Below are 63,325 nucleotides of genomic sequence, written 5' to 3'. Positions count from 1 at the left end.
CTAACGATTCAATTTTATCTTTGGCATACACGCAGTTTATATGTGCTGGAATTTAAAATGCGGAAATGTAAAATGCGGAAAGTAAATCTACGCTATTACATCGATTGTGCAGGAAATGTAAACTACGCTATTTACATGAATTTGACAACCTATACATTTATCTAGGAATTTAAATTGCAAGAAAATAAAAGAAATGTTTTTGGATTTTTTATGATTGTTTTTAATTATAATTAATGCATGATTAATTAAATTAAAATGAGGAAAAAAGATGAAAATAAATTTCAAACCTAGAAATTAAGCTTAAAATATGTTCAAAATGTTTGTTAATTAATTTTAAAACAAAACTAATTTTTTTGGAATTTTTGAAATTGATTTGAAATCTATTAAGTTAATTAATACATAATTATATAAATAATTACACAAATAATTAAAACTTAAAGAGAAAATTATTCTAAATATGTACAAGATTAGCCTATGATATATAAACAATATTTAATATAAAGAACAAATTTTTTTATGATTTTTGATTGGTTGAAAATAATTAAAAGATAAATATATGCATATTATCTAATTAATTATAAAAAATATTTAAATTATGAAGAAAAATAAAATATTTTTATATCAGAAAATAAAATATTATTTTAGAAACTTAAAAATATTTTTTGTGTATTTTTTGGATATTTAAAACTATTTTTAATTAATTTTATAAAGAAATTAAAATAAAAATAGAAAATAAAAAGATAGTAATCAGATGTGGGAATTAAATGAAGTCCATGGTAAGGATGAGTGTTTTGATGCGTTGGATTGAGAGATGGATGGATCTGATGGTGAAAAGCATGAGGGACCATAGCACGTGACACACCTGCAAAACACTGAATCCAAGGTCAGTTTAAAAAAACACGCGCGCGCCCTCCAGCCAATCGGAGGACGCCACGCATCATCTTCTTCCCCAGGATGGATCTTTTACACCTTTCATTTGCAGGTGGTGTAAAAACTCCAACCTTTTACACCTGTTGAAAATAGCGAATGCAAGCAAACATTAATATAAATTTGGCGTGATGCCATGGTTTGGTTCGTCTTGTTCACGTGAGTTTAATGGTACTATTTAGAGTTTATAATTTTGCATGGATCGTAAAGCCCTAAATTTAAAAGTAAGAACCCTAAAATGGTGGTTCTTCGTATAGGTGTCCAAACTTCAATTAAGTTTCCAGAAATGATTAGGACCTCAAACTAAACTTAAATATGAATCTACATCTTGCTAATCATGCATGTGTGATGAGATTTTTGTAAGTTTTAGTTCGAGCAAACCGTGAGGTGTCGTGGACGATTCTGAGTGTTTCAAGGCTTGAAACTGATTGGAATAGTTTCAGTGATACTTGAGGAAGGTGTTTGAATGTTTAGTTTGTATTGAAACTGACTTGAATTCAAAATTCGAATTTGGAATTTCTTTGAAAATATTAAGTGATTACAAGTATGGTTACAAGCATAAATTCTGTTCTGAATTCGTCCCTTTTTTTTTTGTGAAGTACTCTAAGCTATTTATAAGCTATGTTGTGCTTAGAATTGAAGCCAAGAAGCCTTTTGTTGCCTTTGTTGAATTCTTGATTTTTTATATTAAAACCTTTGAATTGTTGACCAAGTCTTGCCTCTCTTCAATGCTCTTGCCTTGTACCTCAATCTTCTGCAGAAAATTAAAGATTCTTGGATGACTCATGCTTAGAAACTAAGCTATCCATTATCCTTCCATTTTCCATTTTCATTTAATCTTAAAATAGGATAAAATTAAACCAAAAATGGATAAAAATGGTGTGGGCTTTGTCTTGGTCGTGGGAGGCCCATAATATCATGGCAAACATGTTTGAACCATGAAAACTTGGCCCCATTTGGAAAAAATACATTTTTGAGCAATGTTGGTTTTATGCATTTTCCCAAAATTTAGCCAACTTCAACAAGGTGTAAATCCCTCAATTTTTATCATATGAAGGAGATCTTGCACTTTTTGGAAACCTCAAAGAGTCCTCTAACCAATGTCTTTGGTCTCATGTCAAAATGATTTTTGATGCTCCTTGTGTATCCTTTTGAAAAAAGTGTCTTTTTGTTGACTTTGAAAATGACATGTAATGTCTTGGTTCATAGTTTTCAAATGGTGAACCTAATGACCATGGTACCAATTGCATTTTAAATATAATTGAATTTCCTTCAAAATGAGCTTTGGTTTGAACTTTTTGGATGAAGGATGAGAGAGTTATGACCAGTCAAAGTTCAGTTGACTTTTTAGGAGAAAACCCTAATTTTGAATGTTAGGGTTTTGTTGATTTTTGATCTTTCCTTGATGAATTATGATCATCCAATGATCAAATGATGAATCCTTTGGCAAAATATGGATGTTGACAAAAAATTTCATTTTTGACTGTCTGTTGACTTTTTTGGTCAAACGGGTCGTCTGTTGACTGTTTGAGCTGCTGACGGTGCGTCTGAGTGAATTGAAGTTTGAAAATTTGTATGATGGTACTTTGAGATGTATGGAGGTCCATGAAATCCATTTGAGGTCTCAAAAACTTGTTTCTCCTGAAAAAACAATAAACCCTAATCAGGGACTGTTTGTGTAGGAGACAGTTAAGCGTACCTGATTTTTGTGCAGTGCTGAGTCTCTGCTAATCATGTGATATTCAGAAGACTTCTAGGACAAAAATCTTGGAATTTTGAAATGCAAAAGTTTGATTTGATTGATGGTACAAAACACGGAGAATTGTACTGTCAGCAGTTTGACTGTCAACTGACTATTCAGGCATGTAACAGTTAGAGTGAAAAATCAACAGTCAAAGTTAATTTTCTTTTTGTTGTTTTTGTTTTATGTGAAAGATGAAAGTTTATTTACATGACTTGTTAAAAAACACAGACATAATAAATAATTGTTATTTACTGTATGCGAGCAAAATTACCGATAATAACCCTGAAAATCATTTAATGCACAGAAACATAAATATTTGACTGGCAGAAAACACACAAAATATTATCTGAATAATTAAGCAACAATATGACAAATAGTACAACATTTAATACTGACAGTACAAACATTACATACTATAATGGACAGTACGACGAATAAACGGTACATTTAAGAAAATAAGAGATACGGCAAACTTTAAGAATGACGATTAATAACCCATGCTATGACCAACAGAAAATAGATGATCGGGAGTGTAACCATCGCAGGTCCACATTTTTCAGGACTATGCAGACAGAAGAAGGACATGATCACCGTAGCAATGGTGATGACCATAAGAAAACACGTTTCTATCCGCTTCGCCATTTTGCCGGGGAGGAAGAGAGAATGAATATGAAGTAGAAATTTTGAGAAATGATTTAGAATTTGATGTGAGATTTTATGGAAAAAATGAGAGGTATTTATAGAATGAAAAGAGGGATAGAGACGTTGGAGAATGAAGTGATTCCGTACAAAAGGAAAATTTGAGTGGAAGTAAGATTTGAAAGAAAGTGTATGATAGTGTTGGGAAAAAGAGAGATGTGTAGAATAAAGTTAAGATTTGATTTTTGAAAAAGAGATTTGAAAAGAGATTTTGAAAATAATGGAATATAGTACAAAAGTTAGTGGGAAACAAAAATTAGTAATAATTTACTTGTTACCAGTACCGTCTGAATCCCGGACTCTGCGCCTGCGAAAGATTTAACTCTGTACCAATTGCGTCAGTACTACTTATCTGTAAATAAATATCAAATAAATAGCGTGTGTGAAGTAATAAACAGTAACTGGCGTTTGCGTAAGAATAAATTCAACAGCAAGCCAAAATACTGTATTAAGAAAAAATTCTAAAAATCAAGTATTCATAAATCAGGATGTGAAAATCCAAGATTATATGAAACTCTTAATTTTTAGATTGAAGTTTTCTTGAAAAAAGATGCGGGCAAATTTTGGGGTATAACACCTGGAAAATAGCGAATAAAGCATGCTTGCATATAAATTCTTCGCGACCTCCCTACCCTATTCGTATGAATCACGCGAACCCAACCATGTGGTTAATTTGATCTAATTTTATCCCTAATTAAAACCCCCCAATTTGAAACCCTAGAACTCAAAACGGCCTCTAATGGAGAAACACGATTAAGACACCCAAACTCCAAACAATTAATTCATCAACGATCAGAACAACAAGGCAAACCCAAATATGCAGTCAAGTTTCAATGTAAGTGCATGAATCATTCAGATCGAACGAGTTTTCAGAATGACCTACTAGAGTTAAATGGAGAGAGTTCTGGGGATGCTGAAGCAGAGTAATAGTCCAGCCACGTTCAGAAAGATCCCACGTACGTATTGCAATGCTCAAAGCTCTCTGAAACACCTTCAATCCTCGAAACCGATTCTCACTTTCTTGAAGAATTTTTTCCCTCCCTGAATGCTCTTGCTCTCCCAGATTTTCAACCCTTGTCCGTGTGCATAGCTTTAGATACTTATAGGCAATGGATTAGGTCAATAAAATTGTCCAAAACCTCACTTGAATCCAATCTTGCAATTTGAGAAAATTTGATTTTATTCCTTTTATCAAAACCTTATATTCTTGTCCAATCTTGTGCCAATCTTTTTCAATCATTTAATCACTAAATTATATTGTATTCTATCATAAATATTGATTGAAATCAATCCATATGCACCTCTTTAATAAAAAATTTGATTTTTCCTTTAATTAAACTATTTTAAATCATTTAAAAATGAAATAAAATTATATATAAATTAAATAAAAGGTGAAATTCGTGGAATATGGTTTGGATAACTTGTGGATCAAGTTTGAGTCATAAAATGTAGGCCCATTTGCAAGAAATTCAATTTTGACCCCCCTTTATTTCACATTTGGTCCTCCAAAATCACCCTACTTTGACCAAGCATATCTCACTCAATTTTTAAGCTATGAGGGAGTTCTAGGACTTTTTGGAAACCTCAAGAGGTCCTCTATAAGCCACTTTGGAACATATTTTTCATTTGGAGCTTTTATCTTGATCATATCCTCTTTGACAAAAAACTGCTTTTGAAGGATGCTTGAAAAGGACCTGTAATCTTTTGCATTATACCTCTCAAATGAAGCATTTCTAGCCTTGGCTTGTGAGAGACAAAGTTGTAGAGAATCCAATTTCCTTCCAAATAAGCTTTGAGTGAGGAATTTTTGATGTTCCATGTGAAAGTTATGGTCAGTCAAAGTTGAGTTGACTTTTCCTAGAGAAACCCTAATTTGAACCTTTTTGTATTTGTTCATCTCTGAGTTTCTACTGATAAATCATGATCAAATTATGATCAAATGATGGATATACACTTCTATACTTGATGTTTGATCAATGATCAGAGGCTTGGACCATGCTTTGATTGTGATTGACATTTAGGTTTAATCAGTTGATTGTGGATCATCTGGACCATTGAGTGGGCAAACTTTGGAATTGAGTCTTGACCTTTGTTATGTAAGCACCTTAGAGCATAATGAACCATGGGGGACTTCATTGGGCTTCACTTATCTCATTACCTTAGGAGAGTACCCAAACCCTAGTTTCAGAAGAACCTTGTGTAAGAGAGTTCCTTGATGAAACTCTTGAGCATTGAATCATTGTGAGTGAAATATGGAAGGCAAATTTTGGGGTATGACAGCTGCCCCTATTTAATTACCTTGGATCGGATGGCGTGACAATACGCAGGTCTCACGTTGTTCGGATCGAAGAGTTATTAAATAATGGAAGACCCCTAAATTTATCCCGTGCTCGAGTGTGAGAGAAAGAATCGTCCTGCTAAAGCCCGAGTCTTACATAGCGAGGACTTGTAGTTAGTTGTACGATCAGCTTGCTACCATTGATAGCAAACTTTCATAATTTGTGGACCCCCACTTACTATAGTTTTAGTAAGTTTACCCGCACCAATAGCATTACTTGTCATAGCTCTGACAAGCTCGCCTGCACCATTCGGATCATCTGTCCTGGTTCGGACAAATTTCACCTGCACCATTAGGATCCTTTATCCTTGTTCGGACAAATTCACCTGCACCAAGGGGATCATTTGCTATGCTTATAGCAAACTTACCTGCACCATTTAGGATAATTTGCTATGCTTATAGCAACTTCACCTGCACCATTTAGGATAATTTGCTATGCTTATAGCAACTTCACCTGCACCATTTAGGATAATTTGCTATGCTTATAGCAACTTCACCTGCACCAATAGGATAATTTGCTATGCTTATAGCAAACTCACCTGCACCAATAGGATAATTTGCTATGCTTATAGCAAACTCACCTGCACCAATATGATCATTTGCGAGGGTTATCGCAAACTCACCTGCACCAATAGGATCATTTGCGGAGGTTATCGCAAACTCACCTGCACCAATAGGATCATTTGTAGAAGTTATCGCAAACTCACCTGTATAAATTTCTTGACATGTCCGCAGACTGTTAGAAGTATGAGAACCCAATAACCTGGTGTTGCGTATTGTACGCATAAAGTTAAGTTGATGAGTGTATATGACCCATGTATATGCATATGCATAGACCCTTTGTAATGTTGATGCGTATGCCTATATGCTGATGCAATCCTAAGATTTTATCTCCTTAAACCCATTGAACCTGTTTAAACCATGTTTGCACCTATACCATGACTATGCTTATGCTGGCTTGGTAATGTTTATGTATGTGTTGATTGATGTAACGAATGGAAACGAAGCAATGTCTTCTATAAGACTACCTGAAAGGTTTTTTTTTTGGAATGGATATGAAAATTTATCTTAAAGAAGACTACCTTAAAAGTTTTTTTTTTGGAATGGATAAGGAATGTCTTAAAGAAGACTACCTGGAAAGGTTTTTTTAGAAACAGAATGTCTTAAAAAAGACTACCTAAAAAGGTTCTTAGAAAGGTAATGTCTTAAGTAAGACTACCTGAAGAGGTTCCTGGAAAGGATGACAATTTGTCTTGAATAAGACTGCTTGAGGAGGCTCCTAGAAAGGATCGTGAGATTTGTCTTAAAGAAGACTACCTAAAAAGGTATGGTGTGATGTATCCACCAATGTATGTAATGCATGACTTATGCATATTTGCATGATACTCTGATGATAGGTTGTTGATAACCAAAGCGTGTATAGCTTGCTAATGTTGTTAGTGCGACTTCCGAATCCCTGTTTTTGAATTTTGAAGATCGTAGTTTAGGAGAGAGATTTGTTCGAGGTTGTAAAGTATGAGGATGCTTTTTCCTTTTGTTGTGCGCCTTGCTCCAGTTTGACCTTTTGAATTACTCCACGCCTTTAACCTTTTGAGCTGTTTGCTTTATGGATTTGATCTTTTGCAATTCGCACCTTTAACCTTTCCGAGGTTCTCCACACCTTTAACCTTTGTGGTTCTCCACACCTTATGGATTTGATATCCCATGCCCCAATGTTTAGTGGAAAAAGGTGCTTATGATCTCCAAGCTATGAAGGAAGTGCCCCGAGAAATAACCTTGTCATATGCTTTGACGTTTTATATTGAAGGGTATGCCCTTGATCTCCAGGATATGGAGGGCTATCCGTAGTGTGCTATCCTTTTGAATTTGAATTCTTCCCATGTTTGACATGCCCCTGCTTGCTGTTGCTTCGAGATGTGCCCCAAGTCGATTGAACCTTAGGAAGAATGCCCCCAATTAATAGGATTTTTGCTTGTATGCCCCTGTGATCCTTGAAATTTTGCCCCTGTTTAGGAGAACCCCCTAGATGTGGTTCCCCCATTCCAGAGTCTTTATTAGAAATGACCGCCTTTGATTAACCGATTTCGAGATCTCCTCGATGCTAAGTGTATATTCGTAGATGACGTTATACCCTTTGAGAAGTAACTCCAATGCAATGCGTATGCAAGTTTTGGAATCGAAGTCCGTTATGAATTAGGACTGTATGATTAGAAATGAATGCTTGAAGAAGCGCAATGGTTAGAAATAGTTTTAACAAACCTAGGAGTCGGTATAACAAAATCCTGCTTGATTATGCTTTCGTAGTTAACCTTGCCTCAATTAGGACTTTTGAATGTTGTAATTTGGCCTGGTTCACGGTTTTAAGAAACAATGGATATAAGGCTCAAAATTTATTTAGCCCACCCCTTTCTCCTTGATGTTCTCCAGATCCTAAAAATTTGCCTAATCCAATGAATGTGCTTTGTTTGTAAGAGAATCGTTTCAATTCTGATGTTGAGCAGAAACCTTAGTAAAGATCCAAGTACTGATGAAAACTGTTTGTAAAGATCCAAGCATTGATGTGAAGCTTTGTTGGTTTAGCGGTCACAAGATTATCCTTTGTATTTCGCCTTTGTTTTTATCCCTTGTTTTGCATGAACCAAATCCTTTGAATTTGATCCATCGGGATGCCCTAATTTTTTTGCCTAAGTCTTTTTTGTTTTTTTTTTTTCATTTTGACTTAGCGGGCGATTTTTCCTCCTCTTTTTTTTTATGCTCTTTTGAAGGTATTGCTCTTTGGATATCGAATGTTGTGACTGCCATGTTGACTTTGATTTGTAAGCTTCACCTTTGATACTTCCTCGATCTTGAATGATGTAATGAGGAAGAAAATTGTTGTGAATGTTATTGTTATCTCCATTACTTTCTCATTCTTGGATGAATACGAGGAAGAAGATGTGCTTGAACCTTATGCTTGAACCTTTGCTTGAATCCTTGCTCGGATTGATTGATTCTCTTGACAACCATAATACACCATTGAATTAATTGAAATCTACCCTGCCCCTGGTTGAAATCAAGGTTTATTTGAAAAGTAGAAACAAACTCCAACTCCTGGCTCGAGGGGGTGACAAGGGATTAACATCCTTATATCTCCACTGTTTTGGAATTGAAACAATTCCTGTACATCGTCGGTTCGGTCTTACCTTGAAAGCATATTGTTTAGCGAGACTTGGTTATTTGTATTCGTCATTCTCCCTTAAGTTTGTTAATAGTCCTAAATTTGAAATAGAATGGAATAGAAGTGTGCGAGCGAATGAATTGACTCCAAAACCTGCATGGTCATCCCATTAGAATAGCTAATCCGAAGGTACAACTTTTATCCTGAGTAACACTTAGCGATCGTAGGGGTTGAAATTTTGACATGATAAACACCTATTAACCTCAGGGACAATCTTCTTTGTACATCCGTTGACCTTGTTTTACTCCTTAGTTCTTAGACTTGTAGAAGTAAAGGGTAACCTCGAATTCTCCTTGGGCACGTCAAACCTGTCGGGAATAAATTGGTAGCAGTGGGTTTTCGTCGTTTCGGAATTTCATGAGTTTCCTTAGACTGAACCTCTTTTGCTTTTCCAGAGGATAGTATCACACCCTTCATAACCTTCAGAGTTTGTAAGTTGATAAAGAAAACCTATGACCCTTTTGCCCCTTGGTGTGGGGTTAACACATGTCGCCTTCCCTCCATCGTAGTTATGCATTTCCCCAGTTGGACTAATCCATGCCCCAGTTTATCGTAGAGCGTCCTTGTAAATTTGATATGTTCTAAGACGAACCCCTTTATGATTAGATACCCCTTGAGTGTATCTATGAGGGAACTCTTTTGTTGAACTAATCCTTGCTCGATGACAACCTTTATTGTGTAATCCTGTCGCGAAAAGGCATGGACATGTGGAAAGCATGGTGAAAGGCATTCCCTTTTTCATTTGTATGACCAAGCTCGTTCTCGATAATTTATCCTCCTTTCTCCATAGTTTACGATCCTTTTATATTTTCTTCGGGAAATCAGCTAGCACGGTGAGTACGGATACGGGAGAAGGTATGAATGCAAATGTAAGTGTCAATATAAATGTATGAACGCATGAAAATGCAAATGCATGCTATGAATGTTATGATTATGCTATGTTCGCTTCTTATCCACATATATACATACATATATATATATATATATATATATATATATATATATATATATATATATATATATATATATATTTATATACTATTATTATTCTCCTTTTCTCTTCTTTTTTTTTATATATATGCATTTTTTTATTAGAGAAATAATCCTTTGGTGAATATTATAGGAACAATGAGTAACGGAAAAGAAACACACTTTATTAAAAAAAGAAATACTACTCCATTGTTGGTTTACAAATAGAATTTGAAATTGGAAATTAAAATACTTAATAAAAAATGCAACAAGGAAAATAGAATAAAACTAAGAACGCTTTTGGATGTCTTCTTTGAACTTGTCCACCATGTCTCTACAAAGCTCCATGAATTCTTTTACCACCTTGGGAAGGATGATGGGGGAAGGTTCCGCTTTTTCTAAACTCTTTGGAATATCTTCGATCAAATTACACAAAAAGACTAGCTTATCGTAATTATTTCGGCATTTTTCATAGTCTTCAAGCATCTTGGGGACCATGCTTACATGCTCACTTGCCGTAGAAACAATTGTGAATTGTCTTCTCCAATAATCCCTTTCGCTCATTGTTTCCTCATATATTTCCCTTTTCCTCACAAACACTTGTCTAAGCGAAGCCATAGCTTGAAGAGCTCTATTGTATTCCCCGGTGCGCTGTAAAAGTAACTCCTTCGTGACTAATCTTTTTGCACGCTCTTCACGTCCCAATTTGTGAGATTCTTGAAGATCATATTTGAGATTCCTTATTTCCACCTTTTGATCCTTAGTTTTATCCGTCAATTCAAAGACTACCGCTTCTAAGTTTTTCTCGGATTCCGCCTTGTCATGGGAAGTTTTCTCATAGCACCTCCTCCACCTTGCGATTTCTATATCTGCTTGTTCCAACCTCTCATTATGTGCTTCTAGATTGAAATTAGCACTTAGAACTCCTTCGGTTGCACGTTTCCGTTTACTCCTTTGTCTATCATTCTCTTCCTTCATTGCTTGAAGTTCTTGGTTCTTTTCTTTAAGGTCAAAGCGTAGTTGGCTCCTTTCGTTGGTAAGTTGATGCAAATCAAGCTCTAACTTTTCTTTTTCCTTTCGGGACGCCTCTAGGGCAGCCCTTATCCCTTCTATCTCTTCGATGGATAGAGGAACAGGATTAGGAGAATCAGGCTTGTATGCGGGATCTACAACAAAAGGGAGCAAAATCTTTCCAACTCTTTCTTGAACCCATTTAATGTACGGTTCTCTAGCAATAACATTCTTTGGCCCAAAGTCTTTTCTTTGAACATGCTTCCAAGCTTGAATTACTTTCTTCAATGTTCTTGGTTCACCTTTCCCATTGTCATGCAAAATTAATTTTTCTACCTGTTGTTCGGAAGGCTCACCATCCATAGAATGGCCCAATTGACGCAATGCTAGAACGGGGTTATAATTAATACAACCAAGAGTTCCCATTAATGGCACATTGTTGAACTCCCCACACTTGTAAATAACCTTGTCAGAATTTAATTTCTTTGCATACCATAGAATAGAATCCGCTTTAAGAGCCCTCAATTTTTGAGACCAATCATATCTAGTTAAATCTTTGATAAAACTACTAGCTTTGTAGAGATGAGAAGTCAACCAAGAATATAGCAAATGGACACAACAAAATAACATTCCTTTCTTCTTTTCATACTTCATATGGATAGCATAATAAATATTAGCGAGGATAGTTGGAGTTGGATCTTTGTCAAAAATCCTAAAAGATGTGAAAGCATGGATTGCGGTAGGATCAATATAATCAACATTCTTCGGTAATAAAACAACACCAAAAATCAAGAGAGCTAATAGATGTCCACAAATGTCCCATTGTTTCTTTTGAGCATATATTAAATCTTGGTTTTCTAAGTAAGATCTTTTGATCCCATGCACATCTCCATCAGTTTTTATAATTAGACTTCAATTCCGTAGCGGACACTCCCAAAGCCTTTGCCAAATCCGAAAACTTAACTTCTTTACCTACACCTGTGTATTCCTTTTTAATTTTTGAGAATCCTAACATAGCATCCATCTCTTCCAGAGTCGGAGCCAACTGAAAATCCTAAAAAGTGAAACATCTAAGCGGCAGATCATAGAATTGAACCAAGGCGGTGATAGCTTCTTCTTGCACTTTTACCCTTAGCAAATCCAAGATATCCCCATAGCGGATCACAAACCTATCCAAAGCACCTGATGGTAATTTCTCTTTGATTATTCTCAATTTCTTGATATCTGGAGTAGAAACGGTAAAGTGGACAATTGTCTTCTTAGCACTCATCCTTCCTACATATTCACCAATAAAATATATTTTTTACAATATGTATATATATTTTTTTTATATGTATATTTTTTGTGTGGATAAGACATGATGAAGATGAAAATGGGGAATGATGCATGCAAACACAAAGATACAACAACAAGCAAACAAGGAAACAAACCCAAGCATAAATGACAGAAAATTACAAATCAGATTATGATATTTCAAGAATTCTAAGTTCATAGGTTCGACGTAGCGGCTCTAGGGAGCCTACCTTTTTATGGGGGGTTCTAGAAGGTCTCATGGGGTCGTTCGTAGCCTCCGAGACTTTTTGTCTCTTCGGATTTTAGAACAACTCATTTTATCCATGAGGTTCGAATTTTTAGGGTAGGTTCTCGGAGAGATCAGCCAAATACCCAGTCCTGCCCTCAACAAAGTCAAGCCTCGTTTTGGACATTTCCAAATATTCAACCCACTCCGAGTGGAGTTATCAATGAGACTCGTAGGCGATTCAAGTCCCCCCTGGTCTCAAGGATAACTCCCACACTTAGGTTTTAACATAACACAAAAATACCCAGCAGTGCATATAATATATAATTAAACATTTTAAGGCAAACATGACAAATAAAACATTTAATGAAAACCAAAAACAATAAATAAATAAACAAATAATTAAATATTTATTATAAAGATAAACCTTCCCCCAAACCCTAAAAATGGCAAACTTGCCAAACCCTAAAAATCGCCAAAAACCTAAACCATTAACCACAATCCTAAACCCTCTCAAGCCTTAGGAGCATAATAATTAACCTATAGTGTATTTCCCCAGCAGAGTCGCCAGCTGTAGCAACCTGCCCTAAAATTGAAGGTTTAGAGTTGCCACCTATTCTGAAGGGCGAATAGGAAACCCTACGCAGTTTTAAAGATTCGGGGTAAGTTATTATAATCAGGTTGAGGGAAGGTATTAGGCACCCTCAACCCTTTCCTAAAGGCTAACATTGCAAAGATAAGGGTTTATGGCAAGGTTTATAAAGAAAGGTAACATAAAGTAATAATAGGGCTAATTATATTGACATGATTAGAATTTAGAGGAGGGGGACTCGCCTTGTTACCAAGTGCCTACGTACCTCCTTATGGAGGATCAGAGTCTACGTAGTTCGGGGAAGGGTTGTACGCCCTTAGAGTTGAAATTTGATTTGAGATGGTTTTAGAGGCTTTTTGAGTGGCCTATCGTAGTTGTGATAAATCGTAGTTTTGTAAAGATTTTGGGAAGTGTTTTAGGATTTGGCGTACAACCCTGATTTTAGTTTGCACTATTAACCGCAATAATCGATTGATTCAATTACCATAGTTAACAGATTAATAGTTGTATCATTACCAATTTTAATCGATTGATTCGATTATCACTAATAATGAATTATAGTATTTTTTAATAATTTTTATGAATTAATTTGTATCGTTACCCCTCGTAATCGATTGATTCGATTAAAAAGAGCAACGAATTGGAATGAGAGAAATAAAAGGGTTAATCATCGCAACTAATAGAATAGTTGAAACCATTTAACCAAATAGAAATTAATTATATTTTAATTAAATAACATTTTAATTAAAATTACTATTGACCATAGCGATTAATTGATTTAATCGGCACGAACAATAAATTATGATTTTAATATTAATATCATATGTTAATTTGATTTAACAAAATAATTATTATTGTTATATTAATAAATATATTCAAAAGGAATTAATTAAAACAAATAATTAAAATAATTTTTAGTTTATTAGGGGTTATGATTCTGTGTGGCTAGGCTGTGGGCGCATGTTATGGGGATTAGTTATGGGTGCGTTGGATCTCACTAAATGGTGAATCCTACAGCCAGATCTAAAGGGAACATGATATGCCAGAATACTGTGGGCGCATGGGATCAAAGAATATAGCTGTTCAATAAAAATAATGCTGGAGGGGAGGCTCGAACCCATGACCTCCCCCTCATACGCGCGCTTCGCTACCAACCAACCAAACATGCAATTCTGTTTATGAACTGTATTCATGAAAAAAAATATGAAACAAAAAAAAACCCTGGACTAACACGCGCGCGATAATTCAAATGGGCCAACCGTATCGTGCCACCTCATCGTCTCTTTCATATAACCTGCAAAAGTCCTATAATATTTGCTACGATTTAACTACAGAGTCCATTCATGGCTACCAGACCTGGAAAATAGCGAATAAAGCATGCTTGCATATAAATTCTTCGCGACCTCCCTACCCTATTCGTATGAATCACGCGAACCCAACCATGTGGTTAATTTGATCTAATTTTATCCCTAATTAAAACCCCCAATTTGAAACCCTAGAACTCAAAACGGCCTCTAATGGCGAAACACGATTAAGACACCCAAACTCCAAACAATTAATTCAGCAACGATCAGAACAACAAGGCAAACCCAAATATGCAGTCAAGTTTCAATGTAAGTGCATGAATCATTCAGCTCGAACGAGTTTTCAGAATGACCTACCAGAGTTAAATGGAGAGAGTTCTGGGGGTGCTGAAGCAGAGTAATAGTCCAGCCACGTTCAGAAAGATCCCACGTACGTATTGCAATGCTCAAAGCTCTCTGAAACACCTTCAATCCTCGAAACCGATTCTCACTTTCTTGAAGAATTTTTTCCCTCCCTGAATGCTCTTGCTCTCCCAGATTTTCAACCCTTGTCCGTGTGCATAGCTTTAGATACTTATAGGCAATGGATTAGGTCAATAAAATTGTCCAAAACCTCACTTGAATCCAATCTTGCAATTTGAGAAAATTTGATTTTATTCCTTTTATCAAAACCTTCTATTCTTGTCCAATCTTGTGCCAATCTTTTTCAATCATTTAATCACGAAATTATATTGTATTCTATCATAAATATTGATTGAAATCAATCCATATGCACCTCTTTAATAAAAAATTTGATTTTTCCTTTAATTAAACTATTTTAAATCATTTAAAAATGAAATAAAATTATATATAAATTAAATAAAAGGTGAAATTCGTGGCATATGGTTTGGATAACTTGTGGATCAAGTTTGAGTCATAAAATGTAGGCCCATTTGCAAGAAATTCAATTTTGACCCCCCTTTATTTCACATTTGGTCCTCCAAAATCACCCTACTTTGACCAAGCATATCTCACTCAATTTTTAAGCTATGAGGAAGTTCTAGGACTTTTTGGAAACCTCAAGAGGTCCTCTATAAGCCACTTTGGAACATATTTTTTATTTGGAGCTTTTATCTTGATCATATCCTCTTTGACAAAAAACTGCTTGTGAAGGATGCTTGAAAAGGACCTGTAATCTTTTGCATTATACCTCTCAAATGAAGCATTTCTAGCCTTGGCTTGTGAGAGACAAAGTTGTAGAGAATCCAATTTTCTTCCAAATAGGCTTTGAGTGAGGAATTTTTGATGTTCCATGTGAAAGTTATGGTCAGTCAAAGTTGAGTTGACTTTTCCTAGAGAAACCCTAATTTGAACCTTTTTGTATTTGTTCATCTCTGAGTTTCTAATGATAAACCATGATCAAATTTTGATCAAATGATGGATATACACTTCTATACTTGATGTTTGATCAATGATCAGAGGCTTGGACCATGGTTTGATTGTGATTGACTTTTAGGTTTAATCAGTTGACTGTGGATCATCTGGACCATTGAGTGGGCAAACTTTGGAATTGAGTCTTGACCTTTGTTATGTAAGCACCTTAGAGCATAATGAACCATGGGGGACTTCATTGGGCTTCACTTATCTCATTACCTTAGGAGAGTACCCAAACCCTAGTTTCAGAAGAACCTTGTGTAAGAGAGTTCCTTGATGAAACTCTTGAGCATTGAATCATTGTGAGTGAAATATGGAAGACAAATTTTGGGGTATGACAACAATCACATCATCACATCATTCAAACAAACAAACAAACACACATATCACAATACGAACTCGAACTACAAGTTTAGTAGGCAAACATACCGGTACTATACCTCAACTCAAAAAAGTTCATCACAACTTTTTAAAAAGTATTTTCTAAATAACTTCAATGTTTTTTTAGACCTATTACATGTTGAAGTAACAAAAGATCCACACAAATCAAACCCAAATATATTATATATGGTAACCAATGGAGTCTATATGTCAAAAAATAGAACAAATCCAATAGGGAGGCTCAAAGCCACATGAACAGAGGTGAATACCTTAGTATAACATGATGACATAATACAATAATCAATCTTTGAGGCCACCCTTAAAAACTAATACGCATATAAATCAGACATTTATAAATAAATACCAAAATATTCTCACTTTTTTGAGTTATATATAACACATTCAAATCACATAGATGATACATTAATAAGTCATCTATTAATGACTTCAAAAATCACTTCAAAAGGAATAAGAATTGAATGAAGCTCATACGAATTTAATCACTCTATAAACATGACGTGTTATTATATCATCACACATTTAATTAATCTACTTTCAATATGCATCCACTTCACCTTATTTTGGCGTTTGTGCATGTTTATAGCTTTATCTTTTTCTTAAGAGTAAAGTGGTGAGTTCAAGATATTTGTCGGTTGTATTCATGAAAGTACGTACTTTTTGACTTTTGCTTAAAACAAAGCAAAGTAGTAGCAATATTCGATTTGGCTACCCAAATAAGCCTAGTGTTGTTGTCATGTCCCACTGCTCTTCATGCGTGTTCATCCATACTATCAAACTTATCCCATATACATTTATTCCAAAGAAAAAACATATTTCCAGTTTTAATTCTGAAAATGTTATAAAATGTATGTTTGTGGATTAGTTTAAATTAGATTGGTTTGGTTAAATTTTATCTGATCCAACATGTATATTTAAAATCGATTTTAGAAAGATTAAAATTAATTTTAATTACCTGGTTATTCTTGATTAAAATTAATTTTATTTTATAGTCAATTTTAACTTTAAATTAAAATTTGAAAAATTTAATGTAATAATTAATTATTATATTTAAATTTATTATTCATTTCACTTTTACTAAATAGTTTATACAATTTAGGGTCTGTTTGGTAAAAATAGCGGTTGACTGATAAGCTAACTGATAGCTTATAGCTTATTACTGATGGCTGATGACTGATGACTTATAGCTTATAGCGGATGATTAAGACTGATAGCTTATAAGCTAATTGAAGTGTTTGGTAAAATTAGCGGTTCAATTAACTTATAAATGTAAAATGACATAAAAGATATTTAATATATATTTATTTTATTTTAAATTAAAATAAATTATAAGGGTTAAAAGTGGATTTTAATTAAAATAATAAGGATAAAAAAGGAAGAAAAAATGATAAGCTATAAGACATAAGCTAAAACGCTATTTGAAATAGCGTCTGTAAAATAAGCTATAAGCTAGTAAAATAAGATATAAGCTCGTGATGAAAAGACTGTTATCAAACGGGTCTAAATTATTATATGAGCTTATAAAACATAAGACATAAGTTATAAGCTCGAAAACATGCCTTACCAAACAGAGCCTTAGTCAATTTCTCGGGTCTGGATGTCGACTTTTAGAAATAAGCATCGTTGGGTAGTGATTTAGGGGTGACAAAATGGGCCGTGACCCGCCAGGTCGGCCCGCGCATCCACCAAAAAATGCCAGGTTGGATTGACATTTTAGGCCCGCCATCTGCCATAGCCCGTCCCGCCAAAACCTGTTGCTCGTCATAGCCCGCCCCGCCAAAATCCGTCGCCCGCCAAAACCGCCGCCCCGTCAAAATCTGCTATTTTTTAAGTTAATTCTACTAATTCTAATTCTTGATGGTTTTATTTTATACATTTATTTGTGAATATATGCAATATTTTTAAGTAAAATGTGTTAGAAAATGCTTTATAAATAATTGTTCTAAAAACTATGTGAAAAATCTAATTAAAATGTAAAAAAAACTATTAAAAAATGAAAAAATAATAAATAAAAAAATAGGCGGGCAAGTCCGCCACCCGCCAACCTGCCACCTTGGCGGGGCGGGCTAGGTTTTTATGTCCATTTCAATTTGCGGGCTTGCCCGCCCCGCTATTTTTTCTGGCGGGCATATGACAGGGCAGGGCGGGTCGTCCGCTTTGCCACTCCTATAGTGATTAGGCGAGAAGTTATAAATTAGGGGTGTTTAGGCTTTGAACTAATACTGCTGATAGTGGACTTTCTTCTTGGCTTGGCAGCTCCTAGATTAGGTGTTGTTTGCACTGAGTTGGGTTAACAATTAATTGTGTTATTTATCATTATGTCATTTACTTTCAATTTTGAAAAGTGTGATGTAAGTTAGCAGATGTTATAGCATTTATCTTGACATTATGTGTTGTTAGGACATTTGTCTTGACATCTGTTCTAAGTGCCAAAATTTCAAAGTTCCTATCGCACAAATAATGAGGAAGATCCTTAGTAATAGTCATAAATAAACAAATGATGCCGAGAAAGAAACGGATACTGATGAGGAACCTATTGTTAAAGGGATACTTGCCACAAAGAACAAGAAGAAGAATAAAGAAAATGTTGAGTCTCTTAAAGTGATAACTATCAAGAAATCTGGAACGAAATGGAGTAAGGTTGAAAGTAATCCTACAGAGAAGAGGATTCTCAAGATACAACAGGTGACCTCCAATGACTCTGAGTATGATGCTGAAGCAGATGTCTTGGACATCGTACCCTCAACCAAGAATAATATTGTTGGAAGGAAAATTAATGTTAATGTTTGTGATGCTTCACTGGACAATGTGTCCTTTTATACTGAAGGAAATGTTAAAAATGGAAATATGTTTGTCAGAGAAGGGTTGCCCTTGAAAGAGAGATAAGTAAGGTGCTCTTGGAGGTCATGAAGTTGTGAAATTACTCAAGGAATCTAGTTTAATGAAAACAATGTCAGATATTGGCCCATGCTATAAAAAGATGGTTGTGGCTAAGAAAAAACCTTCTTTCTACTACTAAACTGAATGTGAAGTATACAGTATCTAACAAGATTGGTGCATTCAACTGAGCTCCCACCAACCATAGCTAAAGTATAACTTCTAGTCTCACTAAATTGATCTATCAAATTGGGACCAAGACCAAAATCAACTTTAGGAAATATGTCTTTGACCAAATCATGAAGCATGTCGACTCTTTTGCTGTCAAGCTCCCTATGGGTTTCCCTTGCTTAATCAAAGGAATCATTATGAAATAGTATCCATACATCATCAAACCCGTAGATGTGAACAACAAGAAACCTGCTCCTCTGGCTTTTGACTACAAACTATTTGAAGGGTCTCATGTCCCAAACATTGATCTGACTAAGAACCAAGGTCAAACTACTAATGAAAGGTCATTTACATTTTCAAAAACCACTAAACGAGTTATGGTTTGTGAGCTAGTGGAAGTGTTAAATACCCTGCAAGCTTCAATCATTAAGAATACAAATAGAAAGAAGCAAGTAGATGAGCTGATCAAACTGATTCACAATGTGAAGAAGGTGGGAGAAGATTCAGGAAATGAAGAAGAATACAGTTCTTAAGAATAATTCCTTGGAAAGGAAAATATCTGCCATGATGTGCCAGACATATGGAAGGAGAAGGGCATGACTGTTGGACCTGATTATAGAGGAATTTTTTCGGCCCTTAGTTTTTTTTACTAGTTTAAGTTGGTGTTGTAATAACTATAGTCTTTTCACTTTCTGCACTTTTTTTCCTATGGTTCAACATTTAGCTAGTGATTTTCTTATACTGATTTGGTTGTGTATGTACTAACATGCTAACCTTTGCATGACTGACCTCTGGCTGCTATTTTTGAAGTGCTAACCCTTTGCTAAATTATGACAAAAAGGGGGGGAGTAGTGGTGTGGTGTGATCTGTGTTAGTTAGTGTGACTAAATGACAAGTAACATGTAATTTTTTAGTACTGACTATTTGGTAAGTACTAATAATATGCTCACATGTTGGAGAATCGGGAAAGATATCTGACCCTTTTGATGAGATTTTGTGTTAATAATATTTTACATATCCTGATACTAACTACTAACTGTTTGTGTTATGCATGACTAAATATGTGAATGATTGCATATTGATAATTGTTAGCTGGTAGGATTGTATGCTACTAACTATGTGCTAACTAGGTTCGTGCATGACTAAGTTTGTGAATGACTGCATGATTGATTGTATGTATGTTTTGGAGCAACTAAATGGATTATTTGTAATCATCTTAATGATAATACTATTGGTGCTACTGATTTTGTTGCTGCTGTTGGTGCTTAACTATGATGATTGAAATATGATAGCTACTACTGATTGAATGCTCTCATAGTCTAGTGCTTCTACTGGTTGTAACTTTCTCTAGTCTGATTGTTATATCTTAAAGAGTTGTTTTGCCATAATTTACCAAAGGGGAGATTGTAGTTCCTTTTGGATTGGCCATTTGGATTGACTTCATTTTTCAAATCAACAACATAGAGAAGTATTCAAGATTAATCTAGCTTACTTAAGCTGTGTGGAGGTGCAGAAGGAACACACGATGGACACGATGTCCCAACATGTTGGTATGACATTCGGGCCTTGCACAATAGGTCAATGTTGTTGCGTTTTGGAAGGATTTTCTGTTGAAGATTCATTTAGATTTTATTTCTTTTATTTAGCAATATGATTATATGATTTGTTGGACAACTGTGAAGATCAAATCATATTTAAATGGAGATTTAAATTTGAATTTGAAACAAAACAAATCATATCTTTTTTTGGAGATATTTATGGAACAAGTCATATCCAATTGATTGTGTAACTATTTAAGACGAAATCAAATCAAATATCCAAGGAGAAAAATCCGAAATACTTTTGCTATATAAGGAGCTCAAGACCTAAATTGGAAAGCAAGCATTCACATGGAAGATTTTAGAGTACTAGGTTTACAAGAGTCCTTGTTATTTTATGTACACCACACTATATTTCAGTAATTTGGCATAGTTATAGGTTTGTCTAGTTGAGTTGTAAATTCAACATCATTCATATTGTTGATTGAAGTTGATCACTAGGATTTAGTGATTGAAACATTAAGGGGTTAGTATCTTGAGAGGAAAAAAAGTGATAGGGTGTTTCAAACTTAGGGTGAGTCCTAAATAGAAAGTCATTGGATAGTGTTAGGAAGAGGCATTGAACAACATAGGATTTGTTGTTGCTTATAAGACTAAGTGTACTAAACTACTAATAGTGAATTTCTTTTACTGGGTTGGAAGCCAACCCACCAGACGTAGGTGTTGTTTGCATTAAACTGAGTTACCATTTAGCTGTGTTATTTATTACTTTTTTGCTCCATCATCTTGTACAAGTTAGACTGGGTTAATTATAATGGTTGTGGTTTAACTTGTCGAATCAATTGTCAGAATATCACGTTCGACATCTCTCCCCCAAAAAACATAATTACATATGGAATTTAGAAAGAGTGACACACCATATCTTACACGTCAATTTTTTACGGATGAGATAAATCAAACTTTAATTCAAATATAAAATTAAAATTAATTAATCAATCCGAACATAGACCATGTACCATTAATATCCGGACACCAACCATAACGAATTCTTACCACTCCTTGTGTATTCCTTTCCGTTAAAAACTGCCACCTCCAGTGGACCATATCTATGTACTAGCAACGATCCCCAAACCGCCTCTTTGTCAACTAGGAATCACCACATCCATTTATTCAACGGGGAATCATTAAACATTTCTATGTTTCTAACCTCCAATCCCCCAGCAGCTTTGGCTTTACAAACGTCGTCCCAACTAACCTGTCAGATGGAGGCATCGGGGGATTGGTTTCTGAAAGGCATTTCGTGTAGGGTGGGGGCGGGAAGAAGGGTGTTGTTCTGGAAAAGTAAGTGGTGGGGAAGTGATACTTTTCAGAATGCTTTCCCAATTCTTTATAGTGCTTCGATCCAGCAGAATGCAACCGTTGTGGAGATGGGTAAGTTCATGGGTGTTCGGTGGTTGTGGACTTTCCAAGGGGAGTTTCTCGCTCAGAATAGTCAGATTCAAGAGGAATTACTAGAGCTGTCAAACATTCTGGCTCAGGTGCGTTTGGACCATGCGGTGATCAACAACGGATTCAGGTGGCTTACAAATTGTGAAGGGAAATACGCCATTAGGGAGGGGTACAAGGCCTTTGAGAATTTGCAGACAAGGGTGCTACTTAACATGAACAGCTTGAAGGCTTGCTTTTATATGTGGCAAACACGTGTTCCTTCGAAGATTTTAGTCTTTGCCTGAAGATGCATTAAGAATAGGTTGGCAACGTACGAGCAATTGTTGATTAGAGGCATTTTCCATTGCGGGTTTGGAGGTATGTGTGTTTACTGTATAAATTCAGTTGAATCTCTAGATCATTTGCTTGTTAGTTCTCCTTTTGCCACATTGGTATGAGAGAAAGTGTTGTTGTGGTTGGGAGTGTCGGTTTTTGTTGAAAATTCCGTTGTGTTGCATCTTTTGCGTTATGTAGAAGTCATGATAGGAAAAACTAAAAAGAGAAGGGCTTTGAAATTTTGGTTAGCAACATGTTGGGCAATATGGATTACCCGAAACAATATAGTTTTCAACAATGGAGGCTTCGGAGTGGAGGATGTCGTTGATAGAATAATCGTGATTACATGGTTATGACATTCTTTAGGCTTAAACTCCAAAAGATATAGAGACTTCTATTCTTAGTTTAAGAGTCCATTTGACTTTGTTTAATCCTTGATTTCGTTGTAATTGGGCGAGTATGTATTGTACTCGTTTTATTAATTTATATATCCCATTTGCTTATAAAAATAAAAATAAATGCGGACACCAACCTAATTATACCTAATTATACTTGTGAAGGTGTAATTTTTATAATATTGAGTTAGACTTAAGTACCTTAATATCATATATTAAGAATTTAAATTTATTTTGAGTTACAAAAGCAAATTCAAACAAGTTAATGGTTGTTTCTCATACATAGCTAATAATAGGAAGTGGTCCCACTTTAACCTTGATGCACGTTTGACAACGTGAAAATATATAACAATATTGCAATTATAACTTCTATGAGTTTAGCAATAACCCATTATTTTACTTAAGTTAGAGTTTAATCGGTTTGTAATTTTCTGTGTTTTGGTTCTTTGGTGTTGTAATTCCGAATGGTTGGTTTTGTTTAATATATTTCTTGATTTCAAAAAAAAAAAATATAACAATATTGCAAAATACACACACTTGAGTGTGTAAAATATACTCTCACATCAACTAGATACCTGAATAATCAAAACAATACACTTCTAAGTTTAAATTTGAAACTATTTTAAAGCTTCAATAACCCCTTTTACAAGGCATAAATCCATAACTTAGAACTTCTATAGCAAAATTGACATAGATCATTGATCTTGATGGAACAACCACCGATATCTCGACTACGTAAACGCGCAATCTCCCGCCTGCCTAAATTCTACTAGCCAGGCGGGCGATTAACATCATCTCCTTGTTGTTGTTGATCTTGATTAAAAAGATGAGACGCATAATAAGGAAACTCGGCATCACTAGAGAGAATCTGAGCATATTGAAACAAATTCGGAAAAACTTGTTGATTATCAACAGAAGAACCACTTTGTTGAATTGCACTAGAATTACTATTGTTGTTGCATTGAACAACTCTTTCGGGGAAATTGAGTTTAGCTTTTGTGCCTTTGAATTTGAGTGCTGCTTTGTCATAAGCAAGAGCTGCATCTTCAGCTGTGTCAAATGTTCCTAGCCAAACTCTAGCTGCTTTTATTGGGTCACGTATTTCTGCTGCCCATTTTCCCCATGGTCTTTGTCTCACTCCTCTATAGTGAGGTTTTTTTTTTGGTTCTTTAATTATATTCACATGCAAAACAAGAAAACAAGAAAATAATCACTTATTATAATAGGACTGGGAGGGAGTATATAATGCTAATTGATATATAAATTGTATGAATACTTAGCATTGTACAACTTATTCTAGTCAAAGTTCTCTACTTGTGCCAAATAAGATTGGGAGTGTTAGTTTGATTTTATCTTCCTCAAAATGTGATGTCAATATCATTGATGCAAGAAATTGTTTGTTTTTTTTTTTTTTCTCATGTTTATGAATAAAATAATTAATCTTGAAAATTATTAGCTAGCTAGTAACTTAACTTAATTATTTAAAATAAATCCTTTTTTTTATATAGTGACTTTGACTTTTCAGAAAGTGATTGAGCAACGTAAACATAATTTAACTTTTTTGTTTTTTAGAGTATATATATATATATATATATATATATATATATATATATATATATATATATATATATATATATATATATATATATATATATATATATATATATATATATATATATATGAAATCCACCAATACAAAAGCACAAGGTCAAGTGGCATAAAGGGTGCCAAGTAAAATACAAGAAAACAATAGGTGTAAGAAAAAGGAAAACAACATCCAAAAACAAGGATAGAAGACTATTGATCCTTTTAAAGCAGGTCAAAGCTCTTGGTTAACTATTGGCTATGACATATTATAAGGTTTTGAAGTAAATCGAAGAAGGAGAATGAGTTTAATCTTGACCTATTAATAAACCAAGTTCAAGCAAAAAAAATACTCTTATCCTCCACCTATATCATATTTGTTAACGATACAAAAAACAACTTACCATTAATGCCCCTAAGGAGATAGTCCACACTATTGCAAAAAATCTCCCCAAGACTTATTGGGAGCACCTAAAGAAAGAAAAAACTAAAAAAAGAAGCCTATACTCCTTAGGAAGGGGCAACCGAACCCCTAACCAACTAAATATTTTATAATAAACACTAGGAGTTAGGTTGCAGGTGATGAATAAATGAGAGGCTGATTCAAGTCCATTCCCACAAAAGAGACAAGAAATACACTCCAAGTCAACAATAACATTCCGCTTAAACAAGTTTTCTCTCGTCGGAAACCTGTCTTGTAGAAGCTTTCAAGAAAAGACCATCATTATAGAGAGCTATTCCAAATAAGGGAAAGCCTTGGTTTCTCTCTAGATAAAGAATCTTCAGGAAAAGACAAAGACTAGCTTGAATTTTATAGACAGTCGCCATCGAGAATAAGTCATCTATAGTATGTCTTCAAACCCACCTATCACTATCCTCACTAATCTGAAACTCCTGTAGGGAAAGACAAAGACTTGCTTGGATTTTAGAGGCAGTCGCCATCGAGAATAAGTCATCTCTAGTATGTCTTCAAATCCACCTATCACTATCCTCACTAATTTGAAACTCCTATAAGGAAAGGCAAAGACTATCTTAGATTTTATAGGCAGTCGCCATCGAGAATAAGTCATCTCTAGTATGTCTTCAAACCCATCTATCACTATCCTCACTAATCTGAAACTCCTGTAGGGAAAGGCAAAGACTAGCTTGGATTTTATAGGCAGTCGCCACCCAAAAACAAGTCATCTCTAGTATGTCTCAAAACCCACCTATCACTATCATTTCTAAACTGAAACTCCTGTAGGACCGAGAAAAAAATCAACAACTATAAATTCCTCATTGATGAAGATCAATCTCCTTTAACCAAGGTTCCAAGAAATTCTCTCATCTTCCCACCAACTAATCTCAACCCCAAAGCCATTCTTCCTTTGGAAGATGGAGAAGAATCTCTAAAACCTAATTCTAAGATGTATACTCTCAATCCAAAGATCTTTTAAAGATAGTTAAATATTTTGATTATCAAATGATGTTATATTCTTTTCTATATATTCACATAAGGAAAATACTCCTTATGATCTCTTTTCTTAAATAATTTGAAGTCTAAAAGCAAAATATTTTCAAGAGGAGAGTATAGTTTTCCAAAATAAAATAGATGAAAGATATATCATTTAATTTAAACATATTTGCAAAAAATATATATACTTTACCTTTATATTACTAATAGTATAAGACTATAGTATGAATTAAGATTAAGGCAAGAAAAAAAAGAGACAATTTTAGAAACAAACCTTGATCTACAAGAGGTTGAGATTCTTTATTGATAATAGTACTTGAAGTTGGTTGTGCCATGTGTGGATTATTATTATTAGAACTTCCAATAACTTGAGAGAGACCAGAAACCATAGTAGACAAATCAGTGTTTGAACACCAATTAGAATTAGATGCAAAGTTATATGCATCAAACTCATTAGTATCTACTAATGCATACTCCTCTTTCTCTTTAGTCTCTGATGTTTGTGAAGATAGTGGCAGCTTTCCATGCCTTCTTGGATCCACTTTTACACCTAGTTATTCTCCTCTACTTATTTTGTTTGGCATAAAATATTATGATGTTAAGATACTAGTGTGCTCATACTTATAGTATTTTTTTTGTTTTGTTGTTTTCTTCTAAATAGTTTTGTATTAATTAAAAAAGTGCATCATGAAATGAGAGTTACCTTCATGCATGTCATAAGCATGTGCCCCGCCGTAATTTTAAAGTAGTAGTGTACTTTGTACAATGCATATAGTCCAATAATCTTTATTCATATATATCCACGCATGATCTTTGGTCCTTTTCACATCACAATTCTTCTTTATTTATATTTAGTACATGATTCAATATGATTCTTGCATTGTCGTCACTTGAAACTATATATGCTCAAAACAAAACATACCTATATAGCTAATTAGTGTGGTTTACTTTCGGTGTTTTCTGTTTCATTTCTTGCAGACAATAAATATATCAAAAGAATACATTTTACTAAAATGTAATTTTGTCTTGTTTTGAATCGGTCAAAATAGTGCTTCGAGATTCAGAATAGTTTATATTCATTATTCATAAATTTCAATTCAACGAGACACAGTTTTTAAAAGAGAAGATCGTGAGAGTTCTCACACTCAAAACAGACAATACTCCATAGCTACAGTAGCGCAAATTTGAGGTCGATCTAAACATTATTGCTAAAAGGAGTGGTCGGGTCCACATGCTCATACCCTGCCTCTTAGAAAGTATACTCATACACTTCAACTTAAAGATGTGTCTTTTCTAAAGGACAAAGTTGTGAGGGTATTCACATCCATTGTAGCTAGTCAAACACAAAATTTTAAGTAGGAGTGGTCGCCTTGTAATAAAAAATCATAAAACTCAAATTGTTAGCACGACATGTAAGATTCTACCGAAAGGAAAATGGTAATTTCATGTAAATTTATACAAACATACACAAAAACATAAAATTTATAATTCAAGAAAAAAAATATCCATCACATTTTTATTTTGCGATCTAGTTTCAAAAAACTTGATCTTGATCACACCGACAATGAAAACGATTTTTTCTATTCGTAACACTCTCAGACATCTTTGGCACGTAAGATCTTACGATTTTACTATTCAACACTCGATTTTGACTACACTGAACAATATCTTAAAAGCACAGTAGCACAATATCTTAACTAAGTTTTCCCGCACAAAAAATAGTTGAATTTAAGAGGCGTTTGTTTCAAATTTTGAAGAATAAATTATCCGAGAATAAAAATATAATTCTTGAGTATTTTTAAGAAAAAGTATTTAAGATATAATTTGATGTTATTAGGAAAGTTGATTCTTATATTATTTTTTTAAAAAAAAAAAATATGTAAAATTTTATAGAAATAAACATTGTAATATTTTTATATGAGAATAAAATCATGAAAATATATAAATTATGGGTTAAATATGTTTTTAGTCCCTATAAAATTACTCAAAATGGCGTTTAATCCCTATAAAAAATGTTGACTTTTAGTCTCTATAAAATTACTTTTTTGACCTAGCTCCGGCGATTGTGGAGTAATGGGTCGCGGTCGTGGCCGGCCCCGTAAACCGGCGGCTACGACACCACCGGCAATGATACATGTGTTCTCATCATCGTCTTCGACTCACTCAGTGTAACATCCGGAATTTAATTATTTATTTAATTAAATTGTATAAGGAAATTATTTGTTGGAATTAGTCGAAGTTAGAATTATTGACATTATTATAAGAGGCGTAATTGGAATTATATGTTGTGTTGGGCGGATAAATTAATGATCGAGAAATTAGTCGGTTTAATCGAAGAATAATATTAGAGATAATATTACTATAATGGACTATTATTAATTTAAGTTGATTTAAGCCGTAGAGAATGATATTGAATATGTTGAGTTGGTGGTTCGGATGATTTATTTTATAGTCGGTAGTTAGTCAATTTGGTGGAGAGAAATAATAATAGAATTAATATTATGGATTATGAGAGTGTTTTATTTAAGTGGGCTTAGACGTTGCGTTGGTGATAGTAATCATGGGGGTGTTAATTAGTAAGCCCAAATGAAGATTATAATTATAATAATAATTATAATAAAATAAAGGAAATAAGAAGAGAAGTTAGGTCTCAGTAGACGTGGAGAAAGAAGAAAAGTTGGAGAAAGAGGAGAGGTGAAGAAGAGAGCCATGGCAGAAGAGAAAAGCTAGAGGAAGTCCAATTTTCGCAGCAAGTTTCTGCAGTGAGACACCTTAGTAAAATAGACGTTTCTCCCAATCCAACCGTTGGATCGTCGCGGTTCTTGGACACAACGTTCCAGACTCGTAGAGGTAACTTCTGACCGGAGCGATTTTCGTTTTGATGATTTTAAGTTCGTCTGACAAAGCGATTTCCGAACAGGTTTTTGGTGCGTCTCTGCACGTTGTTAGAAAAGATTTTCGGAGAAAAGTTAGAAGTGGCGGCATAAGCTATGGCAACCGGGAGAGTAGAGCAATCTCATATCCAAGGTAAGGGTGGGGTTCTAGCTCTATAAACGGGATTATGATGAATGATATGTGGGGGTTATGGTTGTATGATTGCCTCTGTTTTGTGTGTTGGGATTGTATTGTTGAATGTTGAAATTGATTGACGTTTGTGAATAAGGTTATAAAAGTTCAATCAATGGTTGTGGGAAATTAACCTAGGGTTTATAATTATTATTATTGAGGAATTAGTTGTAGAAAATTGCTAGATGTTGGTGGAGTATAACTATGGTATTGTTATGTTCTTGTGATGGTTGAAATTGAATTGTACTGGAATCGAAGGAAGAAAATTGAGTTTTAATTTTGTTGGAAGATGCTGTCAGCGCAGGTAAGCGCCAAGATTTGGACGCGGCACGAACTGAAGGTTTCTGTGGTGTTCGGGGCGCAAAGAGAGATTCACGGCGCGTGCTATACGAGTTTTAGAAATATGTTTTGATTTCTGGCTGTTGATGTTTTATGTTGGTTGTTGGGATCAAGCCTTAGTAGGATTAACTTGAGAAGAATTATAATTATTATTAGTGAAGAAATTGGTTTAAATTAATTAGAGTATTATAACGTTGGAATTGATTAATTTAATTAGTGGAAATTATAGTGATGATTCTTAGTGATGAGATATGTAGTTAACGGATTAAGTTGTATGAAGATGGAGTTGGTGTGAAGAAGAAATAGCAGTAATAATAACGATGATATATGTAGCAGGCTGAATTAGTAGCATAATTGGAATTAATAATAGAATTAACGAATAGTAGAATTGGAATTAGAATGATAAGAATTGTTGGTAGTGGATTAATTAATAAATTGAAGAATTAGTACCTAGATGTTTAGGGGTTGTTTTGTAATGATTAAGTTGATGCAATTGATGCATGTTTAAGTTGTTATTTTCGTTGCTGTTGTTCTGGTTGTTGTTGTTGATTAAGTTGCAGGTCTTATGACCAATGTTGTTTAAGTTATTGATGATGCGTGGATTAAGTTGTAGGTCTTATGACCAAGGTTGATTAAGTTGTTTGCGGTTGTTGCATTGTTGTGTTGTGACGTTGTAGTTGTTGTTATTGTTGCATGCATACATTTGCATATTACGTTGGCCTGGATTGGCAAAATGTTTAAGTTGGCCTTGACGGCACCTGTTTAAGTTGGCCTTGATGGCACCTGTTTAAGTTGAAATGCCTCGATAACCTGGCATATGTTTAAGTTGGGAGTTCTGCTCCAATGGTACCACATGCATTTGCACAGTTGAGTCGCATTTGAAGTTGTTGTTGTTATTACGTTGTTGTTGTTATCACGTTGTTGTTGTTGTTGTTATAAGTTGTTGTTGTTATACATGTTGCTAACAATTGTTATTATACTTGTTGTTGGTAAATACTTATTATAACTGTTGTTGCTATTTGTTATTATAACTGTTGTTTGAATAAGTATGAAGTGGTGAAGTTGTATGATCTAATCTTAATATATTATTTATCATACACTTGTTTATATTGTTGGATATCTCACCCTTCTGAATGATGTTTCCCTACCATGGGAAATTGACAGGTACTCAAGATAGCGGTGGAAGTTTGAAGTGATTTTATGAAGTCTTTAGTTGCTGTTATTCGAGTTAGTGTGTTGCTCTGATACGTAGCACTCGGGGGGATAAAGCGATTGTTTAATTTATTATTTTACTTGCTGAATTTTTAAGTGAATTATGTTTTAAATTGTAATTTAAAGTTACCGTGCAATGATGCTACGACTTGATTTGAATATTTATGAAGTTTGATGATTCCGCTGTGAGTTAATTATTTAATTTGAAAAAAAAAGTGATTTTTGAATAATGATTTAATTGTCCATTTTAAGTTACGTGCTATGTATCTATATGAAGGAAAATAAGTCGTAATTGTTTTTGAATGACGAATATGTGATACCTCAAATGAATTTGTTTGGAATTTATACTCTGATTTTTATTATAAATTACCGGGTAGAATTGGGGTGTTACATTAGTGGTATCAGAGCAGGTCGGTCCGTCCGGCCAGAGTCGTCTAATGTTGTTTATTCCTCTGTACGCGACAAGTGTGTGAAACACTGTCAGTACTTGTTGTTTTCTGGTTGTTGCAGGTATTAGTTTGAGCAAATTGGGGGAGAAGCGTTGCTTCTCAGATGTGTTTTAGTTGGAAGTTGCAGAGAGGATTGTTATCTTGGTGTTTCGGAAACTGAAGTTCACCGAAAGAATTGGCTCTCGAGTTATAAAAAGTTTGGGAGCGAGGAGTTATGTTAAGGACTGTTTGGAAAGTGATTAAGTTGAAGAGAATGAGTTTTTGAGTGAAATTTCCGTAAGCAAAATGCAGGAAAATTTCTGAATCATTGTGAAACTTCGAAAATTCATAACTGGAGTTCTGGACGTCTGATTTGAGTCCCGTTTGAAGCGTTGGAAAGCTAACGAGATGAATTTTCTTATAAAAATAGTGGCAGCATCTGTAACAAATTTATTGGTGGCAGGATTATGTTGGAAAGAAATGAAATTGTCCGTTTGAGTAGATATCGTGTCAACTGTTGACGAAGGGACAATGATTAAGTGTAGCATTATTGTAGATCTTATTATGGGTTGTTAGTAAGTAATTATAAGAGTTGTTGCAGTTGTTAGAAGTAAAAAGAGCATAACTTCAAGAATGAGGAGTGCTGATGATGATAGCACAAGGGAATTTTGTTCTGATAGTATCACAAGGCGTGTGGTAGTATGAAGTCGTAAGACGTCGGTGTTAGGGGATTCAGATGGTTTTGCAGATGTTGAACTATGATGCTTTTGGTGGTCTAAGTGCAATTTCTGAAGGAACATTTTGTAGTTGGTAATAATGGTTATACTCCATTACGATTGTCGGATATTTATTGACAAATTAAGGACTTGATCACCCTTAATCTCTTGTTGATAGTAGACGGAATTGTATTGGATGTTATAGACTTATTTTACTATCTCGATGATGCAGAAAGCGGTTAATGTTGGAAAAAAAACTGAGGCTCGGGTAAAGCTTGTAAATTATAAGTTGATAGAAACTCTAATGAGGACGGTGAATTAAGATGGATGATCAGAGTTGCGCAGCTGAAGCGTGACGTGCCAGAGTGTTGTGTTTCCTTGTAAATAGTGCTGATTGAAATAGGATTTCTTGTAAGTCATTGGTCAATGATGAGTTGAGTGGTTATCGGTCAGGTTATGTTGTCAGATTAGTATTATAATAATTTAGTCGTTATTGCAGTAATGTTGTTGTTGGTTACCGTAGGTGGCGAGTGATATCCTGAGATATAACGAAGTTGATTCAATTGGTTACTTTGAGGTTATTATGGAAGTGACCTGACAAAATGATGATGTGGAATGAAGTTGAGGTTGGAATTGGTGGATAGAATTTTCGAGGACGAAAAAATTCTAAGTGGGGGAGAGTTGTAACATCCGGAATTTAATTATTTATTTAATTAAATTGTATAAGGAAATTATTTGTTGGAATTAGTCGAAGTTAGAATTATTGACATTATTATAAGAGGCGTAATTGGAATTATATGTTGTGTTGGGCGGATAAATTAATGATCGAGAAATTAGTCGGTTTAATCGAAGAATAATATTAGAGATAATATTACTATAATGGACTATTATTAATTTAAGTTGATTTAAGCCGTAGAGAATGATATTGAATATGTTGAGTTGGTGGTTCGGATGATTTATTTTATAGTCGGTAGTTAGTCAATTTGGTGGAGAGAAATAATAATAGAATTAATATTATGGATTATGAGAGTGTTTTATTTAAGTGGGCTTAGACGTTGCGTTGGTGATAGTAATCATGGGGGTGTTAATTAGTAAGCCCAAATGAAGATTATAATTATAATAATAATTATAATAAAATAAAGGAAATAAGAAGAGAAGTTAGGTCTCAGTAGACGTGGAGAAAGAAGAAAAGTTGGAGAAAGAGGAGAGGTGAAGAAGAGAGCCATGGCAGAAGAGAAAAGCTAGAGGAAGTCCAATTTTCGCAGCAAGTTTCTGCAGTGAGACACCTTAGTAAAATAGACGTTTCTCCCAATCCAACCGTTGGATCGTCGCGGTTCTTGGACACAACGTTCCAGACTCGTAGAGGTAACTTCTGACCGGAGCGATTTTCGTTTTGATGATTTTAAGTTCGTCTGACAAAGCGATTTCCGAACAGGTTTTTGGTGCGTCTCTGCACGTTGTTAGAAAAGATTTTCGGAGAAAAGTTAGAAGTGGCGGCATAAGCTATGGCAACCGGGAGAGTAGAGCAATCTCATATCCAAGGTAAGGGTGGGGTTCTAGCTCTATAAACGGGATTATGATGAATGATATGTGGGGGTTATGGTTGTATGATTGCCTCTGTTTTGTGTGTTGGGATTGTATTGTTGAATGTTGAAATTGATTGACGTTTGTGAATAAGGTTATAAAAGTTCAATCAATGGTTGTGGGAAATTAACCTAGGGTTTATAATTATTATTATTGAGGAATTAGTTGTAGAAAATTGCTAGATGTTGGTGGAGTATAACTATGGTATTGTTATGTTCTTGTGATGGTTGAAATTGAATTGTACTGGAATCGAAGGAAGAAAATTGAGTTTTAATTTTGTTGGAAGATGCTGTCAGCGCAGGTAAGCGCCAAGATTTGGACGCGGCACGAACTGAAGGTTTCTGTGGTGTTCGGGGCGCAAAGAGAGATTCACGGCGCGTGCTATACGAGTTTTAGAAATATGTTTTGATTTCTGGCTGTTGATGTTTTATGTTGGTTGTTGGGATCAAGCCTTAGTAGGATTAACTTGAGAAGAATTATAATTATTATTAGTGAAGAAATTGGTTTAAATTAATTAGAGTATTATAACGTTGGAATTGATTAATTTAATTAGTGGAAATTATAGTGATGATTCTTAGTGATGAGATATGTAGTTAACGGATTAAGTTGTATGAAGATGGAGTTGGTGTGAAGAAGAAATAGCAGTAATAATAACGATGATATATGTAGCAGGCTGAATTAGTAGCATAATTGGAATTAATAATAGAATTAACGAATAGTAGAATTGGAATTAGAATGATAAGAATTGTTGGTAGTGGATTAATTAATAAATTGAAGAATTAGTACCTAGATGTTTAGGGGTTGTTTTGTAATGATTAAGTTGATGCAATTGATGCATGTTTAAGTTGTTATTTTCGTTGCTGTTGTTCTGGTTGTTGTTGTTGATTAAGTTGCAGGTCTTATGACCAATGTTGTTTAAGTTATTGATGATGCGTGGATTAAGTTGTAGGTCTTATGACCAAGGTTGATTAAGTTGTTTGCGGTTGTTGCATTGTTGTGTTGTGACGTTGTAGTTGTTGTTATTGTTGCATGCATACATTTGCATATTACGTTGGCCTGGATTGGCAAAATGTTTAAGTTGGCCTTGACGGCACCTGTTTAAGTTGGCCTTGATGGCACCTGTTTAAGTTGAAATGCCTCGATAACCTGGCATATGTTTAAGTTGGGAGTTCTGCTCCAATGGTACCACATGCATTTGCACAGTTGAGTCGCATTTGAAGTTGTTGTTGTTATTACGTTGTTGTTGTTATCACGTTGTTGTTGTTGTTGTTATAAGTTGTTGTTGTTATACATGTTGCTAACAATTGTTATTATACTTGTTGTTGGTAAATACTTATTATAACTGTTGTTGCTATTTGTTATTATAACTGTTGTTTGAATAAGTATGAAGTGGTGAAGTTGTATGATCTAATCTTAATATATTATTTATCATACACTTGTTTATATTGTTGGATATCTCACCCTTCTGAATGATGTTTCCCTACCATGGGAAATTGACAGGTACTCAAGATAGCGGTGGAAGTTTGAAGTGATTTTATGAAGTCTTTAGTTGCTGTTATTCGAGTTAGTGTGTTGCTCTGATACGTAGCACTCGGGGGGATAAAGCGATTGTTTAATTTATTATTTTACTTGCTGAATTTTTAAGTGAATTATGTTTTAAATTGTAATTTAAAGTTACCGTGCAATGATGCTACGACTTGATTTGAATATTTATGAAGTTTGATGATTCCGCTGTGAGTTAATTATTTAATTTGAAAAAAAAAGTGATTTTTGAATAATGATTTAATTGTCCATTTTAAGTTACGTGCTATGTATCTATATGAAGGAAAATAAGTCGTAATTGTTTTTGAATGACGAATATGTGATACCTCAAATGAATTTGTTTGGAATTTATACTCTGATTTTTATTATAAATTACCGGGTAGAATTGGGGTGTTACACTCAGCAGGCTCAAGAACAAAGAGGGACATCAACAACACTTTGGAGAATCAAGGCAAAGCGAACGTTCTGAAAACACCAACACCACTGCTTCCCCCAATTGTGGAGGAAAAGGAGACTACTCGCGTAGAAGATACACAAACTGAAAAGCTACCCTGGGTTGATATCATAAAAGGTAATCGCCATCCTTCTGCTAGGGCGGCCGTAGAATATTTCCCCCTATGATTGTAGATGGTGAAATAGAGGTTAGTTTAGAAGAGCAAGATATTGCATCTGAACTGATTTTCTGGGAGAACTCTTTGATTATGTATGTAATAGGAGAGAACCTGTCCATGACTGCGGTTAAAAATTTCATGATGAAGATCTGGAATTTTGTAAGTATGCCAAATCTCTACTATAATGAAGAGGGTTATTTCATTATCAAATTTGCTACTGCAATTGATAGGGATCTGGTGCTGAGAAAAGGCCTATATACAATCCATAGGAAACCCATGTTTCTCCACAACTGGACAGCTGACTTCATACTAGAAAAAGATATGGTTAGAACACTCCCCATATGGATTACACTGCCACAACTGCCACTAGTCTATTGGGGCGAAAGAAGTATTGGAAAAATTGCTAGTGCATTGGGAAAGCCTTTAATGACTGATGAATGCACAACAAACAAATTACGAGTCTCCTATGCTAGAGTGCTGGTTGAGATTGATATAACTGCTGAAATGAAGGAGCATATCAACATCAGAGGACCAAAAGGAGAGAAAATAACACAAGATGTTATATATGAATGGAAACCTCCATTTTGTAAGGAATGTAATCTGGTAGGGCATAATTGCCAAGAGAAGAAACAGGGCCCAAAGAAAGTACTGCAGAAATGGGAAAGGAAAGCTGTCATAAAGACAAAAGAGGAAGAAAAGAATGAAAATCCAGAGGAGGTGGAAACAAAAAAGGATGAGAATAAATGGATTACTGTTGGTAGCTCAATCAAAGGCAAAGCTTTCCAAAATGAGTCACCTGTTTTAACTTGTAAAAATGATTTTGAAATCTTAGATACTGGGGAATGCTCAGCAAGCCAAGAAGCTCAAATCACCTGATGCTTGTGTGGAATACTAGGGGCTTGAATAAAAAGGCGAGGCATCTTGAGATTGCAGCCCATCTCAAATATATGCAACTGCCTTGTATAGCTTTACTAGAGACTAAAGTTAAAGTTAATAAAGCATAAAGTATTAGACACAATTTTGGCACATATTGGAAACACCTTGATAACTACAACCATCATCCTAATGGGCGCATATGGATTATGTGGCAGGAAAAGAATGAGAGTTTTGTGGAGATAGCCAATTCTGATCAGTTCATTCATTGCAAGGTGACTGAGAAAGAGAACAAGATGGTGAAGTGGATTACTATAGTGTATGCCCAGAATCAGTTACAACATAGGAGAAAACTGTGGAATGATATTCGAAACTGTGTTGGATCTGTACAGGGGCCTTGGATGATAATTGGGGATTTTAATAATGTCATGACAAGCAGAGATAGAATTGGGGGGAAGCAGGTTCAACTGGCTGAATATGTTGACCTTGAACATATGATGGAGGATGTTGGTTTGTATGTACATGAGACCAAAGGTGAACATTTTACCTGGAACAACAGACATACCACCCAGATGATTTACTCAAGAATCGACCATGTAATCTGCAATAGGGAATGGTTTCTCCAATTCCCTATGAGTATAGTTACTGTGATGCAGCAGCATATATCTGACCACACACCTCTTAGAGTGCAATTTATGGGGGACCAAAATATGCCTAGGAGGAAAACTCCTTTCAAATTCCTAAACTGCATTACTACCAGAGATGAATTCCTTGACACAGTTAGAAACAACTGGAAGAGCATAAAGGAGGATAGGCCTATGTACAGTGTGTGGAGAAATCTGCAACAGTTACAACCTTTCATGAGGAAACAAGCAGGCAGAATCAATGAAAGTATCAGACAGATCCACAACCATAGACAACACCTGTTGCAAGCTCAGGCTGAATTAAGCAATGACATATTCAATGAGGAAGTAATGGATAGAATAAAAACTATCACTGCTGATCTTCTCAAGGCAACAGCATTAGAAGAACAAGTTCTCAGGCAAAGGGCAAAAGTTGATTGGCTGATTCTAGGTGATGGCAACAATAGGTACTTTCATGCAACTGTGAAAAGTAAAAACAAAGCAACAGGAATCTTTAGCTTAGAGGACCCTTATGGGACAGAAATGCAAGGGCATGAGAACATTGAAAAAGAGGTGATCAGATTCTATGAAGATTTGATAGGAAAAAATACAAATCACTTGAGACACATTGATGTGGAGGTAATGAGAGCTGGTGCCCAACTCAGTCACACACACCAAACTGAACTTATTTTACTTGTTGCTGAGAAAGAGATCATGGATGCTTTAAAGAGCATTGGAGACACAAAGGCCCCTGGGATTGATGGATATAGCTCCAAATTTTTTAAGGATGCTTGGGAGATCATAGGCAGGGATGTGAAGACTGCAGTGTGGGATTTTTTTGAACATGGAAGGTTATTCAAGGCAGCTAACTGTGCATTAGTAACTTTGATTCCCAAAGTGCCAAATGCTAACAAGATGAAGGATATGAGGCCTATTGCCTGCTGCACAGTTCTATACAAAATTATCTCCAAGATACTCACCAATAGGCTCAGTAAAGTGATCAATACAGTTGTTGACTATAGTCAATCTGCATTTGTCCCAGGAAAAGTGATCCAAGACAATATTATTATTGCTCATGAGCTGCTGAGAGGGTACACCAGAAGACATATATCCCCCAGGTGTGCTATACAGATGGATCTACAGAAAGCCTATGATACCCTTGAATGGAGGGCATTGGAAGATATTATGAAAGAGATGAGCTTCCCCACAAAGTTCATCAATTGGATAATGATATGCATTACTAGTGTCTCTTATAAGTACTCAATAAATGGGCAACATAGTAAATACTTGGATGCAAAGAGAGGACTTAGACAGGGTGATCCAATATCACCCCTGCTATTTGTCCTTGTCATGGAATATATGCATAGATGCATGAGAAAACTCCAAACCAGGCCTGACTTCAAGTTCCACCCAAAATGTGCCAAACTTAGCCTAACCAATATTTGTTTTGCAGATGACCTAATCCTGTTTGCTAGAGGAGACAAAAGATCTGTTGCAGCTATGATGGAAGTCTTCCAGAAATTCTCTGACTCAACAGGCCTTAAGGCCAATCCTGCAAAATGCAAAGTATACACTGGTGGGATTGATGACAATGCTAAACAGGAGCTGCTGCAAATTACTGGGTTCCAAAGTGGAGAGCTACCATTCAAATACCTTGGAGTACCCTTGTCTTGCAGAAAGTTAAGTATTCAACAATGCCTTCCCCTTATTGACAGGATAGTGGGGAAAATCAAACACTGGACAGCGAAAATCCTGAGCTATGCAGGGAGAAAACAACTGATTCGAAGTGTTCTTTTTGCAGTAACATCATACTGGATGCAAGTTTTTCCTCTCCCAAAGAGTGTCTTGAAACACATTGAAGCTATATGTCGATGCTACCTGTGGAGTAACACTGAGGAAATTACACGTCGAGCTCCTATTGCCTGGGACAATGTGTGCAACCCTGTGAGAGCAGGGGGTTTAAGTATTACTTCTCTGCGGGAATGGAACATAGCAACCATTGGGAAGCTGTTGTGGAATCTACAATCGAAGGCGGACAAGCTATGGGTTAGATGGGTAAACACCTACTTTCTCAAAGAACAAGACGTTATGGTATGGCAGCCAAGCTCTACAGCATCCTGGCTCCTAAGATCTATTGTGAACACTAGATATGAGGTGAGCCATTTGAGCTATTGGCAAGATGTGATACATACGGGGCAATACAAAACAACAAAAATGTACAAATGTCTGAGGGGCTCTAAGGAAACTAAGATTTGGAGACATATTATCACGAGGAACCTGGCTCGACCTCGGGCCATTTTCATAATCTGGCTGGTATTCTCACGCAGGTTAAATACTAAAGACAGACTGCTGAAATTGGGAGTCGATACTGACCAAAAGTGTGTTTTGTGTGGCGAGCATGAAAGCTTGGAACACCTGTTCTTCGCCTGCAAAGGAACAGGTCCTGTTTGGCAACAAATCCTTCAATGGATAGGATATGTTAGGCAACCGAAAGCTTGGTCGGAGGAAAGTACATGGCTGCTGCAGGAATTGAAAAAGAAAGGATGGCGCAGGCACCTCCTAAAACTGGCCTTAACTGAAACTGTTTACTTGACATGGCTTACAAGGAATGCAGTGTGCTTTGGAAAAGAAACACACATGGATATGGAGCAGGAAATTAAACATACAATAGTGCATAGAGGCAGCTTAAACAGACTAGTGAATACCCACATAGACAGAGAAAATATGCTAATAGGGTAGTTTATGATTCTTATGGTTTTTTTGATTACCTGGATCCTTATGGGATCGGTTTGTAATACCTGTTTTTTGGTTTAATAAAGTAATGTTTATTCCAACAAAAAAAATTACTTTTGCACTCAGTTTTAGTTTCTGTAGAGGAACTAAAATTGAGTGCAAAAGTAATTTTATAGGGACAAAATCAATATATTTTTTATAAGGACTAAAAGTCAAAATTGAAATATTTATAAGGACCAAAAATATATTTAACCCATAAATTATCGGCGATTATTTCATTTCTAAGAACTTCTAAACCAACAAATATGAATATAATTAGTTCTTAGTTATTTATTTTCGAGAATGTAACTTAGATTCAAAATAAACACCGTGTAAGAAAAATTAAAAAGAACATATTTAAAGGACAAAATAGTCTAAAAATTGAAAAGTTTAAATATAAAAATAACTACTCCCATTTAGTTACTATTATAAGTAAATATTTATTTGTCAGGTTTATTAAAAATTTGTTTGTTTTAGTTTTTTATAAGTGATTTTGATAATTTTTAACAAAAATAATTTATTGAATAAAAAACAAAAAAAATATAAAAAAGAATGGGAGACGTAAAATCTAATCAATCAAAAACTAACAAAAATAATCGTTGAATATATTCAATCTATTTTTCAAAAAGTTTTTAAAAAACACAGAATGTGAATCTCACCAAGTGTTGTAATCAACATAAAATCCTACATTAAATTTATTTATCTGTGTACACGTATTTTTCTCTCTGAAAATGTGAGATATCTTGAATCTAAAACATCATATGATGTATAAAATATTCTTCTATTTAATTAAAAGATTTCAATGGACAATATTCAAATTAGAAAATATACAAATAGTCAATATTGAATCATTTCAAGCCAAAGATTTCTCCAATTATTCTTGTTAACATACTCAATAGCAAGCATTATTTCATGTAATTCAATTTTAAATGAGATGTAAACTCCAATCTTAATTGAGAAAGCATGCAAGAATGTTCTTAATTATCCTCAAACATGTCACCACAAGTTATTTCCTCTTGAAGCTGCATCCCAGTTGCACTTAATTTAATTATGATTAAGAAAATATCAATTAACTTGCATATATAACTTTAAGTGCGGAAGGAGGTCGGCATTTAATGTCAATATATTTATTGTAAAATCGTGAATTGAAGAATATTTGTGCACCTTGAAAGAAGTAGATATCATATAGACCAATTATTTAACATAAAAATGTTTTTTATCAAAGTGAATGATACCGTTTTAAAACCTAATATTATTTCTTGTGTGTCAAGTTTTTCAAAAAATTAATATGATAAGAGTTATGATCACATTTTAAATTTGAGAACTCCAACTTCAATCAACAAGTTTTAATAAACTTTTGCAACTAATTTTATAGTGTTACATATTCTTGTTTTAACAAAATTATAGAGAATTTAAAAATAAAAAAACAAGTAAAACATTGGTTTAAATAGTTATTCATAAAATATTATTTAAAATATTTATTTTTATTTTTATTTTTCAGTTAGGTTATTTTGAAAAGTTATGTATGTATTAATAATCAATAATGTATGTTGTCTTACAAGATATCAAAATTATTTTTTTAATTAATAACATTTAATTTAATTTTTTTTAGTGATTGTAATTTATTATTTTATTATAGAATAAGGTAAGTTGTTCATTTCAGCCAAATTGAAGAGGAAGGAATATGGTGGTAAATGATGAAATGGAATGAAATCTATACCACTCAATTTCGTTCATCTAATTTTAAATAATTCAAACAATAGAATATCATTCCTATTGGAATTAAACTCAAACCTTTAAGTAATTTCTTATTGCTACACAATGACAATGAATGAAGGAAGAAAGAAATTTGGGAGGAGAAAGGTGAATTAGGGTTTGAGCAAAATTAAAAGGAGGAAGAAGAATATTTTCTGCAGAGTTTTACTCTGCCCACAAACTGTGGAAAATTCTTATTTTGCATTTGTAAACTTTTTCGAATACTTATCTCATTACAAAAATAGGGGTTACTCCCTCTATTTATATTTGGTTGCTTTCTGTCTAAGTCAAAACCCAAAACTACAAAAGTCCAAAATATCTATTTTGGTCTCATTCGAAATCATATGTCAAGCTACCTGCTTTGACAATTCGACAGTTAACACTAAGCTAGACTAATTCAACACACCCTTCCTTCTGTTGAGCAACATGATGCTTCGATACAAGGAATTACATTCTCAACAATTCCATTCTGTTTCCGTCTGATTCTGCTCCACTCCATCCATTTCCATCAATCCAAACAAAACCTTAGAGAGTAGTTTATATACCATGCTCATACACCTTAACTTAAAGAGACTTCTTTTGTAAAGAACAAAGTGGTGAGGGTACCTACATCCACTATAGTCAATCACAAGATCTTTAGTAGGACAAATCGCCTCGTAAAAGATCGTGAAACTCGAATTGTTAGTACGACATGTAAGGTTTTATTAAAAAAAATAGTAATTATATATATATATATATATATATACATATATATATATATAATTCAAGGCAAAAAAGACATATCAGATTTTTATTTTGCGATCTAGTTTCAAAAAATTTGATCTTGATCACACCTATAATGAAAATGATTCTTTCTTTATTCGCAGAACTCTCAAACATCTTTGGCACATAATTAAGATCTTACGATCCAATACTTGATCTTGACTATATTGCCAACACCAAAAAAGGACAATACCTTAAAGGCGCAATAACACGAATTTGAGGTCGATCGGAACAGATCCCTTCAATTTTCTCACAATTCAACTCAGTTTATTCGAAACAGATCTCTTATATAATTTCAATATGTTTTAATAATCAATAATGTATGTTGTGTTACCTAATATCAATATTAGATTTTAGATTAATAAAAATTAGTTAAATTTTTTAAATATTTTAAAAAAAGTTATACGAATATTTTAAAAAAAAAAATTCAAAGATTAAACAAATGAACTTTAATATGAGATATTTGGCTTATATTTAAAAATATATTTTTATTATTCAATAAACCTGAAAACTAGATTATTTTGTTATAATATAACAAGGAGTATATAGAAGTTTTGTAATGAAAATTAAAAAGCAATGAATTTTTTTTAATTATAGATACGGGCATATATCAAACATACAATGATACAACCTTTACAATTTTACTATACATAAAAAGATAAATTTTAGATTAATCATCAAATTAATTTCTTAAAATTGATAATTGTTACTATCACAGTACCATAGAATGGAAACTATTTCAAATATTTTTTGCTTGTTGTGGCCCGAATTAGACGGTAGAAAAATTGTAAGAGATCAAATTGAATTTTTAATCTAAAGAAAAGAAAGTTATTTTCAGAGTTTGTAGAAATATATTCTCTCTAGTTGAATTCCTATCTTTTCTAAATGGGAATTTAAAAAGAAAACTTAGAATCAAATGTAATTTCAGCAACCTACATTCAAAGAAAACAAATTAAAAAAAGTTGTTAGAAAATAAAATATCTTAAGTAATTTGGTGATTGTGATTCTTAATTTCCTATGCAGAAAGAGATTGATTGTGTTTTATATGTGTATCTAATTTTTGAGTTGAAAGTACAACAAGCAATGAACGTTCTAGGGCCATTCTTATTTGGAATAAAATCTGGTTTAAATCTTATCACAATCATTTGACAGCATAATGATATTATACAACTGTATAAATTTGTGCATGTTATGTGGCTAGAATTGTGCTACTTTCCCACCTACGTATCCCTAGCAACCTAGATGTTATGGACTTGTGGTAGCCTACAAGAATCATCATATTACTCTTTTTTGTTTCATAAAAAAAAAAAAAAATCACATCACTCTTTTCTTCAAGCTTCTTCCTTCTTTGGTCTAGGATGTATTTGAAACATAAAGATCCAAAGATCCTCAAGTTCTTCGCAAATGGAATGTGACCTAACCATATTGTTTTTGAGAGGGTGACTACTCTATTGTTTGGACACATGTTGGACACATAATAGGAAGTTGTGACAACATTACCTCAAAAAGTATGTGGAAGTTTCTTTTCTTTCCGCATGCATCTAGTCATGTTCATGATAGTCTCGATCCTCCTTTCAGCAAGACCAATGATGATTGTTTAATTTCCTTATTTGTCTTTGATCAAAATATTATCAACGCTTTTTGATATAATGGTTTTGTTATTAGCAAATATTATCTCCGTATTTCGTGAACCATCATAATTAAGTATTCATTCTCAATGACTTGTCATGTGACTTAGACAACCTATATCCAAATACCATCCATATGTACTTCCAAATTAATCATTTGTTGTTTCCATCATGAGGATAAGGTGTAAGCCAGTTTCACTTCCACCTTGAGCCATGTGCTCTTCATTCTCTACATTAACTGCATTTTCCTCTAGGAACATGTTGGCTTTTACACACATATACAAAGTGTCAAGTCATTAACAATTATAATATTGAATGTTCTTCTTGTTCATTCGCTTGATGAACACTATTGCTTCTTGAATAAGATTTTAGCTGGTAATCTTTCTTGGATTTATCTTATTGAGATCAACCTTTCTTGAATTTAACTTTTCTCTTCCACTTAGAAGCACCACCCTTATTAAATGTTTGAGTCTGTAGAGCATACTCAGTCACTTATTCTTTGGTTCTTTCAAACACCTTTTATTCACGTGTTTCTAAGGAACACTCTAATTCCTCAACTTTTATGACATACAAATCCTTTGATTCTTCAATTTCCATTGCAACATAATAAAAAATGGAGGAGAGGGCGGGCACCACCTTGTTCATGACCTTTTGATTAGAAATAACTTCACTAAAATTGTGCGACCCTATTGAAATACTCAACAATCTTCTCATTATTCTCCATTTGCAATACCAAAATTTTCCTTCTCAATTTTTGTAAACAAAATTGTTGAACATGACCCTTCTTAAGAATGTTATACACCTCCCTAATGAAGAGTTTTAGCCTCTAGATACCACTTGTTACAACTATACTGTGAGATATTGGATCGAACTCTAGTATTGTCGAAGGGTAGCTTCTTGGTTCGACAGTTCGACAGAGTTAAGCATGAAGTCGAAGGATTGTTCACATGCTGGTGTCGAAGTGTGCATGCTGTAGTCGAAGATGGGTCTAGCATGCAGATGTCGAAGATGCTAGGGTTGTTAGCATGTTAAATTAGGTTTTAGTGTTTAAACCCTAATTTGTTAAGTTAGCTTGTTTATTAAGTTGGCTTGTGTAATGGGCCTTGCTGAAAAAGCCCATTAGTTAGTATGTTAGGTTTTATTATAAATAGCATACTAGTCTCTCATCATTGCTAAGCTGCAAATCCTAATTTAGGGTGAGAGAGGTTATTTGTTATTCTTGTAAACTTGTAATCTTGTTTTAAGAGAAAGTGAAAGAATAGCAGTTATAACCAATTCTTGTGTTCCTCTTCTTCCTTGTTCTTTATTCTTCCTTTTTTTTATACTTTGTTCTTGGCATTGAATTCACAACAAATTGGTGCGGTGAGCGTGGAGAAGATGCCTTCAACAAAGTATGAGATTGAAAAGTTCACCGGAGTGAATGATTTCGGTCTGTGGCGCTTGAAGATGAAAGCTCTACTGGTTCAGCAGGGTTGTTTGGAAGCGTTGAAGGGAGAGGCAGCCATGAATGCAGAATTGACGGCAGCGGAGAAGACAAATATGATCGAGAAAGCACACAGCGCAATTTTGTTGAGCCTTGGTGATAAGGTTCTCCGGCAGGTATCAAAGGAGACGACGGCATCAGGGTTATGGGTGAAACTTGAAAGTTTGTATATGACCAAATCGCTGGTAAATCGACTCTACCTGAAGCAAGCTTTGTATTCATTCAAGATGATTGAAGACAAAGTATTGGCTGAGCAGTTGGATATGTTCAACAAGCTGATTCTTGATCTTGAAAATATTGATGTGAAGATCGATGATGAAGATCAAGCGCTGTTACTATTGTGTTCTTTGCCTCGATCACATGCTCACTTCAAAGAAACTCTCTTGTATGGAAGGGAGTCCCTGACGTTTGAAGAAGTTCAATCAGCCTTGTACTCTAAAGACTTGAATGAACGAAAGGAGCATAAACCTTCGACTGTTGGCGAAGGTTTGGCCGTTAAAGGAAAACTCTTACGAAAGGATGGTAAGTTCGACAAGAAGAAAGGCAAAAGCCAATCGAAGACTTACAGTGGCGAAGCATCTGGCATTCGATGCTACCATTGTAAGAAGGAGGGTCACACAAGAAAGGTGTGCCCTGAACGCTTGAAATATCATGGAGGTAAGGATAATGGCAACGCTGCCATTGTTCAAGATGATTTCGAATCATCTGATGTTCTTGTGGTTTCAAGCAGTGACTCTAAGAAGGAGTGGATTATGGATTCAGGTTGCACTTGGCACATGACTCCAAACAAAGACTTGTTCGAGGAATTATGTGATCAAGATGGTGGATCAGTATTGCTGGGAAACAACAAGGCTTGCAAGATTGCAGGTGTTGGATCTGTGAGATTCAAGCTCCATGATGAGTCAATAAGGTTGTTGACTGAAGTCAGGTATATTCCTGATTTGAAGAGAAATCTGCTTTCTCTTGGTGAATTCGACAAGAAAGGATATTTTTTCCAAGGAGAGAAAAGTATCCTAAGAGTCATGAAGGGTTCGAAGGAAGTCTTGAGAGGCGTGAAGAAACAAGGCTTGTATACCCTTGAGGCTGAAGTTGTAAGTGGTTCGACAAATGTTGCATCCACGAAACCTTTGTCGAAAACAGAAATCTGGCACATGAGATTGGGCCATGTCAGTGAAAGGGGTCTGGTCGAATTAGGGAAACAAAATCTGCTTGGTGGAGACAAAGTCGAAAAGCTGAAGTTTTGTGAACCCTGTGTACTTGGAAAATCTTGCAGAGTGAAGTTCAACAAAGGCAAACAAAGAACACATGGATCCCTTGATTACATCCATGCTGATCTTTGGGGGCCTGCAAGGTGTCTATCACATTCAGGAGCAAGGTATTTTCTATCCATAGTAGATTATTATTCCAGAAAATTATGGGTATTCATCCAGAAGACTAAGGATGAAACTTTTGAGAATTTCAAAAGTTGGAAGACTCTGGTTGAAAATCAGACTGGCAGAAAGGTCAAGAGGTTGAGAACCGACAATGGCCTTGAATTTTGCAATGAGGCATTCGACAGTTTTTGTGCTGCCTCTGGTATTGCAAGGCATAGAACTACTGCAGGTACTCCACAGCAAAATGGTTTGGCTGAAAGGTTCAATCGAACTATTTTGGAGAGAGTCAGATGCATGTTGACTAGTGCGGGGTTAAAGAAGGTGTTCTGGGCTGAGGCTGTTTCGACAGCAATATATCTGATAAACAGATGTCCTTCGACAGCGTTAGATATGAAGACACCTGAAGAAGTTTGGTCGGGACATCCACCAGATCTCGACAAACTGAGAGTATTTGGCTGCGTAGCCTATGCTCACATTAGGCAAGACAAGGTCGAACCTAGAGCTCTGAAATGCATGTTCATGGGATACCCTGAAGGAGTCAAAGCTTATAGGCTATGGTGCCTAGAGCCAGGTCACAGGAGGTGTATCACCAGTCGAGATGTAGTTTTCAATGAAGCTAAAATGGCTTTTAAGAAAACTGATGATGTTGGTCGAAGTACAGAAACATCTGACGAAGAGCTGGAACAGGTAGAGATTCCTGTTGAGGTGGAGCATGTTGATGCTGAATTGCATATCCCAGATGAAGTCGAAGAAGAAGCAGAAGATGCTGAAGTTGAGGAAACTGACAATGACTACCTATTATCGAGAGATAGGTCGAGAAGAGTCATCAAGCCACCTCAAAGACTTGGATATGAAGATCTTATAGCTTATGCCTTAATCTCTGCAAGTGAGGTTCTAGACGAAGAACCTAGAGACTATAAGGAAGTTATGAGGAGTCGAAATAAGACTGAATGGCTGAAGGCCATGGAAGATGAGATGAAATCTCTTCATGATAATCATACTTGGGAACTGATCAAGAAACCTGTTGGGGCAAGGTTAGTCAGCTGTAAATGGATTTTCAAAGTTAAGGAAGGAATTGAAGGAGTGACGTCGAAAAGATACAAGGCAAGGCTAGTTGCAAGGGGTTTCACTCAGAAAGAAGGTGTCGACTTCAATGATGTGTTTTCTCCTGTTGTGAAGCATAGGTCCATTCGAATGTTGCTTGCCATGGTGGCACAGTTCGATCTTGAACTGGAACAGATGGATGTGAAGACTGCGTTCTTGTATGGTGATCTAGATGAAACGATCCTGATGAGGCAACCTGAAGGGTATGTCGAAAAGGGGAAGGAAGATTATGTGTGCAAGTTAAAGAGATCTTTGTATGGGCTGAAACAATCTCCTCGACAGTGGAATAGGAGATTCGACAAGTTCATGGCACGCATAAGTTTCATTAGAAGTCAGTTCGACCACTGCGTTTACTTCAGATTTCGACCTGGTAATTCATTTGTTATTTTGTTGCTTTATGTGGATGATATTCTCATAGCAAGCAACAGTGTCGAAGATGTGATGAGGGTGAAGGCTGAACTCAATAAGGAGTTCGATATGAAGGATCTGGGAGCTGCTTCCAGGATTCTTGGAATTGACATTCGAAGAGATAGAAAGAAGTCGAAGTTATGCATATCTCAAGAGGCATATCTACTGAAGATTCTTGAAAAGTTTGGTATGTCGAATTCGAAGCCAGTTGTGACTCCAACAAACCCTCAATTCAAGCTGAGTATTGATCAGTGTCCCAGTACTGATGTCGAAAGAGCCTATATGAATAGCATTCCGTATGCTAATATAGTTGGTTCTTTGATGTATGCTATGGTCTGTACTAGACCCGACATAGCATACGCAGTAAGTCTTGTAAGCAGGTACATGGCGAATCCTGGAAAGGCTCACTGGCAAGCATTGAAGTGGATTTTAAGGTACATAAATGGGTCTCTGAATAGAGTCCTAATTTATGGTGGAGCCTTGGGTGAAGATAGTAAAGCAGTAATAGAAGGATATGTCGACTCTGATTATGCAGGTTGTATGGATTCCAGAAAATCTATTTCTGGATATGTTTTCACTATGTTTGGCACTGCAATTAGTTGGAAAGCAACACTTCAGAAGGTTGTTGCTCTATCAACCACTGAAGCGGAGTATATTGCCCTAACTGAAGCTGTGAAAGAAGCATTGTGGCTTGAAGGTTTTGCGAAGGAGCTGAAACTTCAAGGTCGAGGTATCACTGTTAAATGTGATAGTCAAAGTGCAATACACCTGTCGAAGAATTCAGCCTATCATGAGCGAACTAAGCACATTGATGTGAGGCTGCATTTCGTCAGAGGAGTAATCGAGCGTGGAGAAGTCCAAGTGCTGAAGGTTTCGACTGAAGACAATGCTGCTGATATGATCACCAAGACATTGTCGAGTTGCAAGTTTTTCCACTGTATGCAGTTGATAAAGCTGCATGAAGAAAGCTAGTCTGTTCCTTGACGTTGTAGAGTTAGGTCCAAGGTGGAGATTTGTGAGATATTGGATCGAACTCTAGTATTGTCGAAGGGTAGCTTCTTGGTTCGACAGTTCGACAGAGTTAAGCATGAAGTCGAAGGATTGTTCACATGCTGGTGTCGAAGTGTGCATGCTGTAGTCGAAGATGGGTCTAGCATGCAGATGTCGAAGATGCTAGGGTTGTTAGCATGTTAAATTAGGTTTTAGTGTTTAAACCCTAATTTGTTAAGTTAGCTTGTTTATTAAGTTGGCTTGTGTAATGGGCCTTGCTGAAAAAGCCCATTAGTTAGTATGTTAGGTTTTATTATAAATAGCATACTAGTCTCTCATCATTGCTAAGCTGCAAATCCTAATTTAGGGTGAGAGAGGTTATTTGTTATTCTTGTAAACTTGTAATCTTGTTTTAAGAGAAAGTGAAAGAATAGCAGTTATAACCAATTCTTGTGTTCCTCTTCTTCCTTGTTCTTTATTCTTCCTTTTCTTTTTTATACTTTGTTCTTGGCATTGAATTCACAACATATACATACACCTATAGAAGAGAAAGAGATAAAAAAGAAGTAATTTGAGTGTATTAAACTTCATATTTTACCTCACTTATGACTGTGTTACACTTGATTTACATTCGCTAATGAACCAATAATGTTTGTTTATACTTGAAAAACTATTGTGATACAAGTGTGAAATTGAAGTGCTAAGAAATATATATGTTTTAGGACTTATATGAAGGTGAGAAAAATATACACAAGAAAGGGGGTTGAATTGTGTATACAAAAGACTACTTCTTTTTTCAATCTTGATTTAGAACTGAGTAGATGAGATCATATTTTGTATCAAGATAAACTAAGTCATATCAAAGTCTGACTTCATAGTTCAGTGCACAACAAATTAATTGAATGCAAAAGTAAATAAAGTGACACACAATATATCTTGGTTCCTCCCAAATTGAAAGTAGTTCAGTCCCTTTGCAGCCACTACAACACGTTGGGGCTTTAAAAGCGCTTTTTATGGGCTTTAAAAGCGCTGTGAAAGCCAGCGCTGGCGTAGGTAACAAAAGCGCTTCAGAAAGCGCTCTGGTAGGCCCCCCCTATAAGAGCGCTTTTCTGGAAAAAGCGCTCTGGTAGGCCCCCCTATAAGAGCGCTTTTCTGGAAAAAGCGCTCTGGTAGCCCCCCCCCCCCCCCCCCTATAAGAGCGCTTTTCTGGAAAAAGCGCTCTGGTAGGCCCCCCTATAAGAGCGCTTTCCTGGAAAAAGCGCTCTGGTAGCCCCCCTCTATAAGAGCGCTTTTCCAAAAGCGCTTTCGTATGTTGCGTTTTTTTTTTTTATGCTTTTTTATTATTCTTTGGCAGCGCTTTTACTAAGAAGCGCTTTTGTAGGTGAACCTTTAAGAGCGCTTTTTAAAAGCGCTGTCGTTGCTAAATGAGGTATTTTAATGTGCAGCCTATAATTTAATCCTCCCAGTCGACCTGTAATATTTTCGACCTGTAATATGTTTTCAACCTGTAATATTTTCGACCTGTAATATATTTTCGACGATATAATTTCAGCCATCAGTAAGACAATATATATATACTAATATAATACCATTATAATATCCAAAATTATATATATACATCATTACAACATCAATAATATTATAGTTCAAATCGACACAAATCCTACATGAAAAATTGCTTAATATAAAAGTGACACAAATCCTCTTTGATTTCTTCCAACTTAAGTCTCGGGTACCCAGCAGCACGGAATTCGTCAAGGTACTACAAAACAAAAACATAATATGAATGATATATTTAGTTAAATGTAATAAATTATATGAAATTATCTTAAGTTATAAATTCATACCGTGAGCGGAATCTCTAATTGATTCGCCTGAAGGATTTCTTTCATAAACCTCAAAACAAAGTATCCGCAATATGAACTGTTTCGCTGTTGCGGACACTACATAGAAAAACAAATAAGATTTTATAGTTGCCTTGTTTTATCAAGTAGCATAAATATTATAAGCAAAATTGTGAAAAATAATGTACCTGCACTTTGATCCAAGTAATGTTGTTTGATTTAGTCCGGGATACCTGTGCGTCCCGTTGACTTCGGAACACTTGTATTGATCTAATTTACAAATATATAAAAGCATATGTTTAGATCAATCCCACAAATAAGTAAATATATAAATATACACGAATATTTAGAACGATCCCACTTACAAATCAACGATTTCCTTCATAGCCGGATAATTGGTCCAGTCACCATTTACCGAAATCAGATAATACACGACTTCTCTTATAGGGTTGATAGCAAGCAACAACCAGTGTGCTCTATAAATTAAAACAATAGGTTATATGAAAATTTTGCTATACACAAAAGAAACAGAGATTAGATGAACCAAGAATGAGAACTAACCCTACTGGTCGGGTATTATACGCCCAAAGATGCAGACTTTCTGAATTGCCGGTGGACATGAATCTATCGACTAAGAGCTGTCTAACTGATTCCGGTTCCGAATCAATTTCCATTCCGCTGCAATGGGCGGAAGACACGAAACGGAATCTGTTAGACAATACAGTCCCGCGCAACACTCTGTCATACAACAACCTTAAATAAAAACATAATAAACATTAGATTATTTTCATTGAAATGTGTAAATAAATTATATTGTGGGACTAATTAAATAATATATCGGATGAGTGAATATTACCGGATGTATGAGTGCATATTACCGACGCCTAGTTGTTCATGCGTAAAAATCTCTTCCAAGTCATCAATTGCAATATGTGACTTGAATTCAATACCGAAGACACTTTCATCCATATTGATTTCACGTAAAGCACCATCCTTCAAATCGGACATATCAACCATTGTTGCGAGCGTCGTCCGGTATCGAGGCACAAAAGCACCGCCTTTTTTTGCCGCTATCTTCGGAGGACCAGTGGGTGGTACGCTACGAACTTGCTGCGTCACTTGTTGTGACTCCCGAGCGGATGCCTAAAAATCATATAAGTTAGGTAAAATATAAAATCATGCAGATTTAGATTCAGATTATATATTAACACTTTAAATGTACCTTTTTTAGTGATGCAACAGACTCCTCCTCCTGTAAAATCCCTTTACCCTTAATTGCGGGTTTTATAGGAGCAGTCTAAAATTAAAATGTAAAAAATAATTAATAAACGGTTTAGAATTGACATTCGAAAACTAAATGATTCATAATCGTTTTCAATATACCTCATCACTAATGGTAATGAGCTCCGAGGGCCATGCAACAAATGATCCTATTGCATCTCGCAGCAATGTCGTCTCTAAGACCATGTCAGGTACCGGTAGCATCGCATCATGATCTAATACAACATCCACCGATACTTTCAGGTGTCCATCCGGGAGCGGTCTATGGTGAAGTAAATCTCCCAAAGTGTTGTGCACTTTTCCCTTGCCATCTAGTCGATAATTCGGTGACGATAAGTATAGTTGGCAAGATGAAATGCCCTAAACCAATAGTAAATATAAAGTCATTATCATTAATAAAATAGAACAATTTGTAAGGAAAAAAATTTATAATTACCTCGGGAAATTTCCTTTGACAGTTGATACTAGCCTTATCACTAGTTTCTTTCACCGATGAAGTGTTGCACTTTTCTCTCATATACATATCTTTATCTCTTTGCAATTCAGAGACTTGTGCTTGCAATTCCTGCAACTTTTGCAACACTTCTTCATTGGTAAGATTTGATCTTCTCCTAGGACTCTTGTAAAAAGAGGTTGGAGTCACACCATGACCCTTACCCCTCACCCGACCGGGATACTCAAGAGCATCTAGTGCTCTACTAAGTATGCTCCCCTCACCGGTCGATACCGATTGCGACAAGGTCTCCTGTAATTCATTTACATTTTAATAATTATTAGTGGAGATAAAAAAATCATTTATATATTAAAAAACATTTGATTTAATTAAAGACACAGCATTATACTTACACATTCAGTATAAACTCTCTGAACATCGGGATCGACAGCTTGATTCTTGCCCACACGAGCTTCCTTCCACAACACATGTACAGGAAGTGAAGTTTCCTCACTTTTAGTCTCCTCTAACTATGCATTGACACAAATGATAAAATCGTCAAATAAAACATGCACATTTAGACAATTAATTAAAACGCATTTCTATTTACTTACAATTTTATCCTCTAAGCGTGCATATCGCAAACGCCCTTTTTTGTATGGATACGCGGGTTTGGATGCTCTCGCACTATTCGTGGCACTCCTTTTCCGAAAATCTTCATCTCTTTGCTTTACAAACTCAGCCCAATCTTTTTCATCAATGAAGATCTCATACTTTTTTGGCCGTCCCGGTGCCTCTTCAAGAAAGTTTCCATCTTTATCCTTAAGATAGGTGTTTGTCAAAAAAGCTTTCCACCCTCTATATCTTTTGTCGGCCAAACTAAGTATGTAGCGTCTACGATCATCTGGTATCTCAAAAGTCCTCTGCAAAAAAACATACGCATAGTGTGTTAGTATAAGTAATTTAAACAAGGGTTAAATATTATTCACCCCCCTGCCAAATTAGCGAGATTCGGTTTTCCCCCTTATTAAAAAAAAATTTAGCCTTGACCCCATAAAAAAAAATTCTGTTTTCAGGAACCCCCTGTTCCATGCTATTCCATGTTTGGCTGACTGGGCTTGTGGAATCTTGCTGACTGGGCGCCATAATATCCTTGTTTGGCTGACGTGGTTGCAAAACCTGGGATTTGAACCCAGGTGACTAAGTTTCCAATCTTGTAAGCTTACCACCAAACCACGCATACTTTGTTGTTTATAATTGCAAAGCAGTTCTATATAATAATACTCCATTCTTTTTCAATAATATGTAAATTAAAAAAGCTGTACATATTAATTAGTTTTTTAATTAACTTTTTCAATAATCTATAACCTTTTTAATTAAAAAAGCTGTACATATATAACTTTTTCAATAATATATAACTTTTTTTTTATAAAATATGTAATTAACGTTTTTAATTAACTTTTTTTATAATTATGTTTAAATGTATTTTAAATATTTCAACGTTTTTTAACATTTCGTAATTAACGTTTTTAATATATAAATGTTAATTAAAATGTTTTTTTTAATAATTTTATATAATTATATAAATAAAATGTTAATTAAAATTATTAACCTTTTTTATTTAAACTTTTTTTTTTATTAAAACGTTTTCAATAATATAGAAATTAAAATGTTAATTAAAACGTTTTTTTATTTAATTAACTTTTTCAATAATATATAAATTAAAAAAACTGTAATTAAAACGTTTTTTTATTTAATTAACTTTTTAATTAACATTTTTTTAAATAATAATATTTTAAAAAGTTGTACATATAAAATATTTAAATAATTATATAAGTGTATTATTTAATAATTATATTTAAAAAAACGTTTTAATTTACATTTATATAAAAAGTTAATAATTTTAAAAAAAACATTTTAATTAACATTTATATATTAAAGTATATAATTATAAAAAAACGTTAAAATATTTAAAATACATTTATATAATTATATAAAAAAACGTTAAAATATTTTAAATAAATTTAAACATAATATTTTTTAAAATGTAAAAAATTTATAAAATGTTAAAAATTTATAATTTTTTATTAAATCTATATATATTTATTAACGTTTTTATTAAAAATATTTAAAAAAAATTTAGCAGAAATTTAAATTTATAAAAAATTATTAACGTTTATATTTATTAAAATATTTAAAAATTTATAAAAATTTATATTTACATTTTTATTTTATTATATTATAAACATTTTTATTTATTTTATATATATATATATATATATATATATATATATATATATATATATATATATATATATATATATATATATAACATTAAAATGTTAATAAACATTAATATGTTAGTTTATAAAAAAAGTTAAAAAAATTATTATTTTAATGTTAACGTTTAAATTTTTAAGCTATTGATAATGTTTAAATTATTGTTTTAATGTTAGTATAAGTATATAAAAGTCATAACTTATAACAGACTAAATCTGCAGTTCGTTTGGTAGCTTGCTTCCATGATAACCTCATGCAACCGGGTTCAAAACCTGGCTGAGACAAATTTTTGATTTGTTATTTTTCCAGCCTTTTCAAAGGAAGACATACGAACAAGTGTACCAATATAGCTTGTCAACTTTGCAGAATTAGGACCAATTGCTTGTTTATCAGAATTCCAATCCAAATGGTATACTAATCCTTGGTCTCTATGTCGAATGATTCCCTTCATAATGGTGATGCCTCGTGCAACTTCTTTTGCTTCAGTATCAGGTGGAGCATTTGTATCCGGAGCATCTCTTTCTTGTGAGTTTTCTTGTGAGTTTTCAGGTGGAGCATCTCTATCTGGAGCCATTGAACCTGTATCAAACAAACTAAAGCACATTAGTACACTATTAATAAGCTAACAATCTATACAAGTCAAATGGAAGTCAAACCATGCATGTACAAGTAAATCGGAAACGAAATCGGTACAAATCAAAATAAGCGTAAAATTAAACACACACACACACGATGCAGTTAAATACAAATATCATAAAAGTGAAGGAACTATATGCAAACTGTAGCACAAACTACAATGATTAAGAATAGATTAATATTATTTTGACATACATTTTTATATTAGCAAAAGAATAACTAATTACCTTTAGAGAAATTCAGAAACTTCTGGAACCACACACCGTAAGCTAATCTGATGTCTCTAGTGATATTCTTTTAAAAAATCTTTAATATCCCCTGAAAAATAATCATAACCCAGATGTTATAGCAATTCTAGATACATAGTACCGCAAGGTAAATCAAAGTTTAACAACTACTTAGAAACCGGGGCAGCAACTACGCATGTCAAAACAACGTCGTGAAAACGACCACAAATCATAGTCGAGTCATACAAATGGAGAAATCAAGGTGGAGCAATTATATCTCATGAGAAAACAACAATTTAGCATGTATTTTCATAACGGGGCAGCATTGATGTCTAACAAAATAAAGAGGAAAATACACTCAACTCCCTTTAGATTTAGCTAAATAACACAAACATCTTCTTTATCTTTCAAAATACAATAACCGTCCTCTATCGTGATATCGTGTTATTTAGAGAAATCGGAAGAATTAACTTATGTGAGTGATGGAGAGTTGAGCCTGTATCCAGAAGAAGAAGTAAGCAATAGAAGCATAGTGAAGGAACTGACTTACAATCAAAGGAGAGTGGGATTTGATTTGGATATAATGGCAAAGATATATCAGGCTATGATTATTTGTTGATAAGATATATTAGACTTGTCAAACATTGTACATGGTAAACTATACCATTATGATGAATCATAAGCCAAAGATACATAGAAAAAACTATTTGCTTGCTATCATACTTTTAGAGTAAACTATACCATTATCACTTCAGGATCAAATAAGATAGCAACACAAAAACAAATTTCTACATTACAGAAATTATGAACAGAAGCAAAACCAAAAACTATTTGCTTGATATCATACTTTTAGAGTAAACTATACCATTATCTCTCATAAATGTTTCAAAGTATTCTCACAATTTGCTCTTAAAATAGTGGGAAGACTTTACCTGAACAGAAGCAGAACTGGACTTTGATTTTGACCAAGAAAAACCCTAAAATCCCACAAGACTTTGATTCTGAGAGAAGCAGCAAGAAGACGACGACGGTGGCTAGTTGAGACGACGATGGAGGGACGGAGGAGGGGCTGAGACCATGGCGGAGGGAGTGAGAGCGAGGAAGCAGAGAGTATACGTGAGCGGGGAAGAAGAAGAAGATGTACGGAGGAGTTTTGGGTTTCTGAATAAAATAGCGTGTTTTAGTTTTATGAAAATTTTAAAAAGGGCTACCAGAGCGCTTTTCAGAAGCGCTTTCATATGCCCCTTTATACCAGCGCTTTATTACTAAAAGCGCTTTCGTACCCACCCCCTATAAGAGCGCTTTCAAAAGCGCTTTCATACCCACCCCCTATAAGAGCGCTTTTAGAAAGCGCTTTCATACCCACCCCCTATAAGAGCGCTTTTAGAAAGCGCTTTCATACCCACCCCCTATAAGAGCGCTTTTAGAAAGCGCTTTGATTACCCCCCCCCCCCTATAAGAGCGCTTTTCTAGCGTGATTTTTAATTTTGTTTTTAGCCAAACCTACCAGAGCGCTTTTGGGAAAAAGCGCTTTCGTAGGTGTGTTGTTAAAAGCCAAATTTGGCGTAGTGAGCACAAGAGATTTTCACTATAATCATTCATATTATAATTTTCTCAATCAAACTAAAAAGAGACTTCGTTGCTCAAGCATACAGGCACGAGAGTTCTTTGCCAAAACCTATAGTTCAGGACTTCCTGCTCAAGCCCTCAAGCAAGAGACTTCCTGCTCAACCCTGTAGACTGAGACTTCCTGCTCAAGTCCTTGAGACAAGAGACTTCCTTGCTCAATCCTACAGATCGAGACTTCATGCTCAAGTCCTCAAACAAGAGACTTCCTTGTCTAAACCTCGATTCTGGACATCTTGCTCAGTCAAACTGAAAAAGACTTCCTTGTCTAAACCAACTCTTCAAGACTTCCTTACTCAATCAAACTGAAAGAGACTTGCGCTCAAGCATGACTGCTAGAGACTTTAGATTCTTTTATCAAAAGAATCTATTATTAAGCTTTGTGTTTGTTTAAGTGCTTCTTGGTTAAGTAGATACAAAAAGGTTTTACACTTGGAGCATGATATAAGTTGAGTAGCTCCTAAGTGTATAAGAATGAATTCCTCATTATATTTTCTTCTTCTGCACAAATGATCTTCATTTGTTGTGCTTTGTTGTTCTATTTATCTGCTTATCATTTTCACATATTCTTTCTTTTGACTCTCCTAGTCATATATGAATATGTCTTGCTCTGCTCTCTTAACACACAACAACCCTTTTGGATGGATTTCTTCTTCTTTTGTGTGTTACTCTAAATTGTGTTTTCTATCTGACACAGTTTTTTTCTCAAATTTCATGGTGTGTTCTGGTATCACATTCTGCTATACATAGTCTCACGCGCGCGCACACACACACACACACACCTTTTTCTTCAATCTTCTTTTTCATTTATAGAATCTAAAATTATATCTGTTGAAGATTGAAATCACTCACAGTACAAGTAGCCGATGAAGGATGAAACTAATCATAGTTTATATAGTTGTTAAAGGTTGAAACTATCATAGTACAAGTAGCAATTGAAGGTTGTTAGATAGAACACGTAAAGTGAAGTTTAAGTACGGCTAGCATAAAGATATTGAGATGATCAGAGTAGAGTTTGCAGAACAGTCGAAGAGATGGGATCCTGACAAAGTTACTTTCTTGAATAGACATAAAGTCATTGTACGTTGTCACGAGATCCTTTTAAGATAACTTCCGACTGGAGACTTCTTGTAGACGTTTGTGTTAGAACATGAAATGTTCTTATCAATATTTCTAGTTTTGATGATAATATTATATATGAATTTTGTATGAGACAATATGGTACTCTAATTCTTTACATTTTCCATTTCAAGAAAAGTCTAAAAGAGTATGCACAAAATCAGCATTCAGAAACTCTGACCCAGAAGATCTGGATGGCTTCATCAGAACATGGTCTGGCAGACATCAGAAGATGGTCTTGAGAAAATCAGAACATGATCTGGAAAGCATCAAAAGATGGCAGTCAAAAGCAAGGCTCTAAAGATCTGATGGTATCACGCTCCAAAGCACTTCCAAAGTCTGATGACTGAAGTTGCATCTACACCAATGCTGAAGACTCTGATATTCAAACGTTATTCTAATAGTCTGAGTCCAGAAGCAAGTGCAAGATGAAAAGGCTACAACGTCAAATCTGTCTGACTGACAAAAGGAACATTAGAAGCTACAAAAGGCAAAGTCAGCAAAAGCAGTTGAAGCATGACTCGAGGTAGTTGACAAAAGAGTTAAATATTAAATGCAGCAATGTACTATTCACGCAAAGCATTAAATGCTACTCAACGGTCACATTTTCTCACTGCCTATATAAAGAAGTTATGATGCTGAAGCAGAAAACAACTCTCGCTCTAAGTACCATTACGCTGTCAAAACGCTATCACACAAAAACAGCAAGAAACTTCATCTTCAACCTCACAACTTTGTAATATCTTAGTGAGTGTTTAGAACTTAAACTTGAGAGAAAAATCACTTGGTGATTATAGCTTATTAAGAAGCGAATTAAACTTTTGTAATATTTGTTTACATCTTTGTAAAAGGAAATTCCTAGAGTGATCAAGTTGTGATCTGCATACTCTAGAAGACTTAGAAGTTGTCTAAGTGGAAAACCATTATAATCAAGATTGTTTAGTGGATTAAATCCTCAGTTGAGGTAAATCACTCTGTCAGGGGTGGACTGGAGTAGTTTGGTTAACAACGAACCAGGATAAAAATAACTGTGTGATTATTTTTTTATCTACCATTTTTAGAAATAACCCTTATTCAATCCCTCCCCCCTTTCTAAGTGTTTTTCACTCCTTCAATTGGCATCAGAGTGCCGGTTCTAGGTGCAAACACTTAACCGTGTTAAAGAAAAGATTCAGGGGAAAAACACAAAATGGTTGATCCAGCAACTCCAACTCCTACTGAGCAGAACAACAATGGTAACAATGGAAGTAGTAGTTTTAATGGATTCAATAGACCACCAGTCTTTGATGGTGAGAACTTTGAATATTGGAAATATAGACTTGAAAGTTACTTTCTATGCCAAGATGGTGATTTATGGGATCTAGTGTTGGATGGTTACAAACATTCAGTATCTACTCAAGGAGTCAAGCTCACTAGACAGGCTATGAGTGATGATCAAATGAAAGAGTACAAAAATCACCACAAAGCAAGAACTATATTGTTAAATGCCATTTCACATGCTGAGTATGAAAAGATCACAAACAGAAAAACTGCTCATGACATCTTTGAATCTCTAAAGATGACTCATGAAGGAAATGCACAAGTCAAGGAGACAAAAGCTCTGGCTCTAATCCAGAAGTATGAAGCTTTCAGAATGGAAGATGATGAAAACATTGAAGCAATGTTCTCCAGATTCTAGACTCTAACTGCTAGATTAAGAGTTCTTGACATGGGATACACAAAAGCTGATTATGTTAAGAAGATAATCAGAAGTCTTCCCAGAAGATGGGGACCAATGGTTACAGCATTCAAGATTGCAAAGAACTTGAATGAAGTATCTCTTGAGGAGCTTATAAGTGCACTGAGGAGTCATGAGATTGAGCTAGATGCAAATGAGCCTCAGAAGAAAGGTAAGTCTATTGCTTTAAAGTCTAAAAATAAACACTGTGCTAATGCTTTTCAGGCTGAAGAAGAAGGATCTGACCAGTCAAATTCAGAAGAAGAAGAAGAAGATGAATTGCCTCTCTTATCTAGAAGGGTGAATCAGCTCTTGAACAGCAAGCAGAGAAGATTCAAGAACTTCAAGAGACCTGAAAAGGGATAATCTTCTGAACACAGAAGATCTGGCAAGAAGGTAGTGTGCTATGAATGCAAAGAACCTGGACACTACAAGAATGAATATCCTAAGCTTCAGAGGGAAAATCCTAGAAAGAAGTTTGAAAAGAAGAAAGACATGATGGCTACATGGGATGATTATGATTCATCTGATCAAGAGTCGGACTCTGAAGATGAGCAAGTCAACATAGCACTCATGGCAACAGTTGATGCTGGTGAAGAATCTACTTCTGATTCAGACTCTTATGAGGTATTTTCTGAACTCACTAGAGAAGATCTAGTTTCCAGCTTATCAGAACTTCTGGAAGTCAAGAGTCAACTTAGTATCAAATACAAAAAGCTAAAAAAGTTTTTTGCATCTGAAACTAAGAGACTTGAAATAGAAAACTTTGAACTAAATGAAAAAGTTTTAAAATTAACTAAAGATGTTGAAACATCTTCAAGTTCAGACATGTCTATTCCAAGCACTAACAATATTCTGAAAGAATATGACTTGAGCTTCAGAAAGTTCTTATCTAGAGGTATAGGCAGAAGTCAGTTAGCCTCTATGATCTATGGTGTGAGTGGAAACAAAAGCATATGTATATGCTTTGAGGGAGAAATCCCATATAAACTTGAACCTGTTGATGAAATGATCATTAAATACAAACCTCTGTATGAACAATTCAAGTATGGCCATTCTCATGATATCAAACACACATCACACTCTAAAAGTTTCCATATCACACAAAGAAATATGTTATTGCACATTCTGGAAAATCCTATGTAAAATCTCAATTCAATCAGAACGTGAGAAGGACTAACCCCAAAGGACCCAAAAGAAAGTGGGTACCTAAGGATAAGATAATTCCTGTTGCAAATCTCCTTCACACCGCAAAAGAAAAACATATCATGGTACCTGGACTCTGGATGCTCACGTCACATGGCGGACAGAAGGTCTATGTTCCAAAGTCAGGAACTTAAATCTGCTGGAGAAGTAAAGTTTTGAGGGAATCAGAAGGGCAAAATCATAGGCTCAAGAACCATATGTATTGGTAATTCTCCCTCTATGACTAATGTTCTTTTAGTAGATGGATTAGCTCATAACTTATTGTCCATAAGTCAATTAAGTGACAATGGTTATGACATAATCTTTAATTAAAAGTCTTGTAAATCTATTAGTCAGAAGGATGGCTCAATCCTATTTACAGGCAAGAGAAAGAACAACATTTATAAGATTGATCTTTCAAATCTTAAGAACCAACAGGTTACTTGCCTTCTGTCTGTTAACGAAGAGCAGTGGGTCTGGCACAGAAGATTGGGTCATGCTAGTTTGAGAAAGATTTTTCAGATTAACAAACTTAATCTGGTCAGAGGACTCCCTAATCTGAAATACAAATCAGATGCTCTTTGTGAAGCATGTCAGATAGGGAAATTTTCAAAACCTGCGTTTAAATCTAAAAATGTTGTCTCTTTCCTTAGGCCTTTAGAACTTTTGCACATTGATCTTTTTGGCCCAGTCAAAACAGCATCAATTAGAGGAAAGAAATATGGATTGGTCATTGTAGATGACTACAGAAGATGGACTTGGGTAAAGTTCTTAAAACACAAGGATGAGTCACATTTTGTGTTCTTTGACTTCTGTAATCAGATTTAATCTGAAAAGGAATGTAAAATCATAAAAGTCAGAAGTGATCATGGTGGTGAATTTGAGAATAGATTCTTTGAAATTTATTTCAAAGAAAATGGTATTGCTCGTGGTTTTCCATTTGCATCCATGGTTTTCCATGGGATCTTAATTGCTTGGCTCACTTTTGAATTGTTTGAAATGTCGTGTGTGTTTAGAAAAGATTTTTGAATAAGGACTTTAGCTTGTAAATAAGCGTAGCCTTTTTGAATTGATTTAAAAAGTAGGGTGTGAATATAAAAAGATTCGTTAAGGACTTTAGCTTGTAAATAAGCGTAACGTGGTTTTGAAAGTATTTGAAAAGAGTGGGAAAGATAGATTTGAATTTAAACTTGAAAAAGAGCGAGCAATTAATAGCAACTACCTTAAGTTTGAAAAATCGTTCTTTTAGCCTTTCAGGCGAAAGGGTCTATCCATACCATAAGAGGGAAGGAAGTCTTTCAATTGGATGTTTAAGGGTCATCGAGGTTATTGTTCGCCATAAGACCGTCCCTGCCATAAAGAGGGCAGGTAGTCTAAGGGAAGGATATAATAGTCATTAATCTTTTTAGGCATCATGCGAGGATACCTTAGCAATAGGGACAATCATCTTATTTCTGAGGCAGCTTCGAGGGAGTTTCAATAACTTTAAAGGCAACATTTGCTTTAGGTATCCTCGGAATCGAGGGACTTGACTATTTTTAGGAAACAAAATTAAGGCAACAAGGCAGCAAGTAATAAGGCAACAGGCAACAAGAAGGGTTACCCTAAAGGTGTGTGGGTGCACAATCACGTGGTTAACTTCGATGATATTTATCTGAAGGATAGAAAAACACTTAGAAAGGGGGGGTTTGAATAAGTGTAGCTTTAAAAACTTGACAGATAAAAATAAATTGCACAGATATTTTTATCCTGGTTCGTTGTTAACTAAACTACTCCAGTCCACCCCCGCAGAGA

At 34.8% G+C, this 63,325-nt stretch overlaps 1 protein-coding gene across 1 annotated transcript; it reads right to left on the bottom strand.

Annotated features, from left to right (window-relative positions):
- Positions 1-23,368: 23,368 nt before the first annotated feature.
- LOC131608964 (ethylene-responsive transcription factor ERF115-like) lies at positions 23,369-26,530 on the bottom strand. Its single transcript, XM_058880575.1, has 2 exons — positions 26,189-26,530; positions 23,369-24,044 (listed from the first exon to the last, which is right to left on the bottom strand). Exons 1-2 carry the CDS (start codon positions 26,301-26,303, stop codon positions 23,647-23,649), a joined length of 513 nt encoding a protein of 170 aa, XP_058736558.1. The 5' UTR covers positions 26,304-26,530; the 3' UTR covers positions 23,369-23,646.
- Positions 26,531-63,325: the final 36,795 nt, after the last annotated feature.

The sequence above is a fragment of the Vicia villosa genome, linkage group LG6 (genome assembly GCF_029867415.1).
Source record: "Vicia villosa cultivar HV-30 ecotype Madison, WI linkage group LG6, Vvil1.0, whole genome shotgun sequence".
Taxonomy (NCBI): domain Eukaryota; kingdom Viridiplantae; phylum Streptophyta; class Magnoliopsida; order Fabales; family Fabaceae; genus Vicia; species Vicia villosa.
Note: the sequence above shows the minus strand (reverse complement) of the source record. Positions and strands in the feature narration are given on the sequence as shown.

What these genes read in the sequence shown, in the direction of transcription:
- LOC131608964 (XM_058880575.1), bottom strand. Translation starts at nt 26,303, where the DNA reads ATGGTTTCTGGTCTCTCTCAAGTTATTGGAAGTTCTAATAATAATAAT. An exon ending in TCAACCTCTTGTAGATCAAG is followed by an intron (nt 24,045 to 26,188) that starts GTTTGTTTCTAA and finishes ATATAATTAAAG; the next exon opens with AACCAAAAAAAAAACCTCAC.